The sequence below is a fragment of the Ranitomeya imitator genome, chromosome 2 (genome assembly GCF_032444005.1).
Source record: "Ranitomeya imitator isolate aRanImi1 chromosome 2, aRanImi1.pri, whole genome shotgun sequence".
Classification (NCBI taxonomy): Eukaryota; Metazoa; Chordata; class Amphibia; order Anura; family Dendrobatidae; genus Ranitomeya; species Ranitomeya imitator.
This window is the reverse complement of record NC_091283.1, coordinates 273321312-273393400: the sequence shown is the minus strand read 5'-3', so window position 1 is coordinate 273393400 and position 72089 is coordinate 273321312.

Below are 72089 nucleotides of genomic sequence, written 5' to 3'. Positions count from 1 at the left end.
ACGGCACTAGGTGTACTCGCAGCAGGCGGTACAAACGCAGACTTAGGATTCCACTTAAAGACTCCTGTAGCACGTATAAGATCCTAGGCAACCGGGTGGTGCTCAGCACAACAAGTAATGAACAAATATCCAAAAAAGAGAAGGAAAGTGCAGCACTCACCCAAGCGGATTGCGAATCAAAGTCCTTTATTCATCGTAGCAAAACAATGGACATAGCAAGGAGAGGCGGCTGGGAGAGGTCGGCGGTGCGGGGAGTGAGAAGAGGACTACGGCCGTTTCCCGCTTATGCGCTTCCACGGGTCCAGGTGCACAATTAAAATCGTCATATCCTTTAACTCACCTTGGGTGAGTGCTGCACTTCACTTACTTACATAGTTGGATAGATTGGGTAATGGAATTTTGAATGTTAGACATAGAAATAGACAGATACTACATAGGTAGAGGTTAGGCTCACCTAGTGAGGTTGATCCTCTAATCTTCAGGTGCGGGTGGACACACGGACCTTGGGCATTTGTGTAGCAGGAAGACAACTTGGAATACTAGAGACCACAGAGGGACAAGTGCAAGAGGATGCAGGAAAGTCAGAAGCAACAAAGGCAAAGGTAGGGTCACAAGGCAGATGTAGACCAGGAGCTGATGGAAGAGCACAGCCATAAAACAGATGGAGGACTATGAGTCTTAATACCAAGACAAGGCCTAGGCAGATGATGTCATGGAGGCACACCGGGCTACTTGTAAAACCTGATGAGGAGCACAACCAAGGGCAGTGATCACAGGGGAAGGTGGTGAAGCCCTGCTGAGCTGAGGCAGATGCGTAACAATAATAATAGATATGAGATAGCTAATATAGATAAAAGATAGATTAATTGGTTGGACATGGAACGTTAAATAAGACATAGACAGTCTTCTAAATAGATAAATAGATGACGGACAATGTTGGGTACAGAGAACACGAGCCATCGTGTCGTTCCACATTCCTCTACACCGCCTCTTCTGAGCATCTTGGCAGAAAGCTGTAATTCCCCTTTACTTAATCTGTTTATGTTCTTTTTTTCCTATTATTGAGAAACAACATGTTTCCTTTGTCACCAGGCACCGGCAGCATATCTATCAGGAAGCCTGAAGGAATCTTCGTAGCGCTCATTAGAGCCACTGCTTTATTGTTGCCGTCGACTCGTAAAGTATTACATCAATAAATCATACAGAAGTTATCCTGCAACCAGAAGGAGGAAAGAAGAAAAAAGCCGGAACGTGTGCAAAATGGGGTTGATTTCTGACCTGTGATTAAACAGATACAACCTTAAACAATACTTCGCCATGGGGAATAATAGTTTGGAAAATATTTTTCCTAAATTCCAAAAATGATTTTTTTTTCATTTAGTACGGTAATTTGTTTTTTTTTAATTCGATTCACACATTTCTTAGTTATGATGAAAAGCTATGAACGCCTCTGGATATTTTTTATTTTTCAAATTATTCTAATTTATCTGTGTTGAAAAATAAAGCAAATTTGCAAATAGTTGTTACAATTTTGGTTTTACAAACACTTCGAAATTTTTCGGGTATAGATTTATGCATCCGTAAGGGGCTACTAGGACCCCAGTGGCTGTAGCCAAAAACCAGTAGAAAATGTTTATTGGTGTTACTAATGTCAACTATTACAGATATTGTGAAACTTGAGATGAGGAAATCACTTTGAGGCCAGAAACTGTTAACTACAGCACTGGATGCAAAATATGAATAGACCGGGGGTGCATATATGACCCTTTTCGGACTGGACATTTTACAGCCCCTTTCTTAGGTTGGTGAGGGTGCTAGCAGTCACAACTTTTCCCCCCTGTGGCAGATAGGGGTTCACTTTTATTGCTTGAGATAGCCATTTAATTCAACACAAGACACAAGAAGAAAACTGACATTTGAAACCAAAAAGTCCATTTTTAGAAATTGCAATTTTTTTTTTTACAGAAATGATATAACATTGTTTCTCCATGTCACATTTTTGTCTTATCTCTCATATGTGGAAAACAACATATTTAAATATAGAAATGTTAGAATGTTAAAAAAAACATGAAAACAAAAACTAATTAAATAAAAAAATTGGTCATGAAAAAAATTAAAAACAAGGGAGCAAATGGCAAAAAATCCAGTAAAAAATAAATAATTTTGAATCGTTAGTCTGCCATCCCCTGCAGTAGTTCTCCATATGGATAGTCAACATTCCCTTAAGGATTTTAACAATTAGTGTCATCCTCCAGTGAGCGCACTTCTTGAAGAAGTCTATTTCGTGATGTGTCCTGATGAGTTATGACCCATTCTCTCGAATTCCTTAGCTCCAGGGTAGAAGATCCTAATGGCAGGTCACCTCATTTGTTGACCATATGTGATGGCAGGTGAAAAGAAATAGTTAAGAAACTTCCATCTTGAAAAATTGCATACTGGGACAAACAATTTGAGGTTAGGTTAACACCCGAGGCCATGTTACTCTTCAGCTGTGCTCCAAATATAGTGAAGCAGTGGCAGAAACAAAGATACTTTTCTTTATTGCACGGAAATTACATCTATTTTCTCATTGGATGTTGAGATAATATTATTACATTTTTTTTTTCAGTACTTCAATGAGCATAGTAGATTTTAAATGGTCAGTTTGACTAAAGCTGGCCATACACAGGAGAATACCATTGCAAAAAAATGTGTCTGTTGGACCTGACCAACTAAAGTAAGTGGAGACCAATGTAATCACAAATTGGCAGATTGAGCCTGTCATTTTCTGCTGTTGACTTTACCATTAATTTACAAACAATGGTCAATCAAAATAGTTCAAATTGGCCATTTTGGAGTAGACTTTTGCATTGTGCGTGGGCAGTTTTAGTGCTCTTCCTAACCTAAAAGTGTTTGTTTGCCTACTCAACTTTGCCTTTCTTGTGCGGCACATTCCTGCAACAAGATGCCTACTCAGCTCTGTTTTTCTTCTATGCTGCCTGCACATCTATCTCTGCTGTACTTAGTGCTTCCAGCTCTGCTTATCCAACTGGTATATGACTTATCCAGCCATACTGGTCCTCACGGCCATTTTGGGGTAGACTTTTGCACTGTGCGTATTGGTGATTTTAGTGCCGTGACCTTTTATTTTTTTAGCACATCAGTTGAGTCTTGTTTTCTGATCAGCCTCTAGGGCTTATCGATGTATTAGGCACTGTAGTTTTGTAGTTTCCTTTAGTTTTTGTAGTAGTGCTTTTAAAGGGACATTGATTGGGTTTAGTTGTAAATTGAGAAATGAATCTTGAAAGCTGCAATTGGTTTACTGCTAGGGGCAGAGCCTAATGAATCTCTCCGTGTTTCATCTTTCTTCCTCAAAAAAAAGATATGGACTATACCTAGATTCCAGCCTCTAGACTTAGTACTAAGTGGAAGGGAGTGTGCAGAAGGAACTGTAGAGTAGGTGTTAATCAGCTTTCTAATCATCCGAGGCTGGCTCAGGTGACTGTTTACTGCCTGAGTATTCAGGTAGTAGTGCACACTACTAGCTCGTTTTCCAGGAGTCAAGTCACACTTTCCACTTAACTCCTCTACAGCCAGGTGCCTGTTTATCTATTCAGGGATACTATCCAGCATCCAGCTGCTATTTTCAACTCAGCTGTGCTGTTCCTAGTTCTATCCACACCCTAAACTCTCATGCATTAGACACCCCGGCATCCTTCTCAGCTCTGCTATTTAAAGATGTTGTTGCTGCATCAATGCCTCCTGTCCGTGCTGCTCAGTCTCATCTTACGCTTAGAGAATTCATAATAGCAGGCAGGAACAGATGGAAAGTCAATGGAAGTCCAAGTGAAGTCAACGGGAGAGCAATCAGAGGAGCATAGTCAGAAACAGAAATGAGGAGTGGTCAGAGTCATGACCAGACCATCAGGTACCAGAAAAGAATCTAAATCTTTGTATCGATAACTCAGTGGATGATCTCCTTGGGTAATTATCAGCTCCCCATAATATGATCACAGTATGCTCACGGTCCCTATCACTGCCATCTTGGCACTGTCAGCGAAGCTCAGATGCTAGTTGAGCTTCAATGGAGATTTTCATCATATGCTGCAATAAACAAAAATTAAAAAGGTTACCGGTCTCAAAAATTCGTGGCACCAAACAAATTTTTCTTTTGTTAAAAGTTTAGATTTTTTTTTTACCCTTAAATAAAAAAACAATACAAAAACACAAGTTTGGTATCGTCATGATTGAACTGACCTGGAAAATCATGATGCAGGGTCATTTTTCTTGCACAATGAATGTGTAAAAACTGAACCCAAAAAACAGTGTCGGAATTGTGATTTTTCACCATGTTTCAGAAAGTGAGGAATAACAATTGGAGAGATCACACAGAACCCACTGCTGCCACCAGTTTGTCACAGATAACATGGGGGAGATAACACAGATCTCACCGCTAGCACCAGTTTGTCAGGAAACGCAACTCTGTTGCCTCTAATTGTCAGGACAATTATATAATTGACTGGAAAGTGATGGACGAGGCCACCATTGCTTCCGCTTATAGGGCTGGTTATTGGGGAAATCACAGTTAACATTTGGTATATACATCTGCGATTCCAATGCATGGAATATATACAGTATATACTCGATACGATCACTGCCGACTCCAAAATAACAAAAGTAACAACTAGATGCTACCACCAATCGTTTATACAGGCCGATTGGATGCCCATTACAGGTAGGGTATGATTTCAAGGGTGCGGTTTACAGAACAAGAGGAACACAGCTATTAAATGTTATATATTTAATTCTGAAAGCTAGGCAGTGTTTCTAAAAGATATACAAAGACAAACAAAATGGGAATAAGACAAAACAGTATATTCAATTACATGGAATAAAAGTGACTAACAAAAGAAAATGACTAAACCTGATGTCACGGAAATGGCTCAGAGCTTAATATAGGGAGGTACTCCTTAGGAAAAAATGGACAGAACACACAGCAAGCTGCTACTTCCAGGACTGACAAAACACAAAAATATCAATTCTGCTTTTTATTAGATCAAGGTTGCTCCCACATATCTCCCCTTGATGAGCTCATGTGGGGAATGATTGTGGTATGTGCTAGGCGATTTTGAATTTGACAAGATCCATAACTTTCAGGATATCTTCACCTCTGGAGGTCCAATGTGGTAGATATTGTCATGTTTCCTATCACGATTTTACCTTTCTATAAAGATGAGACATGGCATGGATAGAATCATCCATTGGACTAATATTAAGTTGGAGGGGTTCAAATGGCCTTATGGCGATGTGACTGAATGCATTATGTTCATACATTCACTATGATGCTGAAAACATATCTCATAAATATCAAATTGATGCAATCCTCAATATTCATCACTGACCACTGGTCTGTGATTAGTGCTTTGAACAGAGGAAGCTCTTGCCTTGGAAATGTACTTCTCCACCTCTGAACATAAGTATCCCTGACTTAGTGTCTGGCTCTCAGAGTACATCTCCTGTTGTAATTACCTGGTCACTGCAGGGGGTCCCTACTTCAATGGAAGTTGAAGTGTCAGCTCTTTCTCACTTCCCCAGTCATAATAAAACTCATATGTTCAACGTGAGGGTGATCTGTTCCATCTCCAGATACGTCTGTATGCCTGTATAATTTTTCCCCTTTGACGCAGAACATAATGGTGCCATTCAAAAATTAAACTCATCCCATAAGAAAACACAAGTGAGACAAAAACAAAAAAAATTGGCCGCAGTGGGAAGGAGTTAAAAAAAGCCGTCAGGTCATTCAACCCTACTGCCTAATTTTCCAGCAAAACTAATTACACTAATGTACTAAGCAAGAGTAGTGGTTGTGCCCTTTAAGAGTCAATGGCAGACGCCCCATGGGTTCTCGCCTCAGACAATACGAGCTCACATCATGTCAACCTTCGCATCTCGCTTTATTTATTATTTCCTGCTCTTTTCTAGTTTGAATTCTCTTCATCTCGGTAGGAAATTATTCAAACAATTCTTCATTAACTTTCCTCCCACCCGAGAGATTAAGTATAGAAATAATTATTTTATCAATTTTTTTTTCTTAAATATGTATATTTTTGGCCCGCGATTATAGCGCTGCCATGAAAGGGTCAAAACGATGTATTTTTGACATATTTTTTTCCATTTTAATATACTCTTTGAAATAGTAGCTCACCTGCGGCTCTCCGGTAAGGTGAGTCATTGCCTTCTGGCGCGCGGCCTTTTTGTGCGCAGGATGCAGAGGTGTGCGCCCGCGGGGGCTAATGTTCCCATGAATCACAAAATAAACATTTATTAGAAATTGCCACCTCCACAACATATTAATTACACAGAAATACAATTTCTCTGTGGATTTGTGCTCGTACCAATGTGTCTATGCCCCAGGTCCAGGATTTACAGAGGAACAAAAGGAAGCCGTCTACTAATTTTTTTAATTTTTTTTTCAACGTAGCGGAAGATGAAGCTTTTTAATCAATTCCTTGATTTTTTTTCCAATTAAAATGTATCCATTATTAATGCCGGATGTGATTTACTGCCGGTGGATAAGGAATATGGAGGGCTTCTATTTTTATTTTTCTACATCTTAATATTTTGAAAATTTCAATATTTTTTGCAAAAAATTTGATTTGAAAAAAATCTACAAAATTTGTGTTATCTTCTTCTTATTAAAAATGATTGACCAGAAGTATTGAAGTATTTGCTTGGCAAACAGTAGAGATGGAATTTGGGGAATTTTGAGAATTTTGACTAGTTTCAAGAAGGTTTAACCCCTTCACATATGGCATTTTTTTTGCTTTTGTGCTTTCTTTTTAAAAAATGTTTTTTTGTTTTTATTACTGCTGGATGAAAGTTTTGAACTACACCATTAATTTTACTATATAATGCAGTGAAAATTGTAGGTAAAATGGTGAAGAAGAAAAAACAATTTTGCCATTTTTTTTTATTTTTATTTTATGTAATTTTATATTTATATTAGATTTTTATATAATCTATATATAATATAGATTTATATGTTATTTTAGATTTATTTTTAGCGCTTGAGAGCCACGCAAACGATTTGTGTCTCCTTAACATATTTCAATTTGTATTTTCTTAATTTATTTTTATTTTTTTATTTATTTTTCTCAGGCTGACCTGACTTTTTGTATTGGTACAATTTTGGGGTTTATATGATGTTTTAATGGATTTTTATTGCATTACTTGCAGGAGGTGCAGCAATCAAAAAAATAGCAATTCTGTCATTTTTTTATTTTTTGGGGCTTTTTTATGGCAGCCCCAGGAAGTGGGGCTCTGGAGACAGTCAAAGACTAAGGGCTTATGCAGATGTCTCAGCATGGACCTCAATGTACGAACTGTCCGCGGGTCTTCCAACCTGAGCTCAACTGCTTATAGGGCCAAGTTTCACAGACATCTGCAAGAGCCCTAAAGGGAAGGAGATGTGGAGACAATTTTAGGATGACTTTAAATGGAGTAATACGGGGGTGTAACCATAGGGTGTAGAGGAAAAAATTTAACCAATTGGTCCCAATAGTAGACTGCTCCATATGGAGTTACCAGTATTATCAATGGCACATTCTTACAGATTCGCATTGCGGTAACTGGGCTTTAAGCAAAACCTCTGGAGTAGTTGATTAGTTCTTGGGAAGATTGGTGGAAAAGTTTAGACATAAAAATGTCTGGCCAATCAATTTTTTTTAAAGGCTCAGAATTAAATAATAAAAATGTCGACAAGCAGGATCAGTCAATCACCGGATTAGGCAGGTCATCAGCGTAGAAGGTGGCTGAGAGTGGCCAGTTCCTAGTAACATAGTAACATAGTTAGTAAGGCCGAAAAAAGACATTGGTCCATCCAGTTCAGCCTATATTCCATCAGAATATATCTCCAGATCTACATCCTTCTAAAGAACCTAATAACTGTAAGATACAATATTTTTATGCTCCAGAAAGACATCCAGGCCTTTCCTGAACCCCTCTAATGAGTTGGCCATCACCACCTCCTCAGGCAAGGAATTCCAGATTCTCACTGCCCTAACCGTAAAGAATCCTCTTCTATGTTGGTGGGAAAACCTTCTCTCCTCCAGACGCAGAGAATGTCCCCTTGTGACCATCACATTCCTTATTATAAACAGATCCTCAGAGAGATATTTGTATTGTCCTCTTATATACTTATACATGGTTATTAGATCGCCCCTCAGTCATTTTTCTCTAGGTTAAATAATCCTAATTTTGCTAATCTCTCTGGGTATTGTAGTTCCCTCATCCACTTTATTAATTTTGTTGCCCTGTATGCCTAAGGAAGTACAGACCAGAGGTGAAGAAGAGCAGAAAAGGTGGGAGGTGAGTATTGCTGATTATTTTTTATCTATTTGATCCATTCGCTTGCCCATTTCAGTGTTCCCTAGATCTTCTCTGGTCTCTGATTCATGGTCCTTCTCGTCAAGCAGGATCAGTCAATCACTGGATTAGGCGGGTCATCAGTGGAGACGGTTGCTGAGAGTGGCCAGTTCCTGTCCTGTGTACCTAAGGAAGTAGAGACCAGAGGTGAAGAGGAGCAGAAGCGGTGGGAGGTGAATATTGCTTCTGCTGATCATTTTTTATTACCCTTAGAACCTTGAAAAAATGTTTGACCAGCCAGAGCACCCTTTTAACATAGTTGTGAAGAGCAGGATAGGCTACGATATGTGTTGTGAATTCTGCCCTTGGGTTCCCTCCAGTGGTTGTAGGTGGGAATGCAGTTGTCTCTGAGTCACAGTCCTGGCCAGGTGTATCTGCTAATTGCTGTTCTGACTGGGATATTTAAGTGTGCAGGATTCATGAGCCCTTGCCAGTTGTCAATGTTTCTTTGGAAGTATTGGATCTCTGCCTGGCCTCACCTGCTTAGCTGCCAGTTCAGCAAAGATAAGTGTCTGTTTCTTTTTCTGAAGCACACTTGCTGTATGCTTATTTTCAGTGCTGATCTTTTGTTTCTATTTGTCCAGCTTAGACTGTGTCAGTTGTTTTTCTCAGTCTGGTTGGATTCTCTGGAGTTGCAGTTATACTCTCCACATCTTTAGTTAGGTGGTGGAGTTTTGTATTTTCTGCTGTGGATATTTTTTGTAGTATTTTTATGCTGACCGGTTAGTATCCTGTCCTGTCCTTTTCTATTTAGCTATAAGTGGCCTCCTTTGCTAAGCCTGTTTTCTGCCTGCGTGTGTCTTTTCCTCTCCAACTCACAGTCAATATTTGTGGGGGGCTGCCTATCCTTTGGGGGTCTACTCTGAGGCAAGATAGTTTTCCTATTTCTATCTTTAGGGGTATTTAGTCCTCCGGCTGTGTCGAGGTGTCTAGGTTTTGTTAGGCACACCCCACGGCTACTTCTAGTTGCGGTGATAAGATCAGGGTTGGCGGTCAGTATAAGTTACCACCTACTCCAGTGAAGGTTTTTATGCTGCTCCAAGGCCACCTGATCATAACAGTACAACTGGCCAACAATGAGTTAAATGCATCTCAGAAGAAGGGAGGAAAGGTCTTGAGCCATTTTTTTTTCTTCAGTCTGTTTTGTCTTCTCCTCCCTCTTTATCTCTGGGTGGCTGAAGAGCCTTGTGCTAGCATGAATGTTCAGGAATTTGCTTCTTGTGTAGACCAGCTTGCTGCTAGGATACAGTGTATTTCTGATTATATTGTTCAAACTCCCCGAAGATTCCTACTCCTGATTTGTTTTTTGGTGACAGGTCCAAATTTTTGAGTTTTAAAAACAACTGTAAACTGTTTTTTGCATTGAAACCTCGATCCTCTGGTGATTCCATTCAACAAGTTAAAATCATCATCTTCCTGCTGCGTGGTGATCCACAGGATTGGGCATTTTCCCTGGAATCTGGGGATCCTGCTTTGCTTAATGTAGACTCCTTCTTTCAGGCGTTAGGATTACTGTATGATGAACCTAATTCGCTGGATCAAGCTGAGAAGACCTTGTTGGCCCTGTCTCAGGGGCAAGAGGCGGCTGAATTGTATTGTCAGAAATTCAGAAAATGGTCTGTGTTGACTACATGGAATGATGATGCTTTGGCGGCAATTTTCAGAAAGGGTCTTTCTGAATCCATTAAAGATATTATGGTGGGGTCTCCCACACCCTCCAATCTGAGTGATTCTATGTCTCTGGCCATTCAGATTGACCGGCGCTTGTGGGAACGCAGAACTGTGCGCGCTATGGCGTTATCCTCAGAGCAAATTCCTGAGCCTATGCAGTGTGATAGGATTCTGCCTAAAACAGAAAGACAAGGTTTCAGACATCTCAATAGGTTGTGGCGACGCTTCCCATGTCATTTCTGTCTGCCCTAAGTGGACAAAGAGGATCGCCAGTTCATTTACCATCAGTACTGTACAACCTAAATTTCTGTTATCTGTGTCCTTGATCTGTTCATTGTCATCATTTTCTGTCATGGCGTTTGTGGATTCAGGCGCTGCCTTGAACTTAATGGTCTTTGCTAGGCGTTGTGGTTTTCCCTTGCAGCCTTTGCAGAACCCTATTCCTTTAAGGGGCATTGATGCTACACCCTTGGCTAAAAATAAGCCCCTCTTTTGGACACAGGTGACCATGCGCATGGCGCCAGCCCATCAGGAAGATTGTCGATTTCTGGTGTTGCATAATTTGCATGATGCTATCGTGCTGGGTTTTCCCTGGTTACAGGTACATAATCCTGTTTTGGATTGGAAGTCCATGTCTGTGACTAGTTGGGGTTGTCAGGGGGTTCATAATGATGTTCCTCTGATGTCTATCGCCCCTTCTTCCTCTTCTGAAATTCCGGAGTTTTTGTCTGATTTTCAGGATGTATTCGATGAGCCCAAGTCCAGTTTCCTTCCACCACACAGGGACTGCGATTGTGCTATTGACTTGATTCCAGGCTGTAAGTTTCCTAAGGGCCGACTTTTCAACCTGTCTGTACCTGAACATGCCACCATGCGGAGCTATATTAAGGAGTCTTTGGAGAAAGGGCATATTCGGCCATCTTCTTCACCAATGGGAGCGGGGTTCTTTTTTGTTGCTAAAAAAGATGGTTCCTTAAGACCCTGTATTGATTATCGCCTCTTGAATAAGATCACGGTCAAGTTTCAATATCCTTTACCTTTGCTTTCCGATTTGTTTGCTAGGATTAAGGGAGCTAGTTGGTTTACTAAGATTGACCTTCGGGGGCTTATAATCTTGTTCGTATTAAGCAGGGTGATGAATGGAAAACTGCGTTTAACACGCCCAAAGGCCATTTTGAATACCTTGTGATGCCATTCGGACTCTCTAATGCTCCATCTGTTTTTCAGTCCTTCATGCATGATATCTTCCGGGATTATCTTGATAAATTCCTGATTGTATATTTGGACGATATTTTGATTTTTCCGATGATTGGGAGTCTCATGTGCAGCAGGTCAGGATGGTATTTCAGATCCTTTGTGACAATGCTTTGTTTGTGAAAGGGTCTAAGTGTCTCTTTGGGGTGCAGAAGGTTTCCTTTTTGGGCTTTGTTTTTTCTCCCTCGTCTATAGAGATGGATCCGGTTAAGGTTCAGGCCATTCATGATTGGATTCAGCCCACATCCGTGAAGAGCCTTCAGAAATTTTTGGGTTTTGCAAATTTTTATCGCCGTTTCATTGCTAATTTTTCCAGCGTGGTTAAACCCTTGACTGATTTGACGAAGAAGGGCGCTGATGTGGCGAATTGGTCCTCTGCAGCTGTCTCTGCCTTTCAGGAACTTAAACGTCGTTTTACTTCTGCTCCAGTGTTGCGTCAACCAGATGTTTCTCTTCCGTTTCAGGTTGAGGTTGACGCTTCTGAGATTGGGGCAGGGGCTGTTTTGTCTCAGAGGGATCCTGTTGGTTCCTTAATGAAATTGTGTGCCTTCTTTTCCCGTAAGTTTTCGCCTGCTGAACGCAATTATGATGTCGGCAATCGGGAGTTGTTGGCTATGAAGTGGGCGTTTGAGGAGTGGCGACATTGGCTTGAGGGAGCTAAGCACTGTATTGTGGTCTTGACCGATCATAAGAAACTGATTTACCTCGAGTCTGCCAAACAGTTGAATCCTAGACAGGCTCGATGGTCCTTGTTTTTTTCTCGTTTTGATTTCGTGGTCTCGTACTTTCCGGGTTCTAAGAATACTAAGGCTCATGCCCTCTCTAGGAGTTTTTTGCCTGATTCTCCTGAGGTCTTAGAGCCGGTCGGTATTCTGAAAGAGGGGGTGGTCCTTTCTGCCATTTCCCCTGATTTACGACGGGTTCTTCAGGCATTTCAGGCTGACAAACCTGACCGCTGTCCTGTGGGGAAACTGTTTGTTCCTGACAGATGGACTAGTAGAGTGATTTCTGAGGTTCACTGTTCCATGTTGGCTGGTCATCCTGGCATTTTTGGTACCAGAGATTTGGTTGGTAGGTCCTTTTGATGGCCTTCATTGTCGCGTGATGTGCATTCTTTTGTGCAGTCCTGTGGGACTTGTGCGCGGGCCAAGCCTTGTTGCTCCCGTGCTAGTGGGTTGCTTTTGCCATTGCCGGTCCCTGAGAGGCTCTGGACGCATATTTCTATGGATTTTATTTCCGATCTTCCTGTTTCCCAGAGGATTTCAGTTATCTGGGTTGTTTGTGACCGATTCTCTAAGATGGTTGATTTGGTGCCTTTGCCTAAAATTGCCTTCTTCTTCTGATTTGGTTCCGTTGTTTTTTCAGCATGTGGTCCGTTTGCATGGTATTCCGGAGAATATTGTGTCCGACAGAGATTCCCAGTTTGTTTCTAGGTTTTGGCGGGCCTTTTGTGCCAAGCTGGGCATTGATTTGTCTTTTCCCTCTGCATTTCATCCTCAGACAAACGGCCAGACCGAGCGAACTAATCAGACTTTGGAGACTTATTTGAGATGCTTTGTGTCTGCTGATCAGGATGATTGGGTGGCTTTTTTGCCATTGGCCGAGTGTGCCCTTAATAATCGGGCTAGTTCGGCTACTTTGGTTTCGCCTTTCTTTTGTAATTTTGGTTTTCATCCTCGTTTTTCTTCTGGGCATGTTGAGCCTTCTGACTGTCCTGGTGTGGATTCTGTGGTTGACAGGTTGCAGCAGATTTGGGCTCATGTGGTGGACAATTTGGTGTTGTCTCAGGAGGAAGCTCAGCGTTTTGCTAACCGTCGTTGGTGTGTTGGTTCCCGGCTTCGGGTTGGGGATCTGGTCTGGTTGTCTTCCCGTCATGTTCCTATGAAGGTTTCTTCTCCTAAGTTTAAGCCTCGGTTTATTGGTCCATATAGGATTTCTGAGATTATTAATCCGGTGTCTTTTCGACTGGCGCTTCCGGCCTCTTTTGCTATCCATAATGTCTTCCATAGATCTTTGTTGCGGAAATATGTAGAGCCCGTTGTTCCCTCTGTTGATCCTCCGGCCCCTGTGTTGGTTGATGGGGAGTTGGAATATGTTATTGAGAAGATTTTGGTTTCCCGTTTTTCGAGGCGGAAGCTTCAGTACCTTGTCAAATGGAAGGGTTATGGCCAGGAGGATAATTCTTAAGTTTTTGCCTCTGATGTCCATGCTGCTGATTTGGTCCGTGCCTTTCATCTGGCTCATCCTGATCGTCCTGGAGGTCTTGGTGAGAGTTCGGGGGGTACTGTTGTGAATTCTGCTCTTGGGTTCCCTCCAGTGGTTGTAGGTGGGAATGCAGTTGTCTCTGAGTCACAGTCCTGGCCAGGTGTATCTGCTAATTGCTGTTCTGACTGGGATATTTAAGTGTGCAGGATTCATGAGCCCTTGCCAGTTGTCAATGTTTCTTTGGAAGTATTGGATCTCTGCCTGGCCTCACCTGCTTAGCTGCCAGTTCAGCAAAGATAAGTGTCAGTTTCTTTTTCTGAAGCACACTTGCTGTGTGCTTATTTTCAGAGCTGATCTTTTGTTTCTATTTGTCCAGCTTAGACTGTGTCAGTTGTTTTTCTCAGTCTGGTTGGATTCTCTGGAGTTGCAGTTATACTCTCCACATCTTTAGTTAGGTGGTGGAGTTTTGTATTTTCTGCTGTGGATATTTTTTGTAGTATTTTTATGCTGACCGCTTAGTATCCTGTCCTGTCCTTTTCTATTTAGCTAGAAGTGGCCTCCTTTGCTAAGCCTGTTTTCTGCCTGCGTGTGTCTTTTCCTCTCTAACTCACAGTCAATATTTGTGGGGGGCTGCCTATCCTTTGGGGGTCTACTCTGAGGCAAGATAGTTTTCCTATTTCCATCTTTAGGGGTATTTAGTCCTTCGGCTGTGTCGAGGTGTCTAGGTTTTGTTAGGCACACCCCACGGCTACTTCTAGTTGCGGTGATAAGATCAGGGTTGGCGGTCAGTATAAGTTACCACCTACTCCAGTGAAGGTTTTCATGCTGCTCCAAGGCCACCTGATCATAACAGAGATGAGTCTGAAGGGGAAAGTGGAGAGAATTTAAGCAGATGAAAGCAGACTTGAAGGTGTATTCTAGATTATCAATTTTCTAATTCATAGGCAACCAACCCCGCCGGTCCAAGACTGGCCTCATTTTGGCTCTTACCCACTTCCTACTGTTCTTCCTGCTCATGTCCTTGATAATATGCAAATGGCTAATAACTGGCTACTGCGGTTTCTTGCCCCAAGCAATAAGAAGAAAGTCAGAAAATGTGGTCCAAAAAATATGGATGAAATTGTGACCAAGACTATTAAAGGACCTAGTATGACAACAGAAAACCCAACACATAGAAATCTTATAGCTAGAAAAACTCCCTTTGAAGACCTTGAAGGTAACTCACTGGGGCCTGTAGGGATTTATCAAACCAGGAACTATGAGACCTCCATGCTTCCATCATATAAGTGTAAATTCCATACTTGGTCATGTGTCCAAATGTTGGATTCACCCTTTAAGAAAAGTAATGCATGTATACATTAGATATAAATATGGTCTGACAGTAGAGTACATGATACCGTCCTGGTAATCATCTCTTGTAATGTGCTTCGGAAATTAAGAGGATGGTTTTGACATTTCTTTCTTGAAATAGAGAAGTTGTCCTCTATATTCCGGGAAATCAGCCCTTCAGACCTTGTGTGTTGGGTCTGTCGGACACCACTAGAGATATTTCATCTGGGATTTCGTGACTCCATCTGTTACATGTTTGACATTTTGTTTTATTTTCACATCCTGATTTACATCTTTATTATGTAAGGAATTTACACGGTGTGTTATTACTGATGATGACTTTGCAGCACCACAGTCTTGTATATACTGAACATGGTGACACTTCTTCAACTGTCTCACTGCGGAGGTGACGTGCCAGCCGTATCTCAGCATGCACCCTGGACCTTCCTCTTTTATCAGAACTCCAGCACTTGCCTCTTAACTCATATATCCTTGGTCCTCTAAATGGCTATCTGTTCCTACCTGACATCTCTTTTTGCAGAGCTGCTATTAGTCTCTCCGGTTGGAGCTCCTCATTAATTCTGTAACTTTTTGATCCTCCCTTGCTGGTCATCGTCAGAAGGTATTGATACAGTTGTGCCTAGCAGCCAAGGCAAGTGTGCATTTCACCCCTCTTAAATAGTTTATTACACATTTTGTGGTAACAAGGGACAACATTGGAATGGTGGGGTCACTCAATTTAGCACATGGCCTCTTAGGATTAGGGTTAGCAAATTGCCCCTGTAGACCAAAGAGTGTATGAGGGTCTGCATAGACTGCCTTTTCTGCAAGTACAATGTATACTCACATACATATGCCCCCAGCAGTATAATAATAGTCAGTCATTAAATCCCTTGCTCTCTGTCAACTCTGTCAGAGTCTACACAGCAAAGCAGACAAATGAAAGGCAGAAAGCAGGAAGTGTCAAACTACTGTGTTTGAACAAGTAACCCACAAGAAAAAGTCAGGCCCCCAGCAGTATAATAAAGTAGTAATCTGTTATTTAATCCCTCATCCTTTGCTGATTCCATCCCGGTCTACACAGCAGACAAATGAAAGGCAGAAATCAGCAACTGTCAATTTAGTGTCTGCTTTAGTGGTCAATGTGAAAAATCCAGAGCTCTAGTAGTATGATAAAGTTGTAATCTGACATTCAGTCCCTCGTGCTCTGCTAATTCTGTCCCAGTCTACACAGCAAAGCTAACAAATGAAAGGCAGAAAGCAGCAACTGTCAACCTACTGTCTGATTTTATGGTAAAAGTGCAAAATCCAGGTCTCCAATAGTATAATAGAGCTGTATTCTGTCAATATTTCCCTCGTCTTCTGTTGACTCTGTCCCAGTCTACACAGCAAAGCTGGCAAGAAGCAAAAGGACAGGAACTTTCAGCTGCCTATTATGTCTTTAATGGTACCTGTGCAGACAACTGAAACCTGTCAAAATGTATTTAAGAGATTCATGACATAAAAAAATCACCAAAAATGTTAAAGATACATAGTGTTTTTATTAGAAAATAAATTGTTGAAATTAGATTTTCCAAATTTGCTCGAATTTGGACTTGAATTTAGATTCGCAACAAATTGACTAAACTCGAATTGAATTGCTGCTAAAAGACATATATTATGTTCTGAGGACTCTCCGGACATCAAAACATGAAAAATAAAGATATACACCTCTCAACCCTCACCTGTCCGGTTGCTGCAGCTCCTGCCTGTTCCTCTACTGGCTCGCTTCTTCCCTCCGGCTCCAGTTTTCTCTTCCATCTTTAGTCTACTCCAGTCTTCGACACCTATGTTGCTCACCAGATGTCATCAAAGCTTAAAAAGCATGGCAGATGAAGATGAAGGAGAAGACTAAGTTGTAGGCAAGGAGCGAGCCAGTAGAAGACCGGGCGGGAGCTGTGCACCATCACAGGTGAAGGGAGATTTGAGTATAATGTTTTTATTATTTAACCCCTTCCATGCCCTAAATATAATCAAGCAAAATAGCGGACAGCAAATTCCTATTTTGCCTCAGAGCAAAGTAAATTGCAAAATATTTGGTTTCTGGTGCCTGGAATTGACTCACTCATCTCTATTGAAAACCCAATTTATGCAATTTTCATTTGACACGTTCCCTTTAATGTGGACTCCCGGCAATGATTGAACATGAGTAACAGAGGCGAAGAGTTTCTGTAATTACAAGATCTGAACTGAGAAACACAAAGCCCCAGATATATGTCCTGATTATATAAAGAGATTATGGGGATCAAGGAGAAGCAGCCACCAGGACAGGACTGAGCTCATCCGGACGCTCAAGGATCCCAAGGCGCTCTCATCACTTTATTGCTTCCCACAAATTTATATCTGCGGTCGGATTTGGAGGGATCGCGCAGGAGAACATTTCTTACATTGCCTGAGCCCCGGTGACATTGATGAATCTTTATGGCATCTGATATTGTACTGAACATCTTGTTAGGGGAAGCAGAACGTTATCTCTGGCTTCAGATTCACATAGGGCAAGTCCCTAAAAAAGAACTCAGGTTTCCAAGACAAAATGACCAGTTTAAGTGACACCGGGCAGACTTGTCGGAGAGGTTTGGTGGCAGGTTAGTACAATTGATGACAGGGATAGGCAAAGCTAAGGTGCAGGCTTACCAATTCTAGATTCTCTACTCTTGTCTAACCAAGAAGGTATGGACTTTGCCAGTAGGACTTCCAGTTTGCAGGCCACCCAGGTAATGACTAACAGACAGTCAGATGGCAAATGACTGGTCTGTGAAAACTGGACAGTCAGGACTAGAAATCAGAGACTTTAGTTGGGTTCATGTCAGAGGTTGGTAAGTAGAGGAACTGGATGAAGAAAAGTTAAGACAATGTTGGGTCAATCGTAGGAAATGACAAGAACAAATGCCAGCAAACTCACCACCAAGACTGATCACTAAAAGTGAAAATCCCACCAGTGCTCGCTCTACGTTGGTCACTAACCACAGAGTAGCCACAACAGTTAACCATTAGCAGATCTATTGCCATGACAATGTGCTACTTTTAAGGCCGGAGTAGGAGATATGTTTATCACAGGGCAGATAAGGAGATACTAGAGTGGCCATCCACTGGAGAGGACATCACATCTAAACACATCACAGAAAGGAATCAGCCATAATTACCCATACACTAGCAAGATAATGAGGACCTGTGATGCCGGTTGCAAGCTTGTGTATTTTGGAAAAAATATTAATTAATTTTTCATCTCTGTACGATGCAGCCATACTCTGTAGAATTGGTGTAAAAAAAAGTTGTCTGCCCAGCAGCCCACCTGACCTAATACTATGGACGTCAGTAATAGCGAACTTATCAACTGTGAAAGTTTGTAAAAAGAGACATGTACTTTTATACTGTATGCACCCACACAGAAACATTGCTCCAAGTAAGGCCAATTGTGTTCCCACACAATACAATACCCTTTTATGGCCCCACAGTGGCCCTCACATAAAATATAATGCCCATACAGTGCCGCTTACACTGTATGATGCCTTCACAGTGCCCACATACATAATGAGGCCCCCAGGAGAGCCACCCTTAAAGTATGATTCCCCCACAGTTCATTCCCCCCACACAGTATGTTTCCACCATACAATCTTCCTCACACAGTATGGCTCTCACCCCCAGTAAATTCCCTACACACACAGTATGATATCACCACATTACATTCCATCCCGACACAGTATGGTTGTTCTGTCTCCGCCATCTAATATTGTTACCCTGATTATTTGCTTGCATAATTGCAGTTTCCTCAGTATACAGTATTGATATATTCATGCCTTTATTCATCTGTGATGCTTTGGCTCCCTCTAGCGGTCAGAGTTATGTTGGCAGTTCAATCTTGTTTTTGTATTATCCATGTCTGATTCTCCTCCTCCTTTGCAATGCATTATGGTAGCTCAGCCTCCATTTCCCTCCATTTTTCCTTTCACTTTCTTCAGTTTGCCTTCAAGGAAAGACGCTTCACTTCATCCCCCTTGCGATTGCATTGCCGGTATGTCTTTATGCTTCCTATAGATATTCCTGCTCTATATTAGCTTAGTTTAACCAGTTGTACTCCCAGTTTAGTCACTAGCTTTCTAAATGTTATGCATAATGTATATCATGTGTATTATGTATCTGTTCTATGCCATGCACTGATTCTATGTATATCATTGTTCACAGTTTCACCGCATCAATATACCACTACGTTTAATAAAGCACAGACTCAACCACAGTCTCCTTATTGGACCCTGGTATAGCGGTTTAGCTGACTGTATAGCTACGTATGAGCCTGCCTCAGCTAGTGAGGACAGAACAGTGAAACGGCAATCATCCAACTAGTGGGATTCATCAGTGAAACGGCAGCCATCCAACTAGTGGGATTCAAGTCACCGGCTACTCAGAGACTAAATACAGCTACAGCAATCTCTGCACAGCCAAGCACTTTCCCAAGACACCATGTCTCACAAATCGCATAGGACAAGATCTGTTACTTCCGTCTCCTCAAAGACAACATCCATCAGCAGCGCTGTCGCCATTGCCCGCACAAATGCTGAAGCTGCCAAAATACGAGCGAGCTTTGCTGACCAAGAGATGCAACTTAAATTAGAAAAAGCACGCATAGATGAAGAGAGAGCCGATCAAGAGAGAAGGTCGCGCTTAGAGAGAGCCGATCAAAAGAGAAGGTCGCAGTTAGAGAAGGCACGTGTGGATGCCGCCTTAGAAAGCCTAGCAGCAAAAAGGGAAGCTGCCGCAGCCCTCGCCGAAGCAGAATCGCTAGAAGCCGCGCAAAATCCCAAGCTGCATAGCCAAAGCAGTACGTCGAGTCTGGAGTTTCCACTGCAAGACTCACCACAACGCACATCTCAGTATGTTAATGACCTTCCTGATCCAAACTATAACCCTGAACCAGTACCAAAACCAGAATACGACACCTCCAGCGAAGTGAGCGAGAGTCGTCACGAGGCTCAGGACAGAAACAAACTCGAAAATGTGAGGCAAAACAACTCTGCTAATGACTACCTTGCCCCTCATCAGGTAACCAACGTGGATCACCCTGCTGACGCACCGTACATCAGGCCGAAGCAATACGACACCGGCTGGCGCCACCATGAGGACACTAACAGGTACGAACGCACCTCACATCACTATCAGGGCGACCCATCACCAGTATACTCTGCTGACAACCGGTTCACGACAGAATTTTCCAAGTTCTTCACACGACGTGAACTGGTTGCCAAGGGACTCATGAAATTCACTGACCGAGCTGAAGGTTACAGAGCTTGGAAAGCTTCCTTCCAAAATGTCATTAGAGACTTGGGGCTACAACACAGGGAAGAGATAGACCTGTTAGTCAAATACCTGGGAGAAGAGTCAGTCAAACACGCAGTAAGGATCAGAGACATTAATATAAACCGCCCTGAGACTGGCCTCAAAGAGATCTGGAAAAGGCTGGATGAGTGTTACGGCTCAGCAGAAGTAATAGAAAGAGCCTTGTTCAAAAGAATCGATGACTTTCCTAAAATATCTAACAAAGGTCTCCAGAAACTTAGAGAGCTAAGCGACTTGCTAAAGGAAGTCCAAGTTGCCAAATACGAGGACGACCTACAGGGACTTGCATTTCTCGACACAGCCAGAGGTGTTAACCCTATAGTCCAGAAGTTGCCCTACAATCTACAGGAGAGGTGGCTCACACATGGTTCCACATACAAATACAAACACAGCGTTCCATTCCCTCCCTTCTCCGTTTTTGTAGACTTCATACACCAACAAGCAAGAATTAGAAACGATCCTAGCTTTGACTTTGCAATACCATATGCCACACCGTCACCACCTGCAAATCCACGCAGAACATCTGTGGCAGTACACAAGACTTATGTTTCTTCTTCAGGTTCTAATTACAGGTCTGCTGGCTGCTCCCAATCAGAGACAAAGGTGCAGGACCCTGACAAGCAGTGCCCACTTCATCAGAAGCCTCATCCTCTCCTGAAATGCAGAGCCTTCAGAGGAAAATCTATGCCAGATCGCAGAAGCTTCCTGAAAGAAAACGGTATCTGCTACAAGTGCTGCTCGTCCACAGCTCATCTCGCCAAGGATTGCAAGGTCAGTGTAAAATGCACAGAATGTGGCACCACAGATCATAACACCGCTCTACACCCTGGCCCAGCTCCATGGAGTACACAAAACACGCCAGCTGACAGTGAGCATGGCGGGGAGGAAAGGAACACTGATACAGCTACGCCAGAGATCACTTCACAATGCACCGAGGTCTGCAAAGGGACAATAGACAGTAGGTCCTGTTCAAAAATATGCCTCGTCAAAGTATACCCGAAGGGCCATAGAGACCAAGCTGTAAGACTGTATGCTATCTTAGATGACCAAAGTAATCGATCCTTGGCTAGATCAACGTTCTTTGACCTATTCAACATCAAAGGGCCAAGCACTCCCTACTCCTTAAAGACGTGTGCAGGTACTGTGACAACAGCAGGCAGGAAAGCTACTGACTACCAGATCGAGTCTTTAGACGGACAATTCTGCCTACCACTACCTACGATCATCGAATGTAACCAGATCCCAGACAACAGATCTGAAATCCCTACGCCAGATGTAGCAATCCATCATGCTCACTTAAAACAAATAGCACACCTCATACCGGAACTCGACCATCAGGCCCAGATAATTCTGCTGTTGGGGAGAGATATCCTACAGGTTCATAAAGTGAGACGTCATATCAACGGACTCCACAATGCTCCCTATGCCCAAAGGCTAGACCTAGGATGGGTCATAATTGGCAACGTATGCTTGGGACGCATGCACGCCCCATCTTCTGTGACAAGCATGCTGACAAATACATTGGAGAAAGGACGTCCATCTCTGTTTCAACCTTGTAACAATGAGTTCCATGTCAGGGAACTGCCACACAGCATCCAACTGCCCAACCATTTAATAGACTTTACTCACGACAGCAGTATAGTGTCGGGAAGCTATGAGGATCAGTTAGGGTGCACAGTCTTCCAGAGAACTAAGCAGGACAACCAAGTGGCAATGTCGGTAGAGGACAAGTTGTTCTTAGAGGTAATGGACAAGGGACTCGTTAAAGATGAGACCAACAGCTGGGTCGCACCTCTTCCCTTCAAAACCCACAGACCACGTCTACCGAACAACAGAAATCAGGCATTACAACGTTTCTCCTCTCTCATTCGTAATCTGCAAAAGAAACCAGAGATGAAAGATCACTTTTTCTCCTTCATGTCAAAGATTTTTGAAAACCGTCACGCAGAACTAGCTCCCACTCTCAAAGACTCTGAAGAATGCTGGTTCCTACCCATGTTCGGAGTATACCACCCTAAGAAACCAGGCCAGATCAGAGTCGTGTTTGATTCCAGTGCTAAATTTAATGATGTCTCCCTGAATGACGTTCTGCTGACAGGACCAGACCTCAATAACAAACTACTGGGTGTACTTATGCGCTTCCGTAAGGATTCCATTGCCTTCATCGCTGACATCCAGCAAATGTTCCATTGTTTCCTTGTGAGAGAGAGAGACAGGAACTTCCTAAGATTCTTCTGGTACAGAGACAATGATCCTACTAAAGAAGTCACAGAGTATCGCATGAGAGTGCACATCTTTGGCAACAGTCCTTCACCTGCAGTCGCCATTTACGGACTCAAAAGGTCGGCTCAGGAAGGAGAAGCAGAATACGGAGCAGATGTCAGACAATTCATAGAAAAGGACTTTTATGTGGACGACTGTCTAAAAGCCATGCCTTCAAATGAGACTGCCATCAGTCTTCTCAGGAGAGCTCAGGACATGCTTGCCTGCTCGAACCTTAGGCTTCATAAAATAGCCTCAAACAGCCAAGAACTCATGGAAGCGTTCCCTTCTCAAGACCTATGTAATGGTCTCAGAGACCTGGACCTGGGGTCAGACCCCGCACCAATGCAACGCAGCCTCGGGCTTCTCTGGAATCTACAATCAGACACTTTCACCTTTCAGGTCAGCCAGGAAGAAAGGCCTTTCACACGTAGAGGCGTCCTGTCTACCATCAACAGTCTGTACGACCCCTTGGGTTTCGCAGCTCCTGTTACTATACAAGGCAAGGCCCTACTAAGGGACTTAACTAGGGAAACATCTGACTGGGATGCACCTCTGCCACATGATAAGAGGATCCAGTGGGAAGAGTGGAAGAACTCGTTAGCGGCACTCTCCAACTTGCATATGCCAAGACCATACACCCCTGTGCCATCTACTGAGATACAGAGCCAAAGACTGTACGTATTTGCAGATGCTTCTGTCAAAGCAATTGCCGCTGTTGCCTACCTCAAAACTGTAGACTCTAAATGTCAGTGCCACATTGGTTTCATCATGGGAAAGGCCAAACTCGCACCACAACCAGAGCACACTATACCCAGGTTAGAGCTTTGTGCCGCAGTCTTAGCCGTTGAGTTAGCGGAGTTCATCGCATCCGAAATGGATATCGACCTGACACAAGCCAAGTTCTACTCAGACAGCAAAGTAGTCCTGGGATATATCCACAACGAAACCAGGCGATTCTACGTTTATGTCAATAACAGAGTGCTACGAATCAGGAGATCAGTTCACCCACAGCAGTGGCATTACATACCCACAGACCAGAATCCCGCAGATCATGCAACTAGAGCAGTTGACGCAAGTCGACTAGGAAGCACAACGTGGCTCTCTGGACCAAAACTATTGTACATTGAGGAATGTTTTCCAGACACCTTCGAACTTGTAGGAGAGGACTCAGATGCTGAAATCCGCCCTCAGGTGTCTACACTACATACAATGACCTCTGTTATCCAGCTTGGATCTTGCAGGTTCGACAGATTCTCAAGTTGGAAGTCACTTACTCGAGCCATTACCTGCCTGACTAATATAGCTCGCTCATTCGGGACCACCAGAACTCGTGACATGGAAAAATCTAAAGGAGCAGCGAGGCTTACCCAGGAAAGCCTAATCACCTTCATGGCTGAAGCTGCAGCTATAATCAATGCAAGACCCCTGGTTCCAGTTCCTAACGACCCTGAGGAGCCCTTGTTATTGACTCCATCTACTTTACTTACCCAGAAAACGGGACTGTCCAGTGCCCCTCCAGGAGGATTCGACGCAAAGGACCTCTACAAGCACCAATGGAGACAGGTACAAAGTCTTTCAAATACTTTCTGGGACAGGTGGCGCAAACAATATTTGTCTACCCTGCAGCCACGGACGAAGTGGCAATCTACTAAACCTAATCTGAACATAGGTGACCTTGTTCTTGTGAAAGACTGTCAGATTCACCGGAACCAGTGGCCACTTGGTCTAGTTACCGCAACGTTCCCGAGCAAGGACGGCAACGTCCGCAAAGTTGAGCTAAGGATGACCAAAGGGAATGAACCTAAGACATTTTCCAGACCGGTATCTGAACTGGTCCTATTGTTGCCTTCGGAAGAAAGGAGTAGTGACATCCGTTGATGCCAGACGGGGAGTGTTCTGTCTCCGCCATCTAATATTGTTACCCTGATTATTTGCTTGCATAATTGCAGTTTCCTCAGTATACAGTATTGATATATTCATGCCGTTATTCATCTGTGATGCTTTGGCTCCCTCTAGCGGTCAGAGTTATGTTGGCAGTTCAATCTTGTTTTTGTATTATCCATGTCTGATTCTCCTCCTCCTTTGCAATGCATTATGGTAGCTCAGCCTCCATTTCCCTCCATTTTTCCTTTCACTTTCTTCAGTTTGCCTTCAAGGAAAGACGCTTCACTTCATCCCCCTTGCGATTGCATTGCCGGTATGTCTTTATGCTTCCTATAGATATTCCTGCTCTATATTAGCTTAGTTTAACCAGTTGTACTCCCAGTTTAGTCACTAGCTTTCTAAATGTTATGCATAATGTATATCATGTGTATTATGTATCTGTTCTATGCCATGCACTGATTCTATGTATATCATTGTTCACAGTTTCACCGCATCAATATACCACTACGTTTAATAAAGCACAGACTCAACCACAGTCTCCTTATTGGACCCCGGTATAGCGGTTTAGCTGACTGTATAGCTACGTATGAGCCTGCCTCAGCTAGTGAGGACAGAACAATGGTGCTTCACATGACATTCCTCACACACAGTCTGCACAGTATGTTTCCACCTTACAATCTTCCTCACACAGTATGGTTCTCACCCTTCAGTAAATTCCCTACACACAGTATGATATCACCACATTCCCTCACACACAGTATGATATCCCCACAGTACATTCCTCACACACAGTATGATGTCCCCTCAGGATGTTCCTCACACACACAGTATCATGTCTTCACAGTACATTCCTCACACACACACAGTATGATGTTCTCACAGGACATTCCTCACATACACAGTATGATGTCCCCTCAGTACAATCCCCCTCACACACAGAATGATGTTCTCTCAGTACAATACCCCTCACACACAGTATGATGCCCCCTCAGTACAATCCCCCTCACACACAGTATGATGTCCCCTCAGTACAATCCCCCTCACACACAGTATGATGTCCCCTCAGAACAATCCCCCTCACACACACAGTATGATGTTCCCTCAGTACAATCCCCCTCACACACAGTACTATGTCCCCTCAGTACAATCCCCCTCACACACAGTAAGAGGTCCCCTCAGTACAATCCCCCTCACACACAGTATGAAGTCCCCTCAGTACAATCCCTCACACACAGTAAGATGTCCCCTCAGTACAATCCCCCTCACACACGTTATGATGTCCCCTCAGTACAATCCCCCTCACACACAGTAAGATGTCCCCTCAGTACAATCCCCCTCACACATGGTATGATGTCCCCACAGTACAATCCCCCTCACACACAGTATGATGTCCCCTCAGCACAATCCCCCTCACACACGGTATGATGTCCCCACAGTACAATCCCCCTCACACACAGTATGATGTCCCTTCAGTACAATCCCCCTCACACACAGTATGATGTTCCCTCAGTACAATCCCCCTCACACACAGTATGATGTTCCCTCAGTACAATCCCCCTCACACACAGTATGATGTTCCCTCAGTACAATCCCCCCTCACACACAGTATGATGTCCCCACAGTACAATCCCCCTCACACACAGTATGATGTCCCCTCAGAACAATCCCCCTCACACACAGTATGATGTCCCCTCAGAACAATCCCCCTCAAACACAGTATGATGTCCCCTCAGTACAATCCCCCTCACACACGGAATGATGTCCCCTCAGTACAATCCCTCTCACACACAGTATGATGTCCCCTCACACACAGTATGATGTCCCCTCAGTACAATCCCCCGCACACACAGTATGATGTCCCCTCAGTACAATCCCCTCACACACAGTATGATGTCCTCACAGTACATTCCTCAGTGAATCAAAAGACGTGAGCACAGCTACTTAGGTGCACGGGTAGGTTCCCAAGCCATATACATGTAGATAAAATGAACCCGGCACTCAACTTAAGTCAAACTGAAGGTTTTTTTATTTCGTAGAACGAAAAATGTTTCGGCCTGGTCTGGCCTTCGTCAGTTACTACAACATTACAAAAAAGAAAAATAATAAATACATCCGTAAATACATCTGTAAATACATCTGTGAATATCTACGGTGTGGAACAAATCAATAACAGAAAAAAGAAAAAATAGAAAAACAGAAAACGGAAAAACAGAGGTATATACAATGTGTCATATGGTCACGATATATCGGTACTAGAAAATAAACAATATGAGGAGCCAAATAGTCAGACCCAGCCCCCCTGGTGGTGAATAGAGTACAGGAAAATAAGGTGTCGCTGATCGTACCGTACTGAAACGTGTCTGAGAATATGCTCTGTGAGCGTGGTTGTCCCTATAACGAGGGAGAAAAGACCCCGCAATATGAGCTACCATCAAAATACTGGAATATGCCAGTGCCAATGGTGTGAAAGGCCCTAGGTGAGTGTCAGTACCTTAGGAGATGACCGCCTTCGGTGAATAGCACGGCTGCAGGCTGTGGAGGGAGAAGGGCTAAAGTCAGGGCTAGTGCTAAGTGGCATCCTAGCCCCGCTGCGTGGCGTCATAGCCCCTTCAAGAGAGTACATTCCTCACACACACAGTATGACATCCACACAGAATGATTACCCCACAGTACATCCACCCACACAGTATATCTCCACCATACAATCTTTCTCACAAAGTATGGTTCCCAACCCCCAGTAAATTCCCTACACACAGTATGATATTACCATATTACATTCCATCCACACACATAATGATGACCCCACATTACATTTCCCCCCATAGGAGGACCCCACACTAAATTCCCTTCCCACACAGTATGGTGTCCTCACAGTATATCCCCGCACATAGTATGATGTTCCCACAATACATTTCACAAACAGTATGATGATGATCTCATCACAGGATTCCTCAGATCAAGTATGATATTCCCACAGAATGATGACCCCCACAGTATACATTTCAAAAACCTGACCGGCACATCCAAACATAGACTGAGTGTGAACAGGTGCTGAACCTAGAGTCGCCAACTCGTATATAGTTAAGTAAATAAGGCAGCACACTGCAGCGCTAAAACATGTAAATTTGAAAACACGAAATTTGAACTGCATTACTGCACTAGAAATATGAAAAATGAGAGCTTTTAGCGCATAAAAATGGCCAATTTTATGTGTACCTGGTAGCCCCTTTACGGCATCTCTCTTATACCAGGTCCTACGCTTGCCTTACCTCGCTGAGAATAAACGTCTCCATCTGAATGGGTACATGTGGAACCTCTTCCTAGACCAAAATTCTCTCTCTCTATGGAGGGGTATTGGACCTGCTGCAATTAAAACACCTGAAGCTAGGAGGCGGAGTGCACGATCAGAAGGCTAAAGAATACATTTCAAAAACCTGACCGGCACATCCAAACATAGACTGAGTGTGAACAGGTGCTGAACCTAGAGTCGCCAACTCGTATATAGTTAAGTAAATAAGGCAGCACACTGCAGCGCTAAAACATGTAAATTTGAAAACACGAAATTTGAACTGCATTACTGCACTAGAAATATGAAAAATGAGAGCTTTTAGCGCATAAAAATGGCCAATTTTATGTGTACCTGGTAGCCCCTTTACGGCATCTCTCTTATACCAGGTCCTACGCTTGCCTTACCTCGCTGAGAATAAACGTCTCCATCTGAATGGGTACATGTGAAACCTCTTCCTAGACCAAAATTCTCTCTCTCTATGGAGGGGTATTGGACCTGCTGCAATTAAAACACCTGAAGCTAGGAGGCGGAGTGCACGATCAGAAGGCTAAAGAATACATTTCAAAAACCTGACCGGCACATCCAAACATAGACTGAGTGTGAACAGGTGCTGAACCTAGAGTCGCCAACTCGTATATAGTTAAGTAAATAAGGCAGCACACTGCAGTGCTAAAACATATAAATTTGAAAACACGAAATTTGAACTGCATTACTGCACTAGAAATATGAAAAATGAGAGCTTTTAGCGCATAAAAATGGCCAATTTTATGTGTACCTGGTAGCCCCTTTACGGCATCTCTCTTATACCAGGTCCTACGCTTGCCTTACCTCGCTGAGAATAAACGTCTCCATCTGAATGGGTACATGTGAAACCTCTTCCTAGACCAAAATTCTCTCTCTCTATGGAGGGGTATTGGACCTGCTGCAATTAAAACACCTGAAGCTAGGAGGCGGAGTGCACGATCAGAAGGCTAAAGAATACATTTCAAAAACCTGACCGGCACATCCAAACATAGACTGAGTGTGAACAGGTGCTGAACCTAGAGTCGCCAACTCGTATATAGTTAAGTAAATAAGGCAGCACACTGCAGCGCTAAAACATGTAAATTTGAAAACACAAAATTTGAACTGCATTACTGCACTAGAAATATGAAAAATGAGAGCTTTTAGCGCATAAAAATGGCCAATTTTATGTGTACCTGGTAGCCCCTTTACGGCATCTCTCTTATACCAGGTCCTACACTTGCCTTACCTCGCTGAGAATAAACGTCTCCATCTGAATGGGTACATGTGAAACCTCTTCCTAGACCAAAATTCTCTCTCTCTATGGAGGGGTATTGGACCTGCTGCAATTAAAACACCTGAAGCTAGGAGGCGGAGTGCACGATCAGAAGGCTAAAGAATACATTTCAAAAACCTGACCGGCACATCCAAACATAGACTGAGTGTGAACAGGTGCTGAACCTAGAGTCGCCAACTCGTATATAGTTAAGTAAATAAGGCAGCACACTGCAGCGCTAAAACATGTAAATTTGAAAACACGAAATTTGAACTGCATTACTGCACTAGAAATATGAAAAATGAGAGCTTTTAGAGCATAAAAATGGCCAATTTTATGTGTACCTGGTAGCCCCTTTACGGCATCTCTCTTATACCAGGTCCTACGCTTGCCTTACCTCGCTGAGAATAAACGTCTCCATCTGAATGGGTACATGTGAAACCTCTTCCTAGACCAAAATTCTTTCTCTCTATGGAGGGGTATTGGACCTAGAAATATGAAAAATGAGAGCTTTTAGCGCATAAAAATGGCAAATTTTCATATTTCTAGTGCAGTAATGCAGTTCAAATTTCGTGTTTTCAAATTTACATGTTTTAGCTCTGCAGTGTGCTGCCTTATTTACTTAACTATATATGAGTTGGCGACTCTAGGTTCAATACCTGTTCACACTCAGTCTATGTTTGGATGTGCCGGTCAGGTTTTTGAAATGTATTCTTTAGCCTTCTGATCGTGCACTCCGCCTCCTAGCTTCAGGTGTTTTAATTGCAGCAGGTCCAATACCCCTCCATAGAGAGAGAGAATTTTGGTCTAGGAAGAGGTTTCACATGTACCCATTCAGATGGAGACGTTTATTCTCAGCAAGGTAAGGCAAGCGTAGGACCTGGTATAAGAGAGATGCCGTAAAGGGGCTACCAGGTACACATAAAATTGGCCATTTTTATGCGCTAAAAGCTCTCATTTTTCATATTTCTAGTGCAGTAATGCAGTTCAAATTTCGTGTTTTCAAATTTACATGTTTTAGCGCTGCAGTGTGCTGCTCTATTTATTTAACTATATACGAGTTGGCGACTCTAGGTTCAGCACCTGTTCACACTCAGTCTATGTTTGGATGTGCCGGTCAGGTTTTTGAAACGTATTCTTTAGCCTTCTGATCGTGCACTCCGCCTCCTAGCTTCAGGTGCTTTAATTGCAGCAGGTCCAATACCCCTCCATAGAGAGAGAGAATTTTGGTCTAGGAAGAGGTTTCACATGTACCCATTCAGATGGAGACATTTATTCTCAGCGAGGTAAGGCAAGCGTAGGACCTGGTATAAGAGAGATGCCGTAAAGGGGCTACCAGGTACACATAAAATTGGCCATTTTTATGCGCTAAGGCTACGTTCACATTGGCGTTCCGCCAATGTGCGTCGCTGTTGCGCCGGCGACGCAGCGGCGACGCGCCCCTATGTTTAACATAGGGGACGCGTGCGTTTTTTGGGTGGCGTTTTTCGACACTTGCGTCGTTTTCGACGCTAGCGTCGGACGCAAGAAAATGCAACAAGTTGCATTTTCTGTGCGTCCGATTTTGGTCAAAAAACGACGCACGCGTCGCAAAACGCGCGCGTTTTTGCGTGCGTTTGCGCGCGTTTTTGCGTGCGTTTTTGCGTGCGTCGCCGACGCAGGGCGGCGCAACGCTAGTGTGAACGTAGCCTAAAAGCTCTCATTTTTCATATTACTTGACCCCCACAGTATATTGTACATTCCTCCACACAAAGTATGATGTCTTCACAGTACATTTCTCCACACACAGTATGGGGGCCATCACCCAGTACATTCACCTCCATACAGTATGATGTCCTCACAGCATATTAACCCCACATGAAGTATGATGCCCCCAAAGTGCATTCCCCCTATACATTATGATGTCCACAAATTACATTCCCTCCACACAGTATGATGCCCCCTCAGTACAATCCCCCTCACACACAGTATGATGCCCCCTCAGTACTATCCCCCTCACACACAATATGATGCCAATATGATATTCCCACAGAATGATGACCCCCGCAGTATATTGTACATTCCTCCACACAAAGTATGATGTCTTCACAGTACATTCCTCCACACAAAGTATGGTTTCAATGACCAGTACATTCCCCCACAAACAGTATGATTTCCTCACAGTACATTCCCCCCACAAACAGTATGATGTCCCCACAGTACATTCTCTCCAAACAGTATCATGACCCCACTTCACATTCTTCCACACACCCCTTTAAAGAGTATAATGTCCTCTCATCATTCCCCCACACATAATATGATGTCCCCACAGTACATTCTCCCACACAGTATGATATACCCACAGTACAATCCTCACACACAGTATGTTAGGGGCTGAGAAAGATCCAAAACTTTGTGGCCCATAAGAATAGGTGCAGTCATATCTGGTTGCTGAATCCAAAGTCAATATGGATTGTGTGGACTGCTTGTGGGAATGGTTGACGTAGTGGGTACCCTTGGGAGTCAGGACCAAAGAGGAAAGTGGTGTGGGTGGAAAGCATGGTAGAACAGTCCTGTCGAGAGACACTGCTAGGTAGTAAATTTAGAGTGAGAACTCAACGATCAGCTGTGATTTGTAGAGAAGCCTAGCTGTAAGTGTTCAGTTTTTCTGTAGCGCCACCTCAAGATAAATTAAGTATTACACAGTGTTCAGTCAAATCGGGCGTTGTTTGTAACCACATTTCTTTTTGACCAAGAGACCCAAACAGAGGACCTTCTCTATTACCTCCATAAGAGGGTCTATGGAAATGGGCATCAGAAACATTAAGCTATGACTACAGTATGCCCCGGAAAGCACAGAAAGATTCACGACTGAATCACCAATCTAACCCAAGAAGAGGTGCGAAACCGGCTAAATAAGATTAAAATAGATAAATCTCCGGGTCCGGATGGCATACACCCACGAGTACTAAGAGAACTAAGTAATGTAATAGATAAACCATTATTTCTTATTTTTAGGGACTCTATAGCGACAGGGTCTGTTCCGCAGGATTGGCGCATAGCAAATGTGGTGCCAATATTCAAAAAGGGCTCTAAAAGTGAACCTGGAAATTATAGGCCAGTAAGTCTAACCTCTATTGTTGGTAAAATATTTGAAGGGTTTCTGAGGGATGTTATTCTGGATTATCTCAATGAGAATAACTGTTTAACTCCATATCAGCATGGGTTTATGAGAAATCGCTCCTGTCAAACCAATCTAATCAGTTTTTATGAAGAGGTAAGCTATAGGCTGGACCACGGTGAGTCATTGGACATGGTATATCTCGATTTTTCCAAAGCGTTTGATACCGTGCCGCACAAGAGGTTGGTACACAAAATGAGAATGCTTGGTCTGGGGGAAATTGTGTGTAAATGGGTTAGTAACTGGCTTAGTGATAGAAAGCAGAGGGTGGTTATAAATGGTATAGTCTCTAACTGGGTCGCTGTGACCAGTGGGGTACTGCAGGGGTCAGTATTGGGACCTGTTCTCTTCAACATATTCATTAATGATCTGGTAGAAGGTTTACACAGTAAAATATCGATATTTGCAGATGATACAAAACTATGTAAAGCAGTTAATACAAGAGAAGATAGTATTCTGCTACAGATGGATCTGGATAAGTTGGAAACTTGGGCTGAAAGGTGGCAGATGAGGTTTAACAATGATAAATGTAAGGTTATACACATGGGAAGAAGGAATCAATGTCACCATTACACACTGAATGGGAAACCACTGGGTAAATCTGACAGGGAGAAGGACTTGGGGATCCTAGTTAATGATAAACTTACCTGGAGCAGCCAGTGCCAGGCAGCAGCTGCCAAGGCAAACAGGATCATGGGGTGCATTAAAAGAGGTCTGGATACACATGATGAGAGCATTATACTGCCTCTGCACAAATCCCTAGTTAGACCGCACATGGAGTACTGTGTCCAGTTTTGGGCACCGGTGCTCAGGAAGGATATAATGGAACTAGAGAGAGTACAAAGGAGGGCAACAAAATTAATAAAGGGGATGGGAGAACTACAATACCCAGATAGATTAGCAAAATTAGGATTATTTAGTCTAGAAAAAAGACGACTGAGGGGCGATCTAATAACCATGTATAAGTATATAAGGGGACAATACAAATATCTCGCTGAGGATCTGTTTATACCAAGGAAGGTGACGGGCACAAGGGGACATTCTTTGCGTCTGGAGGAGAGAAGGTTTTTCCACCAACATAGAAGAGGATTCTTTACTGTTAGGGCAGTGAGAATCTGGAATTGCTTGCCTGAGGAGGTGGTGATGGCGAACTCAGTCGAGGGGTTCAAGAGAGGCCTGGATGTCTTCCTGGAGCAGAACAATATTGTATCATACAATTAGGTTCTGTAGAAGGACGTAGATCTGGGGATTTATTATGATGGAATATAGGCTGAACTGGATGGACAAATGTCTTTTTTCGGCCTTACGAACTATGTTACTATGTTACTAACTATGTTACTATGTAACTTATGGCCACATCCCAGATCTGATGTGACCCCGGCATCACAGATGGCACAAAAGGAACCGGGAAAACATCATGACGAAGCTTTTTTTCCCCATTAAAACGTGACCAATTATCAGACAATCATGAAGTTCTTGCAGAATTCTCCTCTGCAGCCGACAAGCTGTGCTGCTAAGAAACTCTCCGTCTATTCCACAATCCCCCTCCTGTCATATCTCCGGCTCTGGTGCCTTTCCGATGAGTGGGCTCTCGGTTTATTACTTTTATATCACAATGCGACTCTTTAATACAGCTTGTCATAATTACCCATGTCAAGCCTCTTACCTGTGGTGATCACAACACACTGACGCTATACTATGCAGAATGAGACAAAAGGAGCAACAAAAAGAACGGTCTTTGTATCGTTTAGATGACAAGTCAGTGACGAGGGGGTTTATATTACAGCAATTTTCTAGAATTTCCATTAAGCATAATATAAGGGAAGTTTAACCTGCCATAGGAACTGCATGAATATCCTTTAACTAGGTTTTTAAAATTTGGACTTTTCCCAAAAAATAAATTGTAAGAGAGGTAGAAACTGGAAGAAATTATCTGATTTCTTGCTATGACAGTCAGGGGTTCTGTGATGACGCCATGTAAGCCAATCCAATATTTGAGAGGACTTGACTTCTCAGCTTTTAATTTTTGACATCAATTATAGTGAGAAATTAAGTATTTGATACACTGCCGATTTTGTAAGTTTTCCCTCCTACAAAGAATGAAGAGGTCTGTAATTTTTATTGTAGGTACACTTGTGAGAGACAGAATCTAAAAATAAAAACCAGAAAATCACATTGTAGGATTTTTACATAATTAATTTGCATTTTATTGCATAAAATAAGTATTTAGTACAATAGAAAAACAGGACTTAATATTTTGTCCAGAAACCTTTGTTTGCAATTACAGAGGTCAGACGGTTCCTGTAGTTCTTGACCAAGTTTGCACACACTGCAGCAGGGATTTTGGCCCCCTCCTCTGTACAAATCTTTTCCAGATCTTTCAGGTTTTGGGGCTGTAGCTGGACAACATTGAGTTTCAGCTCCCTCCAAAAATTTTCTATTGGGTTCAGGTCTGGAGACTGGCTAGGCCACTTCAGGACCTTGAAATGCTTATTACGGAGCAAATCCTTAGTTGCCCTGGCTGTGTGTTTTTGGGTCATGCTGGAAAACCCAGCCATGATCCATCTTCACTGCTCTTATTGAGGGAAGAAGGAGGTTGTTGGCCTAAATCTCGCGATACATGACTCCATCCATCCTCCCTTCAATATGTTGCATCATCCTGTCTCCTTTGTAGAAAAGAACCCTCAAAGTATGATGTTTTCCCCACCATGCTTCATGGTTGGGACTGTGTTCTTGGGGTTGTACTAATCATTCTTCTTCCTCTAAACATGGCGAGTTGAGTTGATACCAAAAAATTCGATTTTGGTCTCATTTGACCAAATGACTTTCTCCACTGGATCATCTAGATAGTCATTGGAGAACTTCAAATGGGTCTGAATGAACATGTGCTGGCCTGAGTAAGGGGACCTTGTGTGCCCTGCAAGATTTTAATCCATGACGGTGCAGAGTGTTACTAACAGTAATATTTGAGATTATGGTTTCAGATCTCTTCAGGTCATTGAACAGGTCCTCCCGTGTAGGTCTGGGATGATCCCTGATCTTTCTCAGAATCATCCTTACTCCACGAGGTGAGATCTTGCATGGAACCCCAGACCGAGGAAGACAGACAGTCATCTTGTGTTTCTTCCATTCTCTAATAATTGTGCCAACCATTGTTGCCTTCTCACCAAGCTGCTTTCCTATTGTCCTGTAGCCCATCCCAGCCTTGTACAGATATACAATTTTGTCCCTTGTGTCCTTATACAGCTCTTTGGTTTTGGCCATGGTCCAATTTTAGAGTGGGATTTATTGAGTGTGTAGACAGAATTGGCAGTGTCCCCACTGTATGTGAACAGAAAAGATGGGTCCTCAAAGCAAAGAACAAAGTAGGGCCCCCTTAAAAGTTCTAGATGATCTCATCCAAGACTGAAGTTCTCATATTTAAATCCCCCTCCTTTGAATAAGACTTGGTGTGACCTAATTATTTACTGAGAATGGAGCTTTTCTAAACAAGGCAGTTCTGTATGGGCACGTAATATTAACCCCTTCATGACCCAGCCTATTTTGACCTTAAAGACCTTGCCGTTTTTTGCAATTCTGACCAGTGTCCCTTTATGAGGTAATAACTCAGGAACGCTTCAACGGATCCTAGCGGTTCTGAGATTGTTTTTTCGTGACATATTGGGCTTCATGTTAGTGGTAAATTTAGGTCAATAAATTCTGCGTTTATTTGTGATAAAAATGGAAATTTGGCGAAAATTTTGAAAATTTCGCAATTTTCACATTTTGAATTTTTATTCTGTTAAACCAGAGAGATATGTGACACAAAATAGTTAATAAATAACATTTCCCAAATGTTTACTTTACATCAGCACAATTTTGGAAACAAAATTTTTTTTTGTTAGGAAGTTATAAGGGTTAAAATTTGACCAGCGATTTGTCATTTTTACAACGAAATTTACAAAACCATTTTTTTTAGGGACCACCTCACATTTGAAGTCAGTTTGAGGGGTCTATATGGCTGAAAATACCCAAAAGTGACACCATTCTAAAAACTGCACCCCTCAAGGTACTCAAAACCACATTCAAGAAGTTTATTAACCCTTCAGGTGCTTCACAGCAGCAGAAGCAACATGGAAGGAAAAAATGAACATTTAACTTTTTAGTCACAAAAATTATCTTTTAGCAACAATTTTTTTATTTTCCCAATGGTAAAAGGAGAAACTGAACCACGAAAGTTGTTGTCCAATTTGTCCTGAGTACGCTGATACCTCATATGTGGGGGTAAACCACTGTTTGGGCGCACGGCAGGGCTTGGAAGGGAAGGAGCGCCATTTGACTTTTTGAATCAAAAATTGGCTCCACTCTTTAGCGGACACCATGTCACGTTTGGAGAGCCCCCGTGTGCCTAAAAATTGGAGCTCCCCCACAAGTGACCCCATTTTGGAAACTAGACGCCCCAAGGAACTTATCTAGATGCATAGTGAGCACTTTGAACCCCCAGGTGCTTCACAAATTAATCCGTAAAAATGAAAAAGTACTTTTTTTTCACACAAAAATTCTTTTAGCCTCAATTTTTTCATTTTCACATGGGCAACAGGATAAAATGGATCCTAAAATGTGTTGGGCAATTTCTCCTGAGTACACCAATACCTCACATGTGGGGGTAAACCACTGTTTGGGCACATGGTAAGGCTCGGAAGGGAAGGAGCGCCATTTGACTTTTTGAATGAAAAATTATTTCCATCGTTAGCGGACACCATGTCGCGTTTGGATAGCTCCTGTGTGCCTAAACATTGGCGCTCCCCCACAAGTGACCCCATTTTGGAAACTAGACCCCCCAAGGAACTTATTTAGACGCCTAGTGAGCACTTTAAACCCTCAGGTGCTTCACAAATTGATCTGTAAAAATGAAAAAGTACTTTTTTTTCACAAAAAAATTCTTTTCGCCTCAATTTTTTCATTTTCACATGGGCAGTAGGGTAAAATGGATCATAAAATTTGTTGGGCAATTTCTCCTGAGTACGTCGATACATCATATGTGGGGGTAAACCACTGTTTGGGCACTCGGCAGGGCTCGGAAGGGAAGGCGCGCCATTTGACTTTTTGAATGGAAAATTAGCTCCAATTGTTAGCGGACACCATGTCGCGTTTGGAGAGCCCCTGTGTGCCTAAACATTGGAGCTCCCCCACAAGTGACCCCATTTTGGAAACTAGACCCCCCAAGGAACTTATCTAGATGCATATTGAGCACTTTAAACCCCCAGGTGCTTCACAGAAGTTTATAACGCAGAGCCATGAAAATAAAAAATAATTTTTCTTTCCTCAAAAATGATTTTTTAGCCTGGAATTTCCTATTTTGCCAAGGATAATAGGAGAAATTGGACCCCAAATATTGTTGTCCAGTTTGTCCTGAGTACGCAGATACCCCATATGTGGGGGTAAACCACTGTTTGGGCGCACGGCAGGGCTCGGAAGGGATGGCACGCCATTTGGCTTTTTAAATGGAAAATTAGCTCCAATCATTAGCGGACACCATGTCACGTTTGGAGAGCCCCTGTGTGCCTAAACATTGGAGATCCCCCAGAAATGACACCATTTTGGAAACTAGACCCCCAAAGGAACTAATCTAGATGTGTGGTGAGGACTTTGAACCCCCAAGTGCTTCACAGAAGTTTATAACGCAGAGCCATGAAAAAAAAAAAAAATATTTTCTCAAAAATGATCTTTTAGCCTGCAATTTTTTATTTTCCCAAGGGTAACAGGAGAAATTTGACCCCAAAAGTTGTTGTCCAGTTTCTCCTGAGTACGATGATACCCCATATGTGGGGGTAAATCACTGTTTGGGCACATGCCGGGGCTCGGAAGTGAAGTAGTGACGTTTTGAAATGCAGACTTTGATGGAATGCTCACGTTGCGTTTGCAGAGCCCCTGATGTGGCTTAACAGTAGAAACCCCCCACAAGTGACCCCATTTTGGAAACTAGACCCCCAAAGGAACTTATCTAGATGTGTGGTGAGCACTTTGAACCCCCAAGTGCTTCATAGAAGTTTATAATGCAGAGCCGTGAAAATAATAAATACGTTTTCTTTCCTCAAAAATAATTATTTATCCCAGAATTTTTTATTTTCCCAAGGGTTACAGAAGAAATTGGACCCCAAAAGTTGTTGTCCAGTTTCTCCTGAGTACGCTGATACCCCATATGTGGGGGTAAACCACTGTTTGGGCACATGCCGAGGCTCGGAAGTGAAGTAGTGACGTTTTGAAATGCAGACTTTGATGGAATGCTCTGTGGGCGTCACGTTGCGTTTGCAGAGCCCCTGATGTGGCTTAACAGTAGAAACCCCCCACAAGTGACCGCATTTTGGAAACTAGACCCCGAAAGGAACTTATCTAGATGTGTGGTGAGCACTTTGAACCCCCAAGCGCTTCATAGAAGTTTATAATGCAGAGCCGTGAAAATAATAAATACGTTTTCTTTCCTCAAAAATAATTATTTAGCCCAGAATTTTTTAATTTTCCCAAGGGTAACAGGAGAAATGTGACCCCAATATTTGTTGTCCAGTTTCTCCTGAGTACGGTGATACCCCATATGTGGGGGTAAACTACTGTTTGGGCACATGCCGGGGCTTGGAATTGAAGTAGTGACGTTTTGAAATGCAGACTTTGATGGAATGCTCTGCGGGCGTCACGTTGCGTTTGCAGAGCCCCTGATGTGCCTAAACAGTAGAAACCCCCCACAAGTGACCCCATTTTGGAAACTAGACCCCGAAAGGAACTTATCTAGATGTGTGGTGAGCACTTTGAACCCCCAAGTGCTTCATAGAAGTTTATAATGCAGAGCCGTGAAAATAATAAATACGTTTTCTTTCCTCAAAAATAATTATTTAGCCAAGAATTTTTTATTTTCCCAAGGGTTACAGGAGAAATTGGACCCCAAAAGTTGTTGTCCAGTTTCTCCTGAGTACGCTGATACCCCATGAGTGGGGGTAAACCACTGTTTGGGCACACGTCGGGGCTCAGAAGGGAAGTAGTGACTTTTGAAATGCAGACTTTGATGGAATGGTCTGCGGGTGTCACGTTGCGTTTGCAGAGCCCCTGGTGTGCCTAAACAGTAGAAACCCCCACAAGTGACCCCATTTTAGAAATTAGACCCCCCAAGGAACTTATCTAGATATGTGGTGAGCACTTTGAACCCCCAAGTGCTTCACAGACGTTTACAACGCAGAGCCGTGAAAATAAAAAATCATTTTTCTTTCCTCAAAAATTATGTTTTAGCAAGCATTTTTTTTTATTCACAAGGGTAACAGGAGAAATTGGACCCCACTAATTGTTGCGCAGTTTGTCCTGAGTATGCTGGTACCCCATATGTGGGGGTAAACCACTGTTTGGGCACACGTCAGGGCTCGGAAGTGAGGGAGCACCATTTGACTTTTTGAATACGAGATTGGCTGGAATCAATGGTGGCGCCATGTTGCGTTTGGAGACCCCTGATGTGCCTAAACAGTGGTAACCCCTCAATTCTACCTCCAACACTAACCCCAACACACCCCTAACCCTAATCCCAACTGTAGCCATAACCCTAAACACAACCCTAACCGCAACACACCCCTAACCACAACCCTAACCCCAACACACCCCTAACCATAACCACAACCCTAATTCCAACCCTAACCCTAAGGCTATGTGCCCACGTTGCGGATTCGTGTGAGATATTTTCGCACCATTTTTTAAAAATCCGCGGGTAAAAGGCACTGCGTTTTACCTGCGGATTTTCCGCAGATTTCCAGTGTTTTTTGTGCGGATTTCACCTGCGGATTCCTATTGAGGAACAGGTGTAATTCGCTGCGGAATCCGCACAAAGAATTGACATGCTGCGGAAAATACAACGCAGCGTTTCCGCGCGGTATTTTCCGCACCATGGGCACAGCGGATTTGGTTTTTCATATGTTTACATGGTACTGTAAACCTGATTGAACACTGCTGCGGATCCGCAGCCAAATCCGCACCGTGTGCACATAGCCTAATTCTAAAGGTATGTGCACATGCTGCGGAAAACGCTGCGGATCCGCAGCAGTTTCCCATGAGTTTACAGTTCAATGTAAACCTACGGGAAACAAAAATCGCTGTGCCCATGCTGCGGAAAAACTGCACGGAAACGCAGCGGTTTACATTCCGCAGCATGTCACTTCTTTGTGTGGATTCCGCAGCGGTTTTACAACTGCTCAAATAGAAAATCGCAGTTGTAAAACCGCAGTGAAATGCGCAGAAAAACCGCGGTAAATCCGCCATAAATCCGCAGCGGTTTAGCACTGCGGATTTATCAAATCCGCAGCGGAAAAATCCGCAGAGGACCAGAATACGTGTGCACATACCGAAACCCTAACCCTAGCCCTAACCCTACCCCTACCCCTAGCCCTAACCCTACCCCTAACCCTACCCCTACCCCTAGCCCTACCCCTAACCCTACCCCTAACCCTAACCCTATTCTAACATTAGTGGAAAAAAAAAAATTTCTTTATTTTTTTATTGTCCCTACCTATGGGGGTGACAAAGGGGGGGGGTCATTTATTATTTTTTTTATTTTGATCACTGAGATATAATCTATCTCAGTGATCAAAATGCACTTTGGAACGAATCTGCCGGCCGGCAGATTCGGCGGGCGCACTGCGCATGCGCCCGCCATTTTGGAAGATGGCGGTGCCCAGGGAGAAGACGGACGGGACCCCGGCTGGATCGGTAAGTATGATGGGGTGGGGGGGACCACGGGGGGGGGATCGGAGCACGGGGGGGGAATCGGAGTGCGGGAGGGGTGGAACGGAGCACGGGGGCGTGGAACGGAGCACGGGGGGCTGGAATGGAGCACGGGGGGGTGGAACGGAGCACCGGGGGGGTGGATCGGAGTGCAGGGGGGGTGATTGGAGCACGGGGGGGTGATTGGAGCACCGGGGGAGCGGACAAGAGCACGGGGGGGAGCGGAGCACTGGACGGAGGGGAGTCGGAGCAGTGTACCGGCCAGATCGGAGGGCTGGGGGGGCGATCGGTGGGGTAGGGTGGGGGCACACTAGTATTTCCAGCCATGGCCGATGATATTTCAGCATCGGCCATGGCTGGATTGTAATATTTCACCCGTTATAATAGGTGAAATATTACAAATCGCTCTGATTGGCAGTTTCACTTTCAACAGCCAATCAGAGCGATCGTAGCCACGAGGGGGTGAAGCCACCCTCCCTGGGCTAAACTACCACTCCCCCTGTCCCTGCAGATCGGGTGAAATGGGAGTTAACCCTTTCACCCGATCTGCAGGGACGCGATCTTTCCATGACGCCGCATAGGCGTCATGGGTCGGAATGGCACCGACTTTCATGACGCCTACGTGGCGTCATGGGTCGGGAAGGGGTTAAAACAAATGAGACCAATTATGGCTCAGCCTCATAGTAGCCACAAGGACAGCCTACTGAATAGAATGATAAAGCTAAGTACTAAAATTGTCAAGTTGTCTTTTCTTGAATGTTGGTTGAGCCCACAAGGATTCCTAAATCAGAAAAGTTTTGTTTACAAACCATATGATGAACCCAAAAGATAAAAGGCTGAGATATGTGAAGAACAAATGGCCAATATTGAGAGTGGCCTCTTCTCACAATTATTTGATTGATGAAGACAGTGGTATTTTGAAGGTCATCAGTTGACTCCGGCAGGACAATTAGTGAGCTGTGTCAAGAATAAATGGTCATCCATGTCATCATGCAGTTTGAGAAAAAAAATTTAAGATTTAGGAAACCTTTTTATCTGAACCTACATTCAAGGAAAGGAAATTTTTGAGATTTAACAATATTATTTATGCAAGAAGACAACTATAGAGGCTACAACATTTTGTTCTTGACACATCTCACTATTTGATCTTCTGGGCTTAACTGATGACCTGACAATGAATTAAGGCTTGCAAGAGACATCAATAGCAATAAAAAAGGATTTTGGGGATATGTCAAAAGTAAAAGAAAAGACAAAGATTCTATAGGATTTTTACAGGAGGAAGATGATGAAATGGTAAGAAAGGATGTTAAGAAGGCCGAAGTTTTAAATTTCTACTTTGCATCTGCTTTCTCTCAGAAAGGAAATGTAACATCAACTGATCTTCACTGTCCTATCAAAGTTATAGAAGAATCCAGGATATCTATAACATAAAGATAGTGAGGAAACACTTAGCTAACATAAATGAATTCAAGTCTCCAGGTCCAGATGAATTACACCCCAGAGTACTGAAAGAGATAGCAGAAGAAATTTTTGAACAACTCTCCATAATCTTTGAAAATTATTGGAGAACAGGAGAAGTCCTAGAAGACTGAGAAGAGCAAATGTTGTTCCTATCTTCAAAAAGGGGAAGAAGGTAGACACCCAGGGAACTATAGGCCGGGTGAGTCTGACTTCCATACCAGGAAAGATCTTTGAACAAATTATTAGTCAGCATGGGTTTGCAACTAATAAGTCATGTCAGACTAACTTAATTTCCTTCTATGACTGAATCACTGACTGGGTGGATCAGGGAAATGCTGTAGATATAGTATATCTTGACTTCAGCAAAGCATTTGTCAACATATCTCACACCATCCTTATTGAAAAAATCACTAAGTATGGAATGGACAAGGCAACTGTTAGGTGGATTCATAACTGGCATAGTGATCGGACCCAAAGAGTGGTCGTAAATGGCTGCACATCTAGTTGGAAGAATGTCTCAAGTGGGGTACCACAGGGTTCTGTCCTGGGCCCTGTATTGTTCTCAACATCTTTATCAGTGATTTAGCTGAAGGAATTGAATGTACCCTAATTAAATTTGCTGATTACACGAAGCTAGGAGGGATAGCTAATACTAGAAAAGATAGAAGATTCAAAAAATATAAATAAACTGGAGCAGTGGGCAGCAACTAACAGAATGGTTTTTAACAAGGAAAAATGAAAAGTACTACATCTGGGCAATGAAAATGAAAAAAAAAAACATATACAGAATGGGAGGAACAGGGCTAAGCAACAGCACATGTGAAAAAGACTTGGGTATACTAATAGATCATAAACTGAACATGAGTCAATAGTGTGATGCAGCAGCAAAAAGGGCAAATACAATTCTGGCATGTTTTAACAGAAGCATACAGTCTAGATCTCGCAAAGTCATTATTGTCCTCTACTCCTCTTTGGCCAGACCTAATCTGGAATACTGTGTACAGTTTTGGGCACTACATTTTAAAAAAAGACATCAACAAACTGGAGCAAGTTCAGAGAAAAGCGACCAGAATGGTGACCGGTCTTCAAACCATGTCCTATGAGGAACGATTACAGGATTTGGGAATGTTTAGCTTGCAAAAGAGAAGACTGAGAGGAGACTTAATAGCTGTCTACAAATATCTCAAGGGCTGTCACATTGAAGAAGGATCATCTTTACTCTCATTTGCACAAGGAAAGACTAGTAGCAATGGGATGAAACTGAATGGGAGGAGAGACAGATTAGATTTTAGAAAAAACTTTTTGAGAGTTAGGGTGATCAATGAGTGGAACAGGCTGCCACAAGAGGTGGTGAGTTCTCCTTCCATGGAAGTTTTCAAACAGAGGATGGACAGACATCTGTCTGGGATGATTTAGTAAATCCTGCTTTGAGCAGGGGGTTGGGCCAGATGACCCTGGAGGTCCCTTCCAACTCTACCATTCTATGATTCTACCTCAAGACACCAAGTGATCATAACTCATTGACCTCAAAATAGCAACTTGAGGTGTCTCCTAGTTTGTATGATACTACTAAATCCAAAAATAATAGTTCAGTTGCCAGGCATTGAATGCTTATTGAGCCTAAAAGGATGCCTAAATCATAAAATTGTCTTTGAACAACATCACGGTGATGACCATATGTTCTTGACCCAGTTCAGCCAATGACTTTCAGAATCAACTAAAGACTTTCCAGACATTATTGTCTTTAACAAATTGTCACTTGTGGGCCTTGTAATAGCCACTTTGGGTTCTCTCCTCAAATGAATGATATCGTGAAGTCCTCAAATTTTCCTTTCCTTTAATGTAAATTCAGCCTAAATGAATTCCTAAATCATAAAAGTTGTCTCCGAACCACATGACTACAGTGATGACCATTTTTTCTCGACACAGCTATGTTCAAGATCAGCAGAAGACTTTCGAGACATGACTGGTGATCATCACTTGTAATTGCCACTTGGGTTATCTCCCCACATGAATTATGTAGTCCTTTCTTTGAATGTCAATTAAGCCAAAAAAGCTTCCTAAATCTTGAAGGTTGTTCATGAACAGTGATGACCATTTATTCTTGACATAGTTCATCAACTGACCTTCTAGGGTCAACAGATGACCTGCAAGACTCCACTGTCTTCAAAAATCAAATGATTGTCCTTTAAAATGGCAGTAGTTAGTGAAGTGGGACCCAACACAATGTAAGAGAGAAGATGCCATGGCCATTACTGTCTCTCAACCTGATGGACCTCTCCTTTGAGTTTTTTTGCCTTATTAATTTTGGGTTCTTACTGGTGTTGAACAAATTTGTGAAATTCGATGTAAGTAGAATGTTCCTTCTTAATATCAGCTGTCTTTAGGGAGAAAAATATTTATCTGTTCACTTGTTGCAGCACTACATTCCCCAATCCAGACCTTCACACTGTTTCATCTGACACTGTCCATATGACGTCATGTTTGGCTCTTCCGACGCCAAGTAGACCACTCTCTATCATGATGATGAACGTTGTCACATCATGATGTGACTCAACCAATACCTATCCAGTCTATCAGGGAACTCAAACCATGACCCTGTGGCATGGTACAGTGACTACCCAGTGCCTGAGGCACCAGAGCATTGTGTATGGTGCCGGACAAGTAGGATCTGCACCATCAAGGTGATAATTTTACTCATCCTTTTATCCTGCCCTCTAGAAATTAGAAAAATGGTGGCCACTAATGAAAATAAAAAATTTGTTTAAGAAAAAAATTATTGTTTTCTAAAATTTGGGGTAAATTCATTTTACTCCAAACCAATTCACTCATCTCTAGTTTCTTCAAAAAGAAATTTGAGCTATAAAATTTCCAGAGGAAAAGGCTAATATGATCTTGAAAGGTCAGGTCTACCTAGAGGCAAGAACGTTTGGTTGCAGGCATCATTTTAAGATCCACCTCTGGAGAATATAAATTTGGAGAATTGCTAGAAATTACTTTTACTCTTCACAGAATTCATGAAAAAAAATATTCTGGTACTGAAAGGTGAGAAACCTCTTCTTTGTGTCTTAAAGAACACATCAAAAAGATGAATTTTCCCAAGACGACTATAAAAATTGCTTACACCTTCTTCACGAGTTTCAAAGGGCCGGTACCTGGGTGCAAATTAAATTTTAATCACCTTGCTTTAGGAAGGGAACAGACGCAACTTTATTTTCTCCGAAAAAAATAACAGACAATTAAGTGAGAGGAGTTTTTCTGTATTGTCACCTCGGAAGAAGAATAGATCTGGGGACATCAAAGGCTGCAGCTGTCATGAGTTTGATGGATACTTGGAGATGGCTTGTGAACAACGACTGAGTCCCCTGGACTACATCCTTTGAATGTACACCGCGGTACATCCTCTTAGTGGGTCATGGGGAGGTTTCTGACACATCAGCTGTTATGCCGTCTTCTCATCTGAAATAATGATGTGAGTTACAGTACAGATGTTTCAGGATTGTGATGGGGAAGGGAAATGTCCGTATATTTCACAATGAAATGGAAAATATGTAATTTATTCAGTTCATGGAATCCACTTAAAGTGTCTTCTCTAAAAGAGGCAGTATTATAGTAGTTATGGCAATGCATCCACTCCTTTTAAAATGTCTGCAGAATTGGATGGTGCAGAGACACGTGGTCAGTGGGTGCTTTAGTCCACTAATTTGAAACCGTATTGACCAGGGCTCATCACACTGAACACCCACTCTCCTTTTTTCTGTAGACATAATACTGCTCAGACAACACAGGGTGAGGGTAAAACAGTGTGGAAATACTTGATTGAACCACAAAACAGGCAGATAACACATAGATCAGTCCCATTAAAAACCCAAGATGGTGTACATTACAGAGTGTCACCCTTCCCCCGATTCACCCGGATAAGAGCTGCTGAGACTTTAGAGCTTCCAGGGCCGACTACCCCATCCTGTGCCACACACAGAGAGGAGGTAATGATAAGTTTAGGAAGATGGCAGAATGCTGTGGTACGTGATCAATTGATCGGTGGGTCACAACTTGGCTTTTTCAAACATCTCCATGGAACCAGGTGACAGGTTGGTCCCAATCCTGGCTTTTTCAAACGTATCCACTGAGCTCAAGTGAACAGTGGGTCCAAATCGTGACCTTCTCAAACATATCCATAGTTTAAGCGTTGGTAAATGGAGCAGATCTGTATTCTTTCAGCTGGGGCTGTGGTCCCCTAAGCTGGCATCCTGTAGAATGTCAAATCTGTGTCACTTGTGGTAGAGACATGATGTTTTGGCTGCTGTCCTATAGAGTGTTCCTGGCTGTGGTTTTGTAAAGAATCTTTAGATCTCTTGGATAACCTGTTACTGAGGCTTATCACACTTCTGTAGTTCACAACTGTTGTCCTTCAAGCAGTAATCCAGAATTCAAGAGGAACGTGTGATGAAATTAACTCACGTTGTTTGAGTATTTAATCAATTTCCATGGTTTGTCCTTCTCTGTTTTGCAGGTCAACAAACTGGCTGGCCTGGACAATGTGTTATCAACATATTAACAAACATATATTGTTCAAATACCCCGTGTCTCTGTCATCTAGGATAACCGCACAGTAAGGTTTCAACAAACATCCTCTTAAAAGTCAAAATCACAGGCTTATACAAGCAGTAGTCTGTGTTTTCTTGACCAACCCCCCCCAAAAAATACGAATTCAAAAGTCAACATATTGACAATAGTTTATGGCTCCTGGATTACTAAATCTACTTCTGGATAATAAAGATTAAATGCTGTGGATGGATTTTGGAGTCATTGAATCTTTCATTCAGACTCAATTTTGTTTATGCATTTTCCTTGAGATATTATTGTGCGGACCACCTGTCAAACTATAATGCTATGTATGAAAATTTGGATCTTTTCTGTTCCTACTATTTGTGAACTGTATGGAAAGTCCTAGGGCATTGGGTTTCTTTGTGGGATATTTTTTTTTGCAGTAATCATGTGTCTTCTATCCCTTTATTCTCTACCTGAATTGTCAAGCATACAATACATCCTTCATGCCCCTGCTACGATTTTGCTATAAGGATTTGAGCCAAAGACTCAGAACCTTAACTACAGGGAAGAAGTCATGTCTCAGACCTCAGATTTGTTCTGTAGATGTTCAGAGAAAGATTGAAAGCCTTTTGATATAAAAGCCTTTGAATGTAACAGTATAAGGCTTTCCAGAGACGGGGCTTTCATCTTGTTTTAGAACGTGCTTTTCTCTAGAGAGTGGAAAGTCTACGACTATGCAGCCGTTCTCACCAGCGAATCCCACCAGACCTCCGAGCATCAGCCTCTATTAGCAGTGGAGTAAGAATTATGGTATATATAGTGCGTCTGCACCTCCTTCAAGGTAAAACTAGAGATAAAGAGAGGAAAAGATGTGCTCGATGATTCATACCACGGGCCGCCTAAATCAGAGACACAACTCCATCATTATAAATATCTATATTTTACATGGAAAACAGAGAAAGCACAATAGTAGCTGGGAATGGGGTGACCAGTGAAGTGGGAGGGTCTCTGCTAGCTTCTCTGAGCCCTCCTCTGCTTAATTCACAGAGCTGTCAGACCCCAGAGCATAGTAAATGTAGTGTGAAGAAAGTAAAAAATATATGTGCTTATAAAGAGTATTGGAGATATAATTTCATGTCAATCATTTGTATTTTATTTGGCATAGGATTATAAAACCCCCTTCCATTGTTCAGCCTTAACTGGACACCAGGTGGTCAAGCCTCAAAAGGCTGTGAGTGATTGATCTCACACCTTGAGTAGGCTAAGCTCAGAACAAAAGGCTTGCTTGAAGTATGAAGACCATGCGGTCTAACTGCTTTGTTGAGTCAGCTATGGTTTCATTCATAAGGAGAATATGGACTTGCAGCGCCCCAGAGTTCTGGTCGTTGCATTAATGTCGCTCTGCCACTAAGGGGAGCAATGTTATGTCTGACTGCACTAAAGGAGTTCCTCTGACCAGGTATCACAAACACACATTACACTTCACACTCCGACCACCAGGGGAGTGGTTCTATCTACTGGGCCACTCCTCACACTGTGGTAAAACTGGGGGTTGGACGGGAAGTTAGGCAGAAAGAGCCCGGGAGAGTTCGGGAGAGGACCTGTCAGGGGTGGGATCCTGACAGCGGCCTAGAAAGAGAACAGATCGTTACGGAGCCGCGCCTGCACTACCTTGCGGCGGCATCTTAAGAAAGGACACGAAGCGAAGTATAGTGTGGGGAAGTGAGAAGCGTGATCATAGCACAAAGGAGATAGAACCAGAAGGAGTCATGCCCCTGAGATCATGGCAACATTCTTCTGAGGCGCGTAGCCGGTGGCCGGAGCACCGAGAAAGTAAGAGACTCTATGAATTACTTTGAACCACGGCAGGACAGTTAACTCTAGGTTGGCTGTCTCACCTAAATCCCCTAAGCAGACAAAGGAGGCAAGTGTGGGAGAGGGGCGACTCTAGGGTCCTGGAAGAACTCCAGGCCTACCCCGTCATACGGGTGCGTCCTAGCCATATCATCTGGGGGACGGAGAGAGGAAAGAACATCAGAAACAGACACGACAGTTGTGAGGACTATCCCGTGGTGCTCAGCAGGGAAGGACTACAACACACAGGCGCTAGATGCTAGGCACTGATTTCCACCTGCAAAGGGAACTCTGGATGTGCCTTTGGACCGGCCGGTCTCAGCCAGCGTTGTTAGCAGTGCTCTGGATTGCGGATCCCTAAGTCTCCAGTAAAGAGGTAAAGAGACTGCAACCCTGTGTCCTCGTTATTCATTGCACCTTGCACCACGCACCAAACCACCACCTTTCATTGGACGCCCCTTAGCAGGGTCACGGACCGGGTCTAGCCACCGTGACATCCTCAGAACAGAAGAGGAAGAGGCCCGGTACCGAGTACCCCGTGGCCCTGTGTCTGGGGGCGCTCCAGACTTATTGTATGTCCTGGTCACACACCAGTTAAATTTATGACATCTCTGGAATGGGCCGAATGCCTTCTAGGGTATTGATCTATTCAAACAACACAGGGTGAGGAGATATGTAGAATGGCAAGTAGGAACCAGGTAGCAAAGGTGTATTTGATCCAAACGTGTAGCAGGGGCCCTGCCGAATCCAATGGCACCAAAATCATTGGATGGCACCTCCCTCGGACCGTCCATTGAGGAGTTGTGACCCATGTTAGGTTTTGGAGATTTTAGCTGCTAGAGGCAAAGGGAGGTGATTTAGGTTCAGCCCAGAAGGCAGGAAGGGAGTGGCCCAAAGGGGATAAAGGCTAGGGTAAGGTCATGTGGCCTCTCTCTCTGTTTTGCTTGCGGTTCACTTTGAAAGTGGGGGCCAATTGGACTGATATGTGGTGAAGGAACTAGGAACCAGTTGGTGCCACATGCCCACTGCAGTCCAGCATACACATGGTCTAACATCAAACCGGTAATGGACATAATGCATCTGCTTATATCTATTGTACTTCACTTGTGTTTCCATGTTTGTCCATTGTATATGTGTAACCATTGTGTATATAGTGTATTGTCTAATGTGCCCTTAAGGAGATTAAATATATAATTTAACCTTGGGCTGCTCTTTAATCTCGATCCATGAATCTACAAGCCAATGTTCTCAGTTTAACTTTTCCAAGCTACCAGGGCTGGTTTCTGGCCCAATATAATCCCGTTAATGGGCTGGGCTTATATCTAATGAGGAACTGGTGGCAGTCCTAGACATTTCCAGGCTGGTAGTCTTTTTCTTTTTATAGGTTCCATTGGTTTTGTGCACTAGGGCTCTCGATTTCATGACTGTTCACTAGCTCTTATCTATTAGCACAGCTTCATTCTAAGAGTGCTTTTCTCTCTCTACAGCCTGTTTTCTCTGCCCTCCTTGAGAGTGTAGGTGCTTTCCTCTTCCCAACAGTGATGTTTATTATCCACTCTCTGCTGTTACCTCTAACACCGAGAGAAGCTAGAAGACAGCCCTCAGTGCCAGGAGCAGATATTTTGGGTGAGATTTTGCAGACCAGCAAGCACACTCTTTCTATATTGGCAAAATGATAGGATAAACTGATATGCAATTTACAACTTGCTCAAAATTTCAGACTTTTCTGTTGAGGGAATGTTCCTTTCAATCATTCATGCTGGATTTGAAGTCCGTGTGTCCATGATATTGCTGCCTTCACAAGCTTTCATGAATCAGCACAGTCTTATTCTTGGAATGATTTCCTCATTCATGCACTTTCCTCCCTATCTATAGTATGCCTTCTCTACCCTCCTTCAGACTGTAGGTGCTTTACCCCTCTCCAAACTTTGATTTAATGTTTTTAATCCACTCCCTGCTGTTACCTCTAACACTGATAAAAGGGAAGGGATAGAAAGGGCTGAGAGAGACATGTTTGTGTTTGATTTTGCAAACTTCCACATGTAAAACTTCTGTAGCAGCAAAATAGCAGAACTCTTGCATTTCTAACAATCGTAATACTCGTTTTTTTTTTTAGCGTAAAAAGCTTAACATCCTGCAATGGCGATTTTGTATGTATGGTTGGATTATTATATGTACGGTACTATTTCTTGGGCACTATATGGCGGTTTATTTAGGCACTGTTCTTAGAGTGTGATGTGGTGCTACCATGAGTATTTTCTCACCCTGCTGCTCATCCTGCAGACCCCACATGACTCCGCAGTGCCTAGTAATGCCGTTATACACAGCAGGGGACCCATAATACCGTATATAACAGCACTGTGATGACACAACACCATCGCTCACCGCACAACCTCCATTGTCTCCAGTGACCCCAAATGATCTGTAAATGGATTTGTATCTATTTTTTTTACCTTTTTTTATATCCATCGCACCATATAAAGTTTATTGTGGACGGAGGTAGTAGTGCGGAAGCTGCCATTGATCTTCATTAAAGGGACATTGTCGGAGACGAATGACGGATTAATGTGTTTTCCGAATCGTGGCCGTTCCCAGAATTGAGGACTGAGGCGCGGAGGGAGATTTTTTTTTTCTGAACAATGTGCAACGTCTTTACAATAACAATAGACACAATGTGCAAATTTCACGCTGTTTATGACACGGCTGTTTCCTTGGTGCCTCAGCGTGTCACATCTTCATCTCCTCCTTATCTCATCCTCATCTCCGCCTCATCTCATCCTCATCTCCTCCTCATCTCCTCCTCATCCCCTCCTCATCTCCTCCTCATCCCCTCCTCATCTCCTCTCACTCCTCATCTCCTCCTCATCTCCTCATCTCCTCCACATCTCCTCTCACTCCTCATCTCCTCCTCATCTCCTCATCTCCTCATCTCCTCCTCATCTCCTCCTCATCTCCTCCTCATCTCCTTGTCATCTCCTCCTCATCTCCTCTCACTCCTCATCTCCTCCTCATCTCCTCCTCATCTCCTCCTCATCTCATCCTCATCTGCTCTCGCTCCTAATCTCCTCTCGCTCCTCATCTCCTCCTCATCCACTCCTCATCTCATCCTCATCTCATCCTCATCTCCTCCTCATCTCCTCTTACTCCTCATCTCCTCCTCATCTCATCCTCATCTCCTCGTCATCTACTCTCTCTCCTCATCTCCTCTTGCCCCTCATCTCCTCATGTTCTCTTGCTCCTCATCTCCTCCTCATCTCTTCCCCATCTCCTCTCACTCCTCATCATCCACAAATCAAACATTTCCCCTCAGTCCTGCCCGTAATATCCCAGCTCGGACGACGTTCCCCTGACTCTTATCCCTCCTCAATGTTGTGAGGCTCTTTAACCCTTTCCCATTCCGGCAATTTTATTTTTATTTTTCCATTTTAAATGTACAGAGAAACAGGAAAACAATACTGTGTATGGGGGAATAAAAAACATAATGACACTGACAATCGGGGTACAGGGTAATGATATTCGGGGTACAGGATAATGACACTGACACTCGGGGTACAGGATAATGACGCTGACACTCGGGGTACAGGATAATGACGCTGACACTCGGAGTACAGGATAATGACGCTGACACTCGGAGTACAGGATAATGACGCTGACACTCAGAGTACAGGATAATGACACTGACACTCGGGGTACAGGATAATGACACTGACACTCGGGGTACAGGATAATGACGCTGACACTCGGGGTACAGGATAATGACGCTGACACTCGGAGTACAGGATAATGACACTGACACTCGGGGTACAGGATAATGACGCTGACACTCGGGGTACAGGATAATGACACTGACACTCGGGGTACAGGATAATGACAATGACACTCGGGGTACAGGATAATGACACTGACACTCGGGGTACAGGATAATGACGCTGACACTCGGGGTACAGGATAATGACGCTGACACTCGGGGTACAGGATAAGGACACTGATACTCGGGGTACAGGATAATGACGCTGACACTCGGGGCACAGGATAATGACGCTGACACTCGGGGTACAGGATAATGACGCTGACACTCGGGGTACAGGATAATGACGCTGACACTCGGAGTACAGGATAATGACACTGACACTCGGGGTACAGGATAATGACGCTGACACTCGGGGTACAGGATAATGACACTGACACTCGGGGTACAGGATAATGACAATGACACTCGGGGTACAGGATAATGACACTGACACTCGGGGTACAGGATAATGACGCTGACACTCGGGGTACAGGATAATGACGCTGACACTCGGGGTACAGGATAAGGACACTGATACTCGGGGTACAGGATAATGACGCTGACACTCGGGGCACAGGATAATGACGCTGACACTCGGGGTACAGGATACTGACACTGACACTCGGGGTATAGGATAATTACACTGACACTCGGGGTACAGGATAATGACGCTGACACTCGGAGTACAGGATAATGACACTGACACTCGGGGCACAGGATAATGACACTGACACTCGGGGTACAGGATAATTACACTGACACTCGGGGTACAGGATAATGACACTGACACTCGGGGTACAGGATAATGACACTGACACTCGGGGTGCAGGATAATGACACTGACACTGGGGGTACAGGATAATGACACTGACACTCGGGGTACAGGATAATGACACTGACACTCGGGGTACAGGATAATGACACTGACACTCGGGGTACAGGATAATGACACTGATACTTGGGGTACAGGATAATGACGCTGACACTCGGGGTACAGAATAATGACGCTGACACTCGGGGTACAGGATAAGGACACTGATACTCGGGGTACAGGATAATGACGCTGACACTCGGGGCACAGGATAATGACGCTGACACTCGGGGTACAGGATACTGACACTGACACTCGGGGTACAGGATAATTACACTGACACTCGGGGTACAGGATAATGACGCTGACACTCGGAGTACAGGATAATGACACTGACACTCAGGGCACAGGATAATGACACTGACACTCGGGGTACAGGATAATGACGCTGACACTCGGGGTACAGGATAATGACGCTGACACTCGGGGTACAGGATAATGACGCTGACACTCGGGGTACAGGATAATGACACTGACACTCGGGGTACAGGATAATTACACTGACACTCGGGGTACAGGATAATGACGCTGACACTCGGAGTACAGGATAATGACATTGACACTCGGGGTACAGGATAATGACACTGACACTCGGGGTACAGGATAATGACATTGACACTCGGGGTACAGGATAATGACACTGACACTCGGGGTACAGGATAATGACGCTGACACTCGGAGTACAGGATAATGACACTGACACTCGGGGCACAGGATAATGACACTGACACTCGGAGTACAGGATAATTACACTGACACTCGGGGTACAGGATAATGACACTGACACTCGGGGTACAGGATAATGACGCTGACACTCGGAGTACAGGATAATGACACTGACACTCGGGGCACAGGATAATGACACTGACACTCGGAGTACAGGATAATTACACTGACACTCGGAGTACAGGATAATGACACTGACACTCGGGGTACAGGATAATGACGCTGACACTCGGGGTACAGGATAATGACACTGACACTCGGGGTACAGGATAATGACAATGACACTCGGGGTACAGGATAATGACACTGACACTCGGGGTACAGGATAATGACACTGACACTCGGGGTACAGGATAATGACGCTGACACTCGGGGTACAGGATAAGGACACTGATACTCGGGGTACAGGATAATGACGCTGACACTCGGGGCACAGGATAATGACGCTGACACTCGGGGTACAGGATAATGACGCTGACACTCGTGGTACAGGATAATGACACTGACACTCGGGGTACAGGATAATGACGCTGACACTCGGAGTACAGGATAATGACACTGACACTCGGGGTACAGGATAATGACGCTGACACTCGGGGTACAGGATAATGACACTGACACTCGGGGTACAGGATAATGACAATGACACTCGGGGTACAGGATAATGACACTGACACTCGGGGTACAGGATAATGACGCTGACACTCGGGGTACAGGATAATGACGCTGACACTCGGGGTACAGGATAAGGACACTGATACTCGGGGTACAGGATAATGACGCTGACACTCGGGGCACAGGATAATGACGCTGACACTCGGGGTACAGGATACTGACACTGACACTCGGGGTATAGGATAATTACACTGACACTCGGGGTACAGGATAATGACGCTGACACTCGGAGTACAGGATAATGACACTGACACTCGGGGCACAGGATAATGACACTGACACTCGGGGTACAGGATAATTACACTGACACTCGGGGTACAGGATAATGACACTGACACTCGGGGTACAGGATAATGACACTGACACTCGGGGTGCAGGATAATGACACTGACACTGGGGGTACAGGATAATGACACTGACACTCGGGGTACAGGATAATGACACTGACACTCGGGGTACAGGATAATGACACTGACACTCGGGGTACAGGATAATGACACTGATACTTGGGGTACAGGATAATGACGCTGACACTCGGGGTACAGGATAATGACGCTGACACTCGGGGTACAGGATAAGGACACTGATACTCGGGGTACAGGATAATGACGCTGACACTCGGGGCACAGGATAATGACGCTGACACTCGGGGTACAGGATACTGACACTGACACTCGGGGTACAGGATAATTACACTGACACTCGGGGTACAGGATAATGACGCTGACACTCGGAGTACAGGATAATGACACTGACACTCAGGGCACAGGATAATGACACTGACACTCGGGGTACAGGATAATTACACTGACACTCGGGGTACAGGATAATGACGCTGACACTCGGAGTACAGGATAATGACATTGACACTCGGGGTACAGGATAATGACACTGACACTCGGGGTACAGGATAATGACATTGACACTCGGGGTACAGGATAATGACACTGACACTCGGGGTACAGGATAATGACGCTGACACTCGGAGTACAGGATAATGACACTGACACTCGGGGCACAGGATAATGACACTGACACTCGGAGTACAGGATAATTACACTGACACTCGGGGTACAGGATAATGACACTGACACTCGGGGTACAGGATAATGACATTGACACTCGGGGTACAGGATAATGACGCTGACACTCGGGGTACAGGATAATGACGCTGACACTCGGGGTACAGGATAATGACGCTGACACTCGGGGCACAGGATAATGACGCTGACACTCGGGGAACAGGATACTGACACTGACACTCGGGGTACAGGATAATGACACTGACACTCGGGGTACAGGATAATGACACTGACACTGGAGTATAGGATAATGACACCGACACTGGGGGTACGGGATAATGACGCTGACTCGGGGTACAGGATACTGACACTGACACTCGGGGTACAGGATAATGACGCTGACACTTGGGGTACAGGATAATGACACTGACACTCGGGGTACAGGATAATGACGCTGACTCGGGGTACAGGATAATGACACTGACACTCGGGGTACAGGATAATGACACTGACACTCGGGGTACAGGATAATGACACTGACACTCGGGGTACAGGATAATGACGCTGACACTCGGGGTACAGAATAATGACACTGACACTCGGGGTACAGGATAATGACGCTGACACTCGGGGTACAGGATAATGACACTGACACTCGGGGTACAGGATAATGACACTGACACTCGGGGTATGGGATAATGACGCAGACACTCGGGGTACAGGATACTGACACTGACACTCGGGATACGGGATATTGACACTGACACTGGGGGTGCAGGATAATGACACTGACACTCGGGGTACAGGATAATGACACTGACACTCGGGGTACAGGATACTGACGCTGACACTCGGGGTACAGGATAATGATGCTGACACTCGGGGTACAGGATAATGACACTGACACTCGGGGTACAGGATAATGACACTGACACTCGGGGTGCAGGATAATGACACTGACACTCGGGGTACAGGATAACGACAATGACACTCGGTGTACAGGATAATGACACTGACACTCGGGGTACGGGATAATGACGCTGACACTCGGGGTACAGGATAATGACACTGACACTTGGGGTACAGGATAATGACGCTGACACTCGGGGTACGGGACAATGACACTGACACTCGGGGTACGGGATAATGACGCTGACACTCGGGGTACAGGATAATGATGCTGACACTCGGGGTACAGGATAATGACACTGACACTCGGGGTACGGGATAATGACGCTGACACTCGGGGTACAGGATAATGACACTGACACTTGGGGTACGGGATAATGACGCTGACACTCGGGGTACGGGACAATGACACTGACACTCGGGGTACGGGATAATGACACTGACACTCGGGGTACAGGATAATGACACTGACACTCGGGGTACAGAATAATGACGCTGACACTCGGGGTACAGGATAATGACACTGTCACTCGGGGTACAGGATAATGACACTCGGGGTGCAGGATAATGACACTCGGGGTACAGGATAATGATACTTGGGCTACAGGATAATGATACTTGGGGTACAGGATAATGATACTTTGGGTACAGGATAATTATGAGATGCAATCTGTAGATAAACCGACCAGTATAAGTTCTCCCTTGCACTTGCAAGATAATTGTCTGTGTCTTGCATGTGTTAAACCAAGCTCTGGCGCCGGCACTTGGGAGTGGAGCGTGTGGCTCCATGTGTTGCTATGCTGCCGCACTCTCCGCTCTGGAGTGCCAGCGCCTCAGCATGATTTTCACATGTGAGACTCGGACACTTATCTCGCAAGTGGAAAGGAGCCCTAAGTGTAATTTCCCTGCAGCGCTGCAACAGGACAAATGAAGCTTTACACTGAGTCCATTCACATCAGGGAGTCATGTTGTGTAGCTCTGGACAGAACGGGTCATCAGGGTCAGACTGGCCCACCGGAAAACCGGAGGATTCTCCGGTGGGCCCAGGCCCTGACACCTGCTGGCATACAGTGCCAGCAGCTGCCTAGGGCAGCCGCTGCTCCAGGGGCCCCCAGCAAGTGGAGTGTTGCTAATAGCTGCTATGGGGCCCCCGGTTCCAGAGGAGCAGCAGCGGGTGACAGGAAGTCTAAGCCTGTCCCTGCAGCTAAAGTGAAATGAATATTCATGCTTCCCCACGCCTCCATGGGCATGGAGAGGAGTGAATTCATTTCACTATAATAGTGGTAGCGTTTGCCACAAATTGCGGCTAAACACTACCTGCTATCAGAGCCCGCAGACCAGGGCCCCAGCTCACACGGCCACTATGGGGCCGTAAGCCAGGGGTCCCGGTGCTAGCGCCGCTTCCCAGCGCTCGTTAATGGGGAGAGAACATCAGATGACGCTCCCTCTCCCATGATTCCCCTCACCGTAGACACACAGCGGGTGTGTGATCACTTCATCGCGTACCTGCTGTGTGTGAGGCCGACAGCAGCGCAGCTCCTGACATCGGAACAGAGCAGCTGCTGGAGTCAGCGTGGGAGCGAGGAGGAGAGGTGAGTATTGTGCTTTTTTTGTGTTTTTTTATTATTGAGTCCTGGTTGTATGGGGGCCCTATAGGGCAAGGGGGGTGATCTGCATGATGCCCTATGGGGCAAGGGGGGTGAGCTGCATGATGCCCTATGGGGCAAGGGGGGTGATCTGCATGATGTCCTATGGGGCAAGGGTGAGCTGCATGATGCCCTATGGGGCAAGGGGGTGAGTTGCATGATGGCCTATGGGGCAAGCGGGGTGAGCTGCATGATGCCCTGTGGGGCAAGGGGGGTGATCTGCATGATGCCTTATGGGGAAAGGGGGTGATTTGCATGATGCCCTATGGGGCAAGGGGATGAGCTGCATGATGCCCTATGGGGCAAGGGGGTGATCTGCATGATGCCCTATGGGGCAAGGGGGTGAGTTGCATGATGCCCTATGGGCCAAGGGGGGTGAGCTGCGTGATGCCCTATGGGGCAAGGGTGAGCTGCGTGATGCCCTATGGGGCAAAGGTGATCTGCAGTATGCACTATGGGGCAAGGGTGAGATGCATGATGCCCTATGGGGCAAGGGTGAGCAGCATGATGCCCTATGGGGGGAGTGAGCTGCATTTTCGAACATCCAGATTCTCCCAAAATGATTATTTTTTATTTTTATTTTTCTTTACAGAAGGACAAGAAATAGCATTGCGAAAAAGAACCATTATATTAAATTGTACACTTCCTCGTCTCTTTGGGAGATTTGACCTTTTTGTTCCCGAGCTTGAAAAGTATCTACATTTAAGCATCCGCCCACTCACTCACTTTGCGCGGCGCCCGCTGACAATGTGTAGAGGGAAAAAATCGTGTGCTTAATACCTTCTTCATTGATTGACAAAGGTAACATTTAAGTCACCGCTGCCCAATCCTTGACGGAATAAATTAAACTGTTCTGGGGCAACTGTTAATTAATGCAAAAGCTTTACCTAGAGCAAAACAACTCTTATGGACATTTTATTTATTAGCAATTTGTTTTTGGAACCTTTTTTCAGGGTCAAGGTAAAAAAAAAAAATTGGGGACAATGGGGACCCCTGTCGACACCTTCGTGGAAAACTCAAGTTTATTAAAAATGATGTTACCTCTTGACAGGAAGTGGAGGTGAGCATTTGTCTCTCCACAGGAAATAGGGATAGTCTTTGTCTACAGGATGTTGAGGTGGGTCTGTGTCTCTACAGGAAGTTGACACTGGACTTTGTCTCTGTACAGAAATTGGGTGTAGCTACAGGAATTGCAGGCAGGCCCTTATCTCTGAGGAACATGAGACATGTCATTGTCTGTCTACAAAAGTTAAGGAGGGTTGTTGTATTTCTACAGGAAGTAAGGGTAGGCCTTTGTCTCTACAGAAAGTGGAGGGGTCTTTGGCTCTACAATAAGTGGAGGAGGGTCTTTTTCTCTACAGGAAGTAGGGCAGGTCTTTGTCTTTACAAGTAGTGGAGAAGGGTCTTTGTGTCAACAGAAGGTTGGACAGGTCTTTGTCGCTACAGGAAGTGGAGGAAGGTCTTTGCTTCCAGAGGAGGTTGGACAGGTCTTTGACTCTACAGGAAGTGGAGGAGGGTCTTTGTCTCTACAGGAAGTGGAGGAGGGTCTTGTCTCTACAGGAAGTAGAGGAAGGTCTTTGTATCTAAAGAAAGTGGAGGAGGGTCTTTGTCTCTATGGGAAGTAGGGCAGGTCTTTGTCTCTACAAGTAGTGGAGAAGGGTCTTTGTGTCAACAGAAGGTGGGACAGGTCTTTGTCGCTACAGGAAGTGGAGGAAGGTCTTTGCTTCCAGAGGAGGTTGGACAGGTCTTTGACTCTACAGGAAGTGGAGGAGGGTCTTTGTCTCTACGGGAAGTGGAGGAGGGTCTTGTCTCTACAGGAAGTAGAGGAAGGTCTTTGTATCTAAAGAAAGTGGAGGAGGGTCTTTGTCTCTATGGGAAGTAGGGCAGGTCTTTGTCTCTACAAGTAGTGGAGAAGGGTCTTTGTGTCAACAGAAGGTGGGACAGGTCTTTGTCGCTACAGGAAGTGGAGGAAGGTCTTTGCTTCCAGAGGAGGCTGGACAGGTCTTTGACTCTACAGGAAGTGGAGGAGGGCCTTTGTGTCTACAAAAGGTAAAATAGGTCTCTATTTCTACAGGAAGTGGAGGAAAGTCTTTGTCTCTACAGGAAGTAAAAGAGGGTCTTTGTCTCTACAGAATCTTGGGCAGGTTTTTGTCTGTACAGGAAGTGGGGGCATGTCTTTATCTATACAGAAAGGTAGGATGGGTCTTTGTCTCTCTACAAAAAGATAAGGTGATTTTTTGTATCTCTATGGAAAGTATTGTCAGGTATTTTAAGGGCTGCTATTTGTCTCTACAGGAAGTGAAGGTGGGTCTTTGTCTCTACAGGAAGTATGGGCAGGTTTTTGTATCTTTACAAAATTTGTGGATGGATTTTCTCTCTACAGAAATTGGGGGCAGGTTTTCTTATCTTTACACAAAGTGGTGGGCTGGGTCTTTGAATCTCTCTACTTTATTATCAAGCTCCTGTACATAGAGATAAAGTAAATAGGCATCTATAAGTTGGGGTCCAACAAGCTGTTGAACAATTACAGGTACAATGCATGCTGGGAAGTAAGGAAGAATAACTTCCATCTTCTACCGTGGCATGTAAAAGTTTACGCACCCCTGGTCAAAATGACTGACATTATAAACAGTTAAGCAAGTTGAAGATGAAATGATCTTTCAAAAGTCTAGTTACTATCATCGTTATGAAAGACAAGGTGTTGCAAATTTCCCAGCTTTATAAAAACCCAGACTCCTCTAACCTTGTGCAAAAACAGCAGCCATGGGTTCTTCTAAGCAGCTGCTTAACACTCTGAAAATTGTGGAGGTCCACAAAGCAAGAGAAGGCTATGAAAGGATAGCAAAGTTGCCCTTCCCCCAGCTCAAAATGTAATTAAGAAATTACTGTTAACAGGAACAGTGGAGGTCAAGATAAGGTCTGGAAGGCCAAGCAAAGTTTCAGTGAGATCTGCTCTTAGGATTGCTAGAGAGGTAAATCAGAATTTGACTACAAAAGACCTTCAGAAAGATTTTGCAGACTGTGGAGTTGTGGTACATTGTTCTACTGTTCAGAGACACCTGCACAAATAATAATAATAATAATAATCTTTATTTATATAGCGCCAACATATTCTGCAGAGCTTTACAGTTTAACAATTTCAAACATAAATCATAAGTAACAATGTTAACAATACAATAATTAAAGCAAAATAAGACGACCCTGCTCGTGAGAGTTTACAATCTAAAATGAGGTGGGGGAGATACAAAGTACAGGTGTGTATTTACAATGATGTATTTACAATGATGGTCCAGCCATCTTCAGGGGGTGGGGGATAGATGGCAATAGTGAATGGGCTACACACACAAAAACATAAAATGACTTTGATTAGGGAACGTGATTGGTCGCTCTGAACAAATGTGTTTTGAGTGAGCGCCTAAAACTATGCAAATTGTGGATATCTTGGGGTAGAGCATTCCAGAGGATTGGCGCAGCTTGGGAGAAGTCTTGGAGTCGGGAGTGGGCGGTACAGATTAGAGAAGAGGTTAGTCGAAAGTCTTTGCAGAGCGCAGCGGTCGGTTAGGCCGATAGACAGAAATGAGGAAGGAGATGTATGGGGGGCCGCACTGTGAAGAGCTTTGTGGGTGAGAACAAGTACTTTGAATTGTATCCTGTAATGAATGGGTAGCCAGTGTAATGAATGGCGAAGAGCGGAGTAATGATTAGCCAGATGGACGACCCTGGCTGCTGCATTAAGGATGGACTGGAGAGGGGAAAGTCGAGTGAGGGGGAGGCCAATTAATAGAGCGTTGTAGTAGTCCAGGCGGGAGTGGATCAGGGCGACAGTGAGAGTTTTTGTTGTTTCCATGGTGAGAAAAGGGCGGATTCTAGAGATATTCTTTAGGTGTAAGCGGCACAAGCGGGCAAGAGATTGTATATGGGAAGTGAAGGAGAGATCAGAGTCAAATATAACAACCAGCCAGCGCGCCTGCTGCCGGGGTGTTATTATGGTGCCACCCACGGAGAGGGAAATGTCAGATTTAGAGAGGTTGGTAGATGGCGGGAGCAGAAGAACTTCAGTATTGGAGAGGTTAAGTTTCAGATAGCGCGGGCATGATGTGGGAAACTGCGGACAGACAGTCAGTGGTGTTCTGTAGTACAGCGGGGGTTAGGTCAGGGGATGACGTGTATACCGTAGTTGTGTTTCATCAGCATAAAGATGGTACTGATAGCCAAATCTGCTGATGGTCTGTCCAATTGGGGCCATGTAGAGAGAGAAGAGAAGGGGGCCAAGGACTGAGCCCTGAGGTACCCCAACAGCGAGAGGAAGAGGAGATGAAGTGGAGCCAGCAAACAAAACACTGAAGGAGCGGTCAGAAAGGTAGGAAGAGAACCAGGAGAGAGCAGTGTCCTTAATGTCTAGTGACTGGAGCCTAGAGAGTAGGAGAGGGTGGTCAACATTGTCGAAAGGTTGAGAAGAATGAGCAGAGAGTGGTCATCATTACACTTTGCTGTCAGAAGGTCATTGGTCACTTTGATGAGTGCAGATTCTGTCGAATATAGGGGGCGGAAACCAGACTGTGAAGTGTCTAGGAGGGAGTGAGTAGAGAGATTATGGGTAAGGCGGGAGTAGATCAGACGCTTCAAGAGTTTAGAGATGAAGGGGAGATTGGAGACCGGTCTGTAGTTATTTGTGCAGGATGGGTCGAGGGCCGGTTTCTTTAGTAATGGAGTAATGATAGCGTGTTTGAAGGAGGAGGGGAAAAGGCCTGAGGAGAGGGACAGATTAAAGATTGTAGTTAGGTGAGTTGTGACAACTGGAGAGAGAGACTGGAGGAGATGTGAGGGAATGGGGTCGGTGGTGCATGTAGTCGGACGAGAAGAGGAGAGGAGCCTGGAGACTTCTTCTTCTGTGATGGGATCGAATGTGGATAGTGAGCCAGGGGAGATGCAGGGAGGGATGGGAGTCACTGAACTTAGTGGCTGGGAGCGGATTTCCTGACGGATGCTATCTATTTTCTCTATAAATTGGGAGGTCAGGTCATCAGCACAAATGTCTGTGATAGGGGCTTGTGCATTTGGCCTGAGGAGGGAGTAAAAGGTGTCAAAATGTTTCTTGGGGTTGTTGGATAGTGAGAAGATCAGGGTGGTGTAGTAGGTCTGTTTGGCGAGGTGAAGGGCAGAGTTATAGGTCCTTAACACAAATTTGAAGTGAATATCATGGTTCACACCGTGCTGCCAACAATATGTCACGGATCCCAGGGGTATGTCATGGATCCTGGGGAGGATATCTTTATCATCCCCACTACTCACACGAATCTGTCACAAACCAGGGTTGTTTGGTTGCCTCTGGTTCCTTCTGTAGGGGATTTATCTATATCCCACTTGCGGTTTGGAACTTGCAGCTCTCTGGTGCCCCCTTACCCTCAGGTCAGACTAGGTACTGCACCTAGGGTAATTAGTCGCCAGAAAGGCTGCCTTCTATGTACTGGCTTTCGGGCACGCTGCAGCAAGGGCTATGTAACTACTCCCACTCAGGCGGGAATAATAAATAATAATAATCTTTATTTTTATATAGCGCTAACATATTTACAGACATTATCATCGCTGTCCCCAATTGGGCTCACAATCTAAATTCCCTACCAGTATGTATTTTGAATGTGGGAGGAAACAGGAGAACCCAGAGGAAACCCACGCAAACACGGAGAGAACATACAAACTCTTTGCAGATGTTGTCCTTGGTGGGATTTGAACCCAGGACTCCAGCACTGCAAGGCTGCAGTGCTAACTACTAAGCCTCCGGGAACAATAATTATCAACGCCACCGTCACTACAGAGATTCCCAATCGCACGGAACAAAGTCGCTGCCACCAGCTCTGATTAACGGGTCCGAAGCCAACCCAAATCAGTAGCGCAATTCACTTCAGAGGACGCAGTCGTATAGAGCAGAAGAGACAAGCTAGCAATTAAATATTTTACTCCATGAAAAATTAGGCAGTGTTTACAAAGTATAAAAAGATATTAGAAAGGAGACAATTTGTATATACATTACAGATTACAAAATAAAATAGGATTAACGTTGAAAAGAGAACACTTACGGGTTATGTCATGGTATCATCTTGGCTGGCCTGTGACTTAGGAGGATAAATACATCCAGATGCATGGAACAGCTTTGCCAAGCTGGTGTTAGATCGCTTCCTGGGCCAAGATAAATATGACCTTCATGGAAGAGTCATCAGAAGAAAACCTCTCCTGTGTCCTCACATTAAAATTCAGCATCAGAAGTATGCAAAAGAACATCTAAATAATCCTGATGCATTTTGGAAACAAGTCCTGTGGACCAATGAGGTTAAAATAGAACTCTGTGGCCACAATGATAAAAATGTATGTGTGGAGAAAAAAGGCACAGAATTTCAGGAAAAGAACATCCTGCTAACAACCATTAAGCATAAGGTTGGATCAATCATGCTTTGGAGTTGTGTTGCAGCCAATGGCACGGGGAACATTTCACGGGTAGCGGGAAGAATAGATTAAATGAAATTTCAACAAATTCTTGATGCAAACATATTGCCATCTGTAAAAAAGCTGAAGGTGAAAAGAGGATAGCTTCTACAAATGGATAATGTTCCTAAACACGTCAAAATCCACAATAGATGACCTCAAAAGGCACAAGCTTAAGGTTTTACAATGGCCCTCACAGTCCCCTGATCTGAACATCGTTGAAAATCTGGCCAGACCTCAAAATACTAGAGGATGCAAGACGATCCAGGAATCTCATAGAACTGGAGTAATTGTCCAAAGAAGAATGAATGACAATCCCTCAAACAAGAATTGAAAGACTCGTGTCTGGCTACAGAAAGCATTTACAAGCTGAGATACTTGCAAAAGGCGGTGCTACTAGGTATTAACCGTGCAGGGTGCAGAAACTTTTACAGTCCACTGTATAGTACTGTCAGAAAGCTGATGAAAGGGTTGAAGTCAAGTTCCACAGCCAGAGAACTGGGGCAGTTCCAGGACATTGTAGACTGGTACGTGCTCTAAAAAGAGTGAAAACCACAGTGATATCTTCTTCCTCCCTGTTGGAGAGGCACAGTCATGCCTTCAGGTGTTGTGATATTGGTATGTGTGAGTGGGGTAGAAGTGTTGGCAGTCTATATGATTTCTATATTTGTGGGGTTGGCAGGAGAGACAGTAGTTGTCACCACCGCCTGGAGCTGCTTGTACACACTACTGTACTGCCAAATGAAGTGAGAAGGAGAGGCATGGAGGCGTTCACGTTGCATTTAACCTTGGGCCCAAATTGTCCTAATTCTACATCTGTCGAATTTTAATGGAAATTTGAGATTTGAGAACCCCTCCAGAACATGTCATCCACCACTTCTAACGAGTGGTTTGTTCGCAGTCACATCAGCTCATCTGCATTTATGGAGCAGCTTTATGCTCCACTTCTGTAACTAAACACCACACAACCCTATCAGTATCTGAGCTCGGAGGAAACGAAGGTCGTTGAAAATGCCCAAAGCTAAAGACTATTTAAAAGCCGAACAGCAGGCAGGCGGAAAACTGTGCAAAATTCACCGAAAGAATCAAACACTGGAACGGGAAGGACAAAATGTCATTAAATGTAACAACGTAGAGCAGACGCCTGCTGTCACTCGTGCAGATGCAATGCCTGGCGGTAACATGATAACGAGAATGAGGACTCAAAATATTTTAGGTCGTGGAGCTTTACAATTGAACTACGGTCATCTTCATGGTGGCCGGCTAGTCATTCAACCCTTTTTATTAAAGTTCGTCGAAAATCAAAAAAGATTTTGTGACTTACTAGAGGTAGAGACGAACTATTATTTTGAATTTCAATTTCGGCAGATTTGCTAAACCTTTCTCAAAAATTCAATTAGCAGCACAGCAAATCGAAAGTATGGCAAAGCCTCAAATTGCTCTGAAGTACAAGTAGGACACTACTCACTTTTCTTCACTCCTTAATCTTTACCTTTCTATAGTCACACATTATCTGTACAGTGTATTCAGTGTTTTATGGCTTTCTCTCCCTATCTTTATTGCTAAAATGTGAGCTGTGACGTCCTCTCACTGTCCAAATTCATCAGAAAGTAGCCACTGCATTCCCTTTCTCTGCTTTTATACAGACAAGGGTCACAAAAGGTACAATGAGTGTATGAGAAAACTAACGAGCCACGGGTAGAAGCACATTAAGAACAAAGCAGCTGAACTGGCAGGAACCGGAAGTAGAATACTCCAGCAAGGAAGCCTACACCTGAGTTGGGTTTTAAGCAAACGAACAGGAAGTAGGCCACACAAAAACAGCAAACTCCATCTTAACAAAGGGTAAGATCATTCACAAGGTGACTTGGAAAACATGGAAGACTGACACTGTGTGAAGTTGGACCTTCTTCAGATAATCAGATAGCAAGGGAATCAGCACTAATCGAGAAGCATGATACAGTGCTGTCTGCTTTGTGTTGTGATCACTGTGACTGTGACATCTCCGAGCATTATTGGTGGATCGTCTTTCTCTGTAAATGAATGAAATCCGATTTTCTGAAGAAGATCCAACTAGGGTTTGAAATGTTGCTATATCTGTGTATTGCCTTTAAAGGGAACTTGTCAGAACCTTGCATTGTGGGGAAGTTTAGTAAAAGACAAGATGAAATATAAATTCATGGCTGCAAATTTCATTATTGAAAGTAATAATCTTGAATATTTTGGCAAATGAGGCTGCAAGTGCCCTAAGGGAAGGGCAATTCCCAACAACAATCTTTTCCATTAGTTTCCCCATGGACCTGATTGCTGTAGCAGCACTGAATGGTCATCAATCAAGCCCACAGGTGTAATGCTAGGTGGAGAACAATACTTCGTGTAACAGAAGCGGTCACGGATGTGGAGCCTTGGTGGAGCAAGGCCCATTGGTGCCAATGATAATTGCAACCGCACCTGCATCCTTTGGTCGCAGATCCAGTTGAAGACTTTGGCAGTGCTACATACTCTGCCACAAAGGCCTGCAGCATAGGACGTCAGTGTCCAATGTGAGGAAGCACAATGATGACATTCCATTGCCCTGTCTGTACCAGAAACCAGGAAGATCCTCTGGCTTGTCGTAGGAACAGGGGCAGGGTAGAGTCATTATCTTTTATTAGCGCTTGTGTAGAGCCAATATCTCTCTATATACAGTTACTGGTAGAGATCAGCAAATAAATTCAAGAAGAATTGAATTCTCAAATTTTACAAAAATCTGCTTTTCCAAAATGCTGATTTTTTTGGTGTGGATTCAGGAAAGCCAATGGACCGCTATTTTTCTGAACCATAATGGGCCATAAAAAAGTTAAAATATCTTCATATCTACCGCTCACTTTTCCTGAATGCTTGCTACGCAGAACCACCCATCTGATTCTCTCTACATCTTCTGATTCCCCTCTGCTCAGGCTGGAATCTTCTGGAATCTCAAGCTGCTTTAGGTATTCCGGCATTCATGGAAGGTCTTGGTGGACACTTTTGAGGTCACCACTAGTGATGAGCGAGTGTACTCGTTGCTCGGGTTTTCCTGAGCATGCTCGGGTGACCTCCGAGTATTTTATGACTGCTCAGAGATTTAGTTTTCATCATGGCAGCTGAATGATTTACAGCTGCTTGCCTGCTTGATTACATGTGCGGATTCTCTAGCAACCAGGCACACCCCACATGTACTCAGCTTGGCTATTAGCTGTAAATCATTCAGCTGCCGCAGTGAAAACTAAATCTCCGAGCAGTCATAAAATACTCGGAGGTCACCCGAGCGTACTCGGGAAAACCCAAGCAACGAGTACACTCGCTCATCACTAGTCACAACGCTTTGAGCTCCTGTGCGCTTGCGCATAACCCTCTCAACCTCATGAAAGGCGGAAGTCGGGCACAATGCGAGAGACCATGAGAATTCAGTGCAAGTGGTTGGAGATCAGATTTTTCATCGAGGACCAGACACAGGTGGCAGTGAGTAGTGGAGATGCCGGAGGGGTGAGTATTGAGGTGAGTATTCCACAAACACTTGTAAAGGGTGCACTCAAGCTGTATACACAAATAAATGTTATAGGGTGCAGTGCCTAGTCCAATATTAAATGTATAACCAAAAAAAGAAAACAGAATGGACTATGAAACAGGCCTGCACAACCATAGAAAGTAGAAAAATAACACAATGTTTATTGAACATCACAGCAAAACATATAAAACATTTAAAATGTACCAATAGTGTACAAAAACACCCCTATTCAAATGCCTTACAAATAAATATGAAGTCGACATGAAACATAATACAATGGGTCAGCATAATATATTTCACCTTATATAGATGAAATAGTACCCCCTAGTTGAAAGGGAAACGCATCCATATATGCTTAGGGCATAAGAGATCATAGGTGCAAAGAACCATAAGCCTCCTATTGGAAAAGCTAGAGCAAAGAAAACCTTGTAAAAAGGATGTCCGTATCAAATCTACTAATTGGTTTGGAAGTAAAGTGCCCAGCAGATAACAAGGAAAAACAGCCTATAGTTACAGAGGGGGGGCAATATAATGCCCAGCATACTCATCTGAGGCGGGGAGAAGTGGCACTTCCCCTGACGAAGCCGCTGTGGCGGCGATAAGCGTGGGGCTCACACACCCTACCCTACCCTGCCTTATGCCGTTCACATTTAGGCACTGGCTTCTATTTGACTTTGTGTAGTCGATATATTTTTGGGTTCCAGCCTGTCCTTATTTTTTTTTTTTTTCTCCCCGCCTCAGATGAGTATGCTGGGCATTATATTGCCCCCCCCCCCCCCCCTCTGTAACTATAGGCTGTTTTTCCTTGTTATCTGCTGGGCACTTTACTTCCAAACCAATTAGTAGATTTGATACGGACATCCTTTTTACAAGGTTTTCTTTGCTCTAGCTTTTCCAATAGGGGGCTTATGGTTCTTTGCACCTATGATCTCTGTGTTATTTTTCTACTTTCTATGGTTGGATGTTCCCTAGATCGTCTGCTGAATGAAATCTACCAACCTAATGGATCTGACTAGATGTTGAATCTTCTGGATCTTTCGGTCTCCAGTTTTTTCCATCTCTTGATCATAACATTTTCTTGGATCTTTTGGCCTCCAGTTTGTTCCATCTCTTGATCATGATATTTTGTTGGATCTTTCGGTTTCCAGTTCGTTCGATATCTTGATCATTACATTTTTTGGGATCTTTCAGTCTCCAGGTTGTTCCATCTCTTGATCATGACATTTTCTTGGATCTTTTGGTCTCCAATATGTTCCATATCCTGATCATGAAATATTCTTGGATTTGTCGGTCTCCAGTTTGTTCCATATCCTGATCATGATATTTTCTTATAAATTTCGGTCTCCAGTTTGTTCCATCTTTTGATCATGACATTTTCCTGGATCTGTCGGTCTCCAGTTTGTTCCATCTCTTGATCATGACATTTTCTTGGATCTTTCGGTCTCCAGTTTGGTCTATCACTTGATCATGACATTTTTTAGACTGGTTTGACATCTTCAATGCCTGTGTTTATTAGTGCCACTAAACTTTTCTTTATCACCCAGAGTGGCCCCAGTCAAAGCTCAGCACTCCATTCAAAAGAAGGTCAATTGAGGTCACATCCCTTCCTGTAACATCATCCAAAATGTAATCTATTCAATTAAATTTCAGAACAAATGAGAAAATATTTTTGGAACTTTTCCTATTAAGAAGTTTTGCCAATTGCCACACACACAGGTAAAATATCAATTAGACAGAATGAAATTGCTTTCGAAATCTGTTGGTGTTTTGCGAGTTGCTAAGTAGCAGCACAGAAGCCAATTACCAAAAACGGAACTTGCGAAAATGATAGCAAAATCAGACCTTAATTTTATGCTTGAAGAAGCATAGGAGAGATATTAATTATGCAATTCCTCATTTTTACAGCCAACCAGGAGTTACAAGCGACAGATGTCTTCTAGCAAACTGATGGGGAAGTTAAAAGTCAAACGACGATGTTTTCCATCTTCGGTGACTAATATAGGTCAGGGACGATTATTCCATTGAGAAAAAGATGTCAAATTAACTCAATGGAATGCTAAAGAGGAAGATTTATAAATTCCCATTCATGAATACTGGAAGACAAAATGGTTTTATTCAAAGGAAATATTTAGAAGTGTTAACCAGTCCGAGACGGAAGGGAAGATTTTGAAAAAAATGTGCCGAAAGGTGGAAACTCTTAGGAGCAAAGTAAGACTGGCTAAGCAGTTATCTTGACCTATCTGGATTAAATAACATCCCTGAGGGTGTTGTTTTTCAGATCTGCTCCTACTTGGACCTCCTTTTAGCTTCTGGAACAAACGCACAAAAATTGTAGTTACTTTGGCTAGGCTTCATCGTTCCACTGCACATGCGCCAAGAGCCACCTGTGTGAAGAGAAACAAAATTAAGAAGACAAATGAGCGTTATGTAAAGTTTGAATGACTAGTGATGGCACAATATGGCTTCAAGGACATCAGTCATGATGGATTGCGCATGGCCAGCTTTATTCTGGTCAAGCAGCTAGTCCACCTCCAGAAAGATAATTTCCATTTTGTGCATGCAGGCATTAGAGCAAATTTTTTTTTACCAAATCTGCTTTGGCACTCTTAGAAAGCTTATGATCTAATCCAACTCTAAATGGTCATGGTCAAACTGGATAAATCTACCAGCAGGTTCCAGATCTATACCTATTTTAATTAGACGGTGGTTTATGGCACATGCTCAGGGATATTTGGTCTTCTTCACTTCACCGATATATTGCCCATGTGCCAAGAGTCACTTGTGTGAAAATAAAACCCACTAAGGAGACAACTGAGCGTAGCAGTGACTCATGATGGTAAGATCTGTCTTCAAGACATCAGTCATGATGGATTGGGCATGGCCAGGTTCAGTCTGCCCGAATTTATCCAGAAAGATAATTCGCCTTTGATGCATGCGGGAATTAGAGCACTTTTTTTTTTACCAAATCCATTTTGGCAAATAAGGGCACCGTTGGAACACTTATGATCTAGTCCAACTTCAAATAATGAATTTTCTACAAATGGTTCCAGATCTATACTTTTCTTAATTGGATGGTGTCTTATGGCGCATTTGCAGTGAGATTTGCGCTTTTTCAGATCATCAATGCATATTGCATGCACCAGGAGCCACCAGCCTGAAGAAAAGGAAAGCTAGAATACACCAGGGCAGCACATGGAATCAGGACAACCCATGATAGCATACTCTGTCCTCGGGGATGCCATGAAGCCAGATTGGACCATTTTAGAGGATGTCTCACTTGATTCTCCTCCACTTCTGTGACTCCCACAAGAAGTTTAAATGCACTAATTTTCCCAAAATCCTTTTTCCACTTTGGCAAACAAGATAGAAAGTCTATGAGTGAACCCAACAGAAAATTATAGTGGTCTGGAGTGAAATTTTTTTTTTAAGGGCATACCGTATAGCAGTGTTCCCCAAGTCCGGTCCTCAAGAGCCACCAACAGGTCATGTTTTCAGGATTTCCTTAGTCATGCACAGGTCATTGAATGCTTGCCTGTCCAGGTGATGCAATTATCACCTACGCAATACTAAGGAAATCCTGAAAATATGACCTGTTGGTGGCTCTTGAGGACCGGACTTGGGGAACACTGCTGTATAGGAAAGGTTGGACTGAGAGAGTTTTGGGCTCAAGGTGAATACAGGGCAAGGAACCTTTACCCCTCATTTTCATAATGAAGATCCAACACTGATACCA